General features: G+C 42.1%; 1 protein-coding gene and 2 long non-coding RNA genes across 3 annotated transcripts; 2 read left to right on the top strand and 1 right to left on the bottom strand.

Moving 5' to 3' along the window:
• The first annotated feature begins 39532 nt into the window (after window positions 1-39532).
• On the top strand, window positions 39533-40634 carry LOC138968167 (uncharacterized). The gene is made up of 3 exons (XR_011456093.1): window positions 39533-39757; window positions 40256-40354; window positions 40564-40634. It is a non-coding gene; the product is annotated as an uncharacterized lncRNA (long non-coding RNA).
• Window positions 40635-49798: 9164 nt separating this feature from the next.
• LOC138969030 (uncharacterized) lies at window positions 49799-66621 on the bottom strand. The gene is made up of 3 exons (XR_011456352.1): window positions 65986-66621; window positions 64729-65774; window positions 49799-49824 (listed from the first exon to the last, which is right to left on the bottom strand). It is a non-coding gene; the product is annotated as an uncharacterized lncRNA (long non-coding RNA).
• LOC138969029 (uncharacterized) lies at window positions 55752-64430 on the top strand. The gene is made up of 4 exons (XM_070341719.1): window positions 55752-55997; window positions 60395-60508; window positions 61334-61462; window positions 63539-64430. Exons 1-4 carry the CDS (start codon window positions 55946-55948, stop codon window positions 63829-63831), a joined length of 588 nt encoding a protein of 195 aa, XP_070197820.1. The 5' UTR covers window positions 55752-55945; the 3' UTR covers window positions 63832-64430.
• Window positions 66622-72089: the final 5468 nt, after the last annotated feature.

The following is a 72089-nucleotide window of genomic DNA, read 5'->3' as shown; positions in this document are numbered from 1 at the left end:
ATGTGATTTTAACGACGAGAATCCAATCAGCCTGTTTTCAGTTACCTTCTTCGGACAAACATAAAAACGGAGGATACCAACGCTTGTGTTATGTGTGTGAATTCCTCTTGAATATTTCTGTGTTGTTTCTCTGGTTGACGGACAGCGAGACTTCCTTCATTTTGTGTGCTCAATTTGCAGCATTGGATTGTTCACAATTCGTTGACTTCAGCCTCGATTCTGGTTCATACTGGTCAACGGTAGTCTGATCTTTATGTTCCTATAACCACTGCTTTCTGTATTATGCCGCCAGTGTTAAGTTTTAGTATACATATTAATGACGCGTTCATGTCTCACCTCATTGGCTAAAGAGAATACGGGCAGCCTATTATGACCCTAGTCATTGAAACACGTACGGAACCGATAGAGACTCAATGTTTTCGTATCAACCGTTTGTGGTATGGTCAGAAGCATGATCATTTTTTTGTTCGAAAGAAAACTAATGTGATGTTTATTCCTACCCTAAACCGCCCTGCACGTACTATTTGACTTTAACTGATTGTGAGAAAATGTATACGCTCCCTGTAAACGCCATGGATCAGATGTTTATTGATGCATTTTTTTATTGTTGATCTAATTTTGTATTTTACTTTTTGGGGATGATCACAGCGTTTCTGTGTTATGTTTGCTGACATTGTAATCATTGCAAAAACAACAACAACTTACAACAACACAAATGCCGACGGGAGATCAAAGCTACACGGTCAAATTGATTGCTTTTTCAATCAGAGTCTGTATCTGCATGGTTATTGGGGCACTAATTACTTGGTCTGATTGAGGTCATTAAAAACATCTCATACTGAACGGGATAGTTATGTGTTCGTCGCTCTTGCGGTTTGTTTATATTCCGATTAAACCTTTTTTTATTAGCACATTTATCGAAGTTCGCCTTATTTACTCCATTGATTTTGACGCCAATTAGACATATATTCTTAATGCATCTGTTTCGAAATTCGTTGATCCCGTGTTGTCCCTATTTGGAACAAAACGAGTGTAATCTTCACCAGTATATCGGTATTCACTATTGGATTGGTACTGTACTGTATGTGTGTGTGTGTGTGTGTGTGTGTGTGTGTGTGTGTGTGTGTGTGTGTGTGTGTGTGTGTGTGTGTGTGTGTGTGTGCGTGTCGTTATGATTTATAACTGATTATGATTATGATTATTTTTTTTAAATTTCTACCCGTGCATGTATGTCCGTTTTTTTTAAATAATCATATCGAAGGTAGCTTGGGATTGTGAAAGTAAATAAGAGGTTTGGTCCAGTTGAATCAAACGACAAAGTGACGTTGTAGAGTATACTAGAGCTGCGGAGGTGCATGCTTTTATTTTTGTTTTTCGTCCAAGGTTCTGTTCGTGAATGTCTTGCTAGTTAAACGAATACTCTATCACTAAGTGAACATTTATTTTGTTTTCTGAGGGGAAGATGGCGGTGGGAATGCTGAGTGAGACTCGTGTTGTTGTTGTTTTTTTTTATCTATTTTTTGTATGTGTTTTATTTTTCATTTTTTGCTGTGCAGTATTTCCTGCGCACTTTAACTTCATTTTAATTTGATCTGCTCTCCAATGTGTTAATCCACTGGTTTTTCTCACACGCCTGTTGTATGGTTTGCTTTAGAGTTAGTACCGTGAAGACCGGACGAAGTGCAGATTTCTACCACTGTGATGGTCTACGTTAGTCGGCTAATTACGTCTGATATGACACTTTTTAAAAAAAATTTTTTTTTAATTCTTCTTTGTTTTCAAAGATATTTTTCAAACAATAAAAGTGGCTCAGAGTTGATTTTGATTTTTACATATTTGTTAAAGTAATAGCTAAGTTGTACTCATGGTCTGAATTGATTTGGGGTTTTTTGTGTTGTGTTTTTGTAGTGTTATCACCTGCATCTAAAGTTTTTTGGGTGGTTTTTTTTCTTCTGGATAAATTGTGAAATTTACTGTTGCGTTATATATTGGGTAGTCGTCGCTTTTGATTGACTTAGTATTATTAGACAATACAGATCTCGTTTGTTTGTTTGTTTGCTTAACGCCCAGCCGACCACGAAGGGCCATATCAGGGCGGTGCTGCTTTGACATATAACGTGCGCCACACACAAGACAGAAGTCGCAGCACAGGCTTCAATACAAATCTCGTATCAAGTGTCAAATTCGTTGAGTCAGTGTTGATCCAGTCTGTGCTTGCTGCTATCTGTCTCTTTCATCGCTTGACACCACACGAAGTCTTTTTCACGCGTTTCCTGGTGCTGAATTCGCCTCCGATTGCTTGATTGAGTTTTGTTTTTGCAAAGTTAACGCAGAGTTTAAAAGGGTGAACAAAGACGCCATAACGCCTTCTGACTGTCGGCTTCGAGTAATTAGATAATGCACTTGCCAACTCCTGCGCACTTGAAGTCTCACGTACGACTTGTAATTGGTCAAGTGTTATGCTCATAAACAACTTACTTGAAACTGTTTATTAACTTACAAACAAACAACAACAACAACATCGTTTATTTATTTATTTATTTATTTATTTATTTATTTATTTATTTATTTATTTATTTATATGTTTCTAATTTATGTATTTATGTATTATGTTGTTGATTTGCTCGTTTCTGTTTCGGATGTTTGTTTTGGCAATTTTTGCGGAACAGCAGACACAGGGCGAACAAGTTGACATCTGCTTTGTGCGCACAATAGAGAATTGTAGTTGTTAAGGCAAAAACAAAAAAATAGTCTGTTTACGGTATCCCGACCGACCCTATTTTTTCGCGCGACCCTGGACTTTTTTTTGGCATTTGGGAAAAAAAACCAAAAAACGTTAAAAAAAAAACCCATCTTTGTTTTTTTTTGCAAAATAACTTAAAAATATGTTTTTTTGGAGAAAATTTTTTTTTAAAAAATCCCGACCTACCGACCCTATTTTTTTTGCCTATGTTACTGTAAACAGACTATTTTTTTGTTTGGCCTAAGACACTTTCGGATTGAAAAGTGAAAAAGATTGACCTTGAGGGCCGTACTACTTGACCTGGCAAACATACCGAGAAATGACACGAACGAACCAACTAACAACATAACATTACCAGCTATTGTGTTTTCAGCGTAGCAATAGGGCCCGATATTTAGACGAGACAAGTATAATGCCGACGAGTCGAAGACGAGTCGCATTATACTTGTTCGAGTCTAAATATCGGACCCTATTGCTACGATGAAAACACAATAGCGTTTATATAGCTATTCTGACATTAAATTCTGTGTTAAAATCATGTTTTTGTCAGCAAATGAGTACCAGAATGGTCCATGTCGTTGATTGCAGACGACGGTTCCCTTTCCGAATGAAGCCACGGAAATAACCGAACATTGAATAACCCACGGACATGTATTACGGAGAAAACTCGAGATAACCGGATGTTTGGCATTACGTCAATTATGCTAGTAATCATATGACGGCATGATGTATCATGCTTGCCTACGTATATTGTATGTTCGAAAGTCTGACTTCTGTTAGGAATTCGCGTGGTGAAGACTGCGGTAAATCTGTAGATGATAAGAGAACAAGGATTGTCTCAGAAGAAACGACTAAATGTTTCAGACCGGTAACTTCATTTCAACATTGCACTATACAATGGACGTTCATGTGACAGGAGAGTTTGCTGATTTTGTGTTAAACATTGGAGAGATCGTCTGCTAGAATCAGATATAGGTCGCTTCAGATTGCAGCTTCTGGAAATTTGCAAGGTTTGTTGCCTGTTAAAGAACTGGATTTTACACGTAATGTAGCCTATGTCATGTACAGTAAGCAACAACAAAAACACACAAAAAGCAAATGGCATCGTCTGTCGACTAGTCACAGAAACAAACCTGGCGAGGTATACGTGTACTTTATACACGTGGAAGAAACCGGAACCATGCGTCTTTGTTATCGACAATATGCTTTTGGATATTGAGTAAAATGGCCGACTTCCGCCGCATTATGCTTTGATGATCGGAAGAGACCATCCAATCACAGCCCCCGAATTCCCCCACGTGTTCATCAGAATAGCTATATAGACTCTTGACGTCGCTCTGACTAGTCACGGAACTCTATTATATTCTATGCGTTTTGCGCTCCAGACTTAACGCACATTTTTGAGAGTATACATAAAAGATACTCCCCTTCTTATGTAAATGATCATGTAAATGGGTCGTCCACGACCCACAACATCCGGACTGTGTAGTTCAAATGACGTCCTTTTAAAACAAAAATGTTTACAAATATAATCCTTTAAAAATTGGTCGATATGAAGGTTCTATGGTGTTTGAGGATTACATGAAGTCTCATTCAAAAGCTGCCAATAGTTTTAGAGATACAGACACTTTTGTGCAGGGGGCGGGGGAAAAACGATAAGAAAGAACAAAAAACAAGACAAACTAAAAACAACCTCTGCACAACAAGCCGCCTGGCCGTACATTCGTGCTATGTGTGCAAGTGGTGGGATGCATCATGCTATTGTGTCGTGTTGTTTTTATCTCGTGTCAAAGTCTGCAATGAACTAAGGGGATTTGAAAGGCGATTCGCATGTGACGGAAGGTATTTTTTTGTAATGTTAAGACGCCATAATTATAAGGATTTCGTCTACATGTTTTTAATCATATTTATATATTATTGTTGTTTGTTGTCCAACTTTCGTCAACAAAACATAAGCAGACATAGACAGCAGTTATGCAGATTGCAGAGACGTTACATTTGCATAGTATCTTCCTAATGACAGGTGTGCATGCAGAATTTGATGTATGTGATGATTAGATTTAAACTAAGTGTACGTATGTAGTAAGCTGCGTTATAATTTTACATTTGTTATTCGATTTTCAAATGATTTACAGCCGCCCTTTTTGGTCAAAAGGTGGTAAACACTATACAGGCAGAGCGTTGTGTAGTGTTTTTAAGTAGAACGATTTACATTTTGTGTATGTCTGTATGCTAAACGGGATTCATTTTTTCTATGAAATGGTGTGGTTTATATGAAGACCTACACAGATAGCCTTCACGAACACTTCGTTTGAATAGTGGGATTGGTGCGCATACCCAAAAGTGATTTAACTTAAAGTACAAGCTTAATTAATTGTCGGAGCAGTTAAAGGAACAAGCCACCAAAATTGATATGACGAATCAGGCTTCAGTAGTTTAAAACTAAGACGGGAAAGACATAAATTAATTTTGTATCACAACATGGTACACGGGAAATGTTCACAGAACGTAGCTGATTTATTGCCTCCTCTTGTCTCGACTGTAAACCCCTATCACAGACGAAACCCACTTGAACGGGTCGTACCACCACACAGAACTGAACTGTATAACAAGTCATTTGTTCTCAGCACTACCCGAACATGGAGTTCTCTACCAGACAATATCAAATCAACAAAATCAATTAGCCAGTTTAAACATTTTCTAGGTCGTTCAGATAGTAAAGTTCCTCCTCAATATTATTATGGTAAGAGAAAAGAAGGAATTATACACTGTAGATTAAGATTAGAAATGAGCGATTTAAATGATGATATGATGAAACGCCACTTAAGTGATAACCCGACTTGTGAGTGCGGATATCGTAATGAAGATGTTGAACATTATTTATTATTTTGTAGCAATTACGATGATGTCCGAAGGCTAACAATGCACACATTACTGAATGATCATCAACATCTACAATGTTTATTATTTGGTCTGCCAAACCTACGTCTTACCGAAAACATTGAAATATTCGAAAAGGTACATAGTTTTATAAGGTTAAGTGATAGATTTTGATTACCCAGTGGTCACCATGTTAATGATCCAGTATCTGATTATTGGTAGGTCATGTTGTTTAACGATTTTACTGAAAGTCAAGCTTGAGTGAATCTTGCTTAAGGTTTTTCTGTGTATTCACATGACTAACCTCAGCTTTATTAGTTTGGACAACACTTTGGACGAAATTATTGCTGCTGCAGAAACATTTAATTGGCAAGTCTGTGACAGTCATCGTCTCTCTGACCCCCCCCCCCCCTCCCCTCCCCTGTATACCCACCTAACCGACTCATATCTCCCCGATAATTCTTTTGTTATATTTTTTCTTCTTTTTTTGTAAAAAAATTATCTTGTCTGTTTTACATTTCTAATAAGGGTATGAGCAATTCTCTTACCTTGGCATCACGTGAAATAATATTTCCTATCTAGATGTACATATTTATAACCACACTTAATATAAGCTTAGCTTGTTGTGTGGTCACAAATGTCTCTATTGCATATATATACATGCCACCCTGTATTTCTTTAATAAAATCTTGTTTAAACCAAAGTACAAGCTTAGGCCCAACAGTGTTAAAACAGACGCTTAAAACCTCGTACCAATGTGCATCAAATGAGCTATTCAAAACATGATTTTTTTATTTCTTTTTTCGGAGGGGGGGGGGGGGGGGCGTTAGCCTATTGCTATACTAAAAGTGGGTATCATAGATTTCGTTGATGGTACAGAGTGGCATTTTTAAGTTTGATAAATTGAGTACTCAAGCTGCTTCAACCAAGCTGACGTTTCAGCCTATACTGTCACTATAATAATTTGTATTGTTTTATGTATTGTTATCACATGACTTGCAGATTGTTAAACAATCATAACGCCTATTGCATTATGTTTTTTTGTGCGTTTAATTTTAGATCTTGTCAAGGTTGGTTGTGTTTTGTTGTTTGTTAACGATTTCATGGCTTATTCCAACTGTCTTGGTCTGTTTTTCCATGAGCAAAATGTTATCTAGTTTGTGTTCCTTTGGCAAACTTCAAGAAAAACATCAACAACAACACAGTAAAATAAAAATAAAAAATTAAAAAAAGGGTAAAAGGATCATGTTGTTACAATATATGCTACGTTTTGAAAGCCATACACATATTTTGTTCGCGTTAGCTATTCTGGATAAGCCGAATTTCCCAGTTTGTATGCACGTGATACACTTCAAACTCGTACTGCTTATTGTGTTAAAGCCATATATTGTTTAATGACCATTGTTATTGTATCTCAGTCTCATTCAGGTTCATTCTTCTTTTTTCTTTTTTTCTTTCTTTTTTTAATATTTATCTGTTCTTTGTTTTTATTTAGTTGATACAATTATTGATCAATATATTAATTGATTGTTTGAAGACGTAGCTTTCTGTACAGCGACACCAACAAAACATTACATCACAGGAACACGAACGACATTTTTTTTAGCAAGCTAAAGACAACATCAAAGACTGTTTTAATTATGTTAAGTCCTTTTCACTGATCCAGACAACAGCTGCTATCAAGCTTCCAAAATGACTTTACAGATTTGCTGCCGATACAGTTTTACTAATTATTCTAAATCGTTTGTGTTCGCACTAAAAGCACACGCCTTCCCTCAGATACAGTGCTTCTCACCATTACAGCTCCGGCCAGGCTGTGCACAATGGGAATTTGTTTTATTAATTCATTTAGTGAAAGACAATTTTTGAATGATAAGGTAAGGGTTATTATGTTTGTCCACTCGATTTTCACCCGTTAGTGTGTAGCTGCGTAAATACATTATTTCAGTACAATATGTTTGTTTTGTTGTTGTTGTGTTTTTTTTGTGTTTTTTTTTGGGGGGGTGCGGATCCGGGGGGGAAGGGGGGGGGGGGCATTTAAAGACCGGCCGGCACCCGCGATGCATACGTGATTTGGATGATAAGGTCAATGTAAAAATGTTTGGCCACTCGAATGTTTTACGTTAACTCTTGGTAGGGATATGTGTGAAGACATTATTCAAGTTGAAGTACAAGGTTGTTAGTTGTTGTGTTAGGGACAGTCACTGACCGGCGAGTTGTATAATTATTTAACTCAGTTATGATTACAATGTGTTGAGTTTGCAAAGTGTTCGAATTGCGCTTAAAACAACGTATGCATATATAATTTATGTTACAGCATTAGTTTCTCTTTTGCTATGGCTTCTTTTAAAGTCAATTTAATCCGTATTTCGTGAAATGTGTACGATGGTGGCAGACAATTGTCCAACACTCAGAAACTTTACCCTACCCCCCTCCTACATACCCCTGCCAGAGTAAAGGAAACTTTATTTTGTAAAAAGCCCCCGCGGGTTAGGGGGAAGAATTTACCCGATGCTCCCCAGCATGTCATAAGAGGCGACTAACGGATTCTGTTTCTCCTTTTACCCTTGTTAAGTGTTTCTTGTATAGAATAATTATAGTCAATGTTTGTACAGATTTTAGTCAAGCAGTATGTAAGAAATGTTAAGTCCTTTGTACTGGAAACTTGCATTCTCCCAGTAAGGTCATATATTGTACTACGTTGCAAACCCCTGGAGCAATTTTTTGATTAGTGCTTTTGTGAACAAGAAACAATTAACAAGTGGCTCTATCCCATCTCCCCCCTTTCCCCGTCGCGATATAACCTTGAACGGTTGAAAACGACGTTAAACACCAAATAAAGAAAGAAAAGAAAGAATTTTTTCAAAATGGCGTCGGCTTGATTGTTTCAAACTGGATTTAGTATCACTGACGCCGTTCTCCACAAAGTCACTTTCCCTCCCCCACTCCATTTGATCATCATTTCATCGCTGAACAATACGTTTTTTCCTATGATTATTTAAAGGTCAAGCGTAGCCTACTTCTGCACCAGATTGTTGGAATCGTTCTATAATTGACCTCTCAAACGATCATGCTCTTTCTTACAACACGTCGCCTGTATCCAATAGAGTGAAGTTTTCTTTGAACACGAACGAACACGAACTACCACCTCCCTCACACGATTACATTCTGCAGTAATCTCTCTCAAAGGGGTGTTTCTGTTACTCACAACACTCCGTGCAAGCATTCTTGCACCACGGTTTGTTATCTTTTCATTGGGTCTGGACACACAGCTGCCGACTTTTCTCGTGACCGGTTCTGTGGCCTTCTCGAAATTTCTGTAATAATTTGAGCGACACCTCTCTGACCTTCCCAGTACCCGTGTGACGTCTCTGGCTGGATGTTCCTCTCAAAGCAAGCTAAAAAATGAGCCCCTGTTGGTCTCTAGTTTTGTTCTTTCCACACTCTACCATTGCTTAATAATTGTGCCACCTCAGATCTGTGTTTGCCATAAATGGCAACTGACGTCTGCTCGAGTACACACACAAAAGGCAGTTATTTCCCTTTGCGAGATCAAAATTCCAAGCCTGCATGAAAACCACGCCCCACCATTAACAACAAAAAAGCCTTTCTTGGCAGGTTACAGTACCCCATTATGAAACCAGTTTTTATTATTATTATTACTATTTTTAATTTTTTTAATTTTTTTTGTAAATTTGTAAAAAAAATAAAAAAATAGGCACGATATGTCAACTGCAGAGACCGTATAATATGGGTCGTATTCGACCCAGAGTCGACAGATTTTTGCTACGTTGGTCCTTATCCTGATGGTTTTGATCCAAAGAAAACGTTAACCCTTAAAGCCATCCTGAACTCAGGTAAAATGAGTTCCTTCCCTTTGTTTTTTTTTTTTATATTTTTTTTTTTTTACATATTTAGAGCTTTTCATAATGTGTTATTGAGATAAGCAGATTCGCGATCGTCGATAATGATGTTTCATGGTGTTGTGTAATTTTTAAATTACAAAGGAATTGTTATGTAAGACAGCTTCAAGCGGGCTATCTTTCGCGGATGTATTTACTTACTGTGCAAACAACTCTAAATATGGCAAAAGTGTCACGTGATAATCAACTTTGTCACGTGATCATAACAAAATGGCTACGGAGCGGACACCGGTTAAAAGTAGATGTGTCCTTTGTGACACTGAAAAGACCGAGTCCAGCCATAATTATACGCTCGACGAACAGATTCTCCACTGAGAGACTCAACCATTTAACCAAGCTGTTCATTGTTCCACCCAACTTTGCCTACAACGGAAGAATCGGCCATTCTGCAATCACTTTCGTCTTTTCTCAGAAACATTAGCGAAAAACATATGGGAGATAACTCTGTATTCTTGTTTTGATAGATTTTGGCTTTTAGCTCCGCTTCTTCTAGGACCATGACCTTTACTCCGCGTAGTAATGATCCATCCTGTCAGAGAGACACTGAGCGAGAGCGTGGACCGATGATTTTCAGATTGCATTACAGCAGCAATAACAAAATGTATTCTTATTCAGATTGTTTGGGTCACTAACGACCAACACTGTTCTCGTCAAATGGCTCTGACCGCAGAATGGATCCTGCGGGATCCAGCACAACCTTGCTGTGTTCTTCGAAGCACAATAAGGCGAACGTTTTTTGATGAGGTATTATCACTGAAGGCGACAGACTAAAATACAAGAACAAAAAACTAATGAAAAATACACAGAGAAAACTGACCGACTGCGTTTTTATCTATGTGACTCGACTGTAAGGATATTTGATTGTTACCGCTAAAGCTTTTCAAAGAAGGGACTTGCTTTACACTCAATGACAGATATGCTACTGTTTTATTTTTTTCGGTACATTTGCTGTCACGTGATGGTCAGAATGTTTTGTCTTAGAATGGGCATTGTTGTGACAGTTATTCCGCTATTGTTTTGTGAATAGGTATGGTGTATTTTCAGATTAGCAATTGCATAACACTTCAAAAGTATTGGTAGGTAGTTTTTTGGGGCCTGGATTAACAAAATATATATACTGATCAATTTATTTTTTGTATCGATCAATTTTTTTAATGTATTTTTAAAAAACTGTTGTGTTGCTTGTGTGTGTTTCCGCCTATGTGTGTGTGTGTGTGTGTGTGTGTGTGTGTGTGTGTGTGTGTGTGTGTGTGTGTGCGTGTGTGTGTGTGTGTGTGTGTGTGTGCGTGCGTGCGTGTGTATGTTTGACAAAAGCTGTGTGTGCAAGTATATGTCCGTGGGGTTGTGTGTGTTACTATTTGGTACCATTTGCTTAAATTATATGCATTCTTCCTACTGATGTGCGCTCAGAAAGCCTGATAAAGAAAAGTCGGCATACACATTTCTTGTTTGAAAAATATTGTTCTCGAGTCTGGCCTTGCTAACTTGTCATTTTGGTATATATGTGAAACCCTTTTCTGTGTTTTCATTCCTGTTGATAAATAAAGCGGTGTAATCTGTTCGTGCGCGCGTGTGTGTGTGTGTGTGGTAGTACGTGTGTACATGTGTGTAAGACAACGACCTTCTCTCTCTCTCTCTCTCTCTCTCTCTCTCTCTCTCTCTCTCTCTCTCTCTCTCTCTCTCTCTCTCTCTCTCTCACACACACACACACACACACACACACACACACACACATACATACACCACGACCCTCGTCTCGATTCCCCCTCTATGTTAAAACATTTAGTCAAAACTTGACTAAATGTAAAAAAGAGGGCTGCCTGAAACTGGTAATGATCATCCTCAGAATGCACCAGATTGCACCATTTTGCATCCTTTTTTTCAAAATTTTCCGGGGGGGGCATGCCCCCGGACCCCCCTAGCAAGCTAGGCGCTTCGCGCCTTCACACCCATATCTTCACAATATACTTTTGGAAACCCCCCCATAAAATGAACTGATTCGCCCCTGGGCCATCAAAGACTACATTGTTTATTGAGACCTAGGTTGCTATAGCTACTTTTTCAGTGGAAGGTTGCCTTGCCTTGTGGACTGGGTGTCCGAGTGGTAACGCACTTGCGCTCGGAAGCGAGAGGTTGCGAGTTCGACCCTGGGTCAGGGCGTTAGCAATTTACTCCCCCCCTTTCCTAACCTAGGTGGTGGGTTCAAGTGCTAGTCTTTCGGATGAGACGAAAAACCGAGGTCCCTTCGTGTACACTACATTGGGGTGTGCACGTTAAAGATCCCACGATTGACAAAAGGGTCTTTCCTGGCAAAATTGTATAGGCATAGATAAAAATGTCCACCAAAATACCCGTGTGACTTGGAATAATAGGCCGTGAAAAGTAGGATATGCGCCGAAATGGCTGCGATCTGCTGGCCGATGTGAATGCGTGATGTATTGTGTAAAACAAAAATCCATCTCACACGGCATAAATAAATCCCTGCGCCTTGAATATGTGCGCGATATAATAAAAAATAAAAAAATCCCTGCGCTTAGAACTGTACCCACGGAATACGCGCGATATAAGCCTCATATTGATTGATATTGATTGATTGATTGTATCATTTTACATCGCATGCTAAGAAAGAGCAGAATTCACACTGTGCGCGCGGTACATTTCTAGAATTGCGTAGCGCAAAGTTGGAATTCCTACAATGGCGGCCATTGTTGGAATTTCAACAAAGCGCAGGTCATTTCCGGAAAAGCGCCGATGACGAGATGGGTCGCAACATAACCACTTGCTGTGACGCACTTCCAGACATCAGAAAATTAGCACAATGAGTTATCTTTGCTTTGAATTCACGCAAGAACGCAACTTCTTCGCGCGACGCCATTTTGGAAAGCAATGACTGGTTTCGGTCCGACAATTTTTCCATTCCAAGTTTTTGGACAACGCGCGAGTAAAATGCCCTCCTTTTTGGAGCGCGAATCTATTGCTCGCCAAATAAACTGCGCCCTCCTTTTTGGAGCGCGAATCTTAAGAAATGTGATTTGATTGGCTAACTATTTTTACCAGCCAATCAATCCTTAACTGGAGCGCTCATTTTAGGCGCCCTCACTTATTTCGCCCTCCTTAAATGAGCGCTCCGTTTGGGCCCATTTGCCCTCTCATAGGTGTGATCCTCAAAGTCAGGCTTGCAGACCGCAAGGCTATCGGTAGATGAACACCTTAACATTGACTTTTTCTTCTCTCTCCCCTTCTCTTCTACCCCTATTACATCCAGCCCCGCCCACCCCCTAGAGCCCCTGTGGGCGAAGGAAGATGTCATGAATCTGCCTCAACAGCTTTAGCTTAGAAAATAGCCGAACACAAATAGAAAACGTGTAAACTTGACCTTGTCATGACCTTCAAACTAAGCATGGGCCAAGAAAACTTTCCTCGGACTTCAGGGTCATTGAAATCAGCGCTAATCCCAGAAGAAGATGGACTTTATAAGCTCTTACTTACAAAAAAGTTATAGAAAATGGTTTTTTTTCTCGGTTTTCTCTCGGTTCTATCTGGTAATGACCTTGTTGTGACCTTAAAAATTGGCTCTAGCTCTTATCAGAAATAATGCTACCTCTGAAAATAGAAATATATAATGCTCTGAACCAGATTGAGGAAGACTATACTCCCCTCTGTTATGTTTTGTTTCAAGCTGTAAACACTATCACTAGCATTTTTTACCATAGCATTAAACCAAAAGGCACCATTAAGTTGTCATATTTTGCTCGTGCATTGCTAAATGTATGTAGATAAACTTCGAAAGTCAGAAATGGGGTTCTGGAAACTAATCATGTCACACTGAACTCGCACCACAAAGCGACATTTTTTCAGGACAGGTCTCGCACGCTTTACTGGGCTGGGGGTAAGGAAGATTGGAAGGTCATAGTGACATAGTATATGGTTCAAATCCATTCATATTTTACAGATATTATGTAAATACATTATATTTGACGAAAATATATCCATTGAAGCCAAACAACAATACTAGTCTTGTGTGAATTTATTTTTAATCAAAACTTATCTACATTTTGGACGACGTCTTTCCTGGATTTAGGGTAGGGTTCATAATAATGATACTGTCACCAGCATCCTCGGCCAAAGCAGTCGCAAATTGTTTTGTGATAATCAAAAGATACCAACTAACACATTTATATGTAAAACGTACCAGTTTGAGTTCGTAATTTGGCTGAGAACTTCTTTTTTTCAGAGGCAAGCGTCTGAAATGCTCGTACATCACTCTTCAGGGTATTACCAGCTATTGTGTTTTCAGCGTAGCAATAGGGCCCGATATTTAGACGAGACAAGTATCATATTTGTTCGAGTCTAAATATCGGACACTATTGCTACGATGAAAACACAATAGCGTTTATATAGCTATTCTGACATTAAATTCTGTGTTAAAATCATGTTTTTGTCAGCAACAAGTACCAGAATGGTCCATGTCGCTGATTGCAGACGACGGTTCCCTTTCCGCATGAAGCCACGGAAATAACCGAACATTGAAAAACCCACGGACATGTATATTGTATGTTCGAAAGTCTGACTTCTGTTGGGAATTCGCGTGGTGAAGACTGACTGCGGTACAAGGATTGTCTCAGAAGAAACGATTAAATGTTTCAGACCGGTAACTTCATTTCAACATTGCACTATACAATGGACGTTCTATGAGACAGGAGAGTTTGCTGATTTTGTGTTAAACATTGGAGAGATCGTCTGCTAGAATCAGAGATAGGTCGCTTCAGATTGCAGCTTCTGGAAATTTGCAAGGTTTGTTGCCTGTTAAAGAACTGGATTTTACACGTAATGTTTGTCATGTACAGTAAGCAACAACAAAAACACACACAAAGCAAATGGCATCGTCTGTCGACTAGTCACAGAAACAAACCTGGCGAGGTATGCGTGTACTTTATACACGTGGTAGAAACCGGAACCATGCGTCTTTGTTATCGACAATATGCTTTTGGATATTGAGTAAAATGGCCGACTTCCGCCGCATTATGCTTTGATGATCGGAAGAGACCATCCAATCACAGCCCCCGAATTCCCCCACGTGTTCATCAGAATAGCTATATAGTTGAATTTTGACTGAGAAGAGAAAGTGCGCCCTTGAATATTTTTTCTTGTTAACATCGATTTTTATGTTCGGCAGGCCCCAAGCTTTCAAAAAATACCCATTTGGTTGAGTCCGCTTTTGGGTGCACGGTCAGCCCTACGCCGTGACGGAGTAAATATCGTGCTTGTGACAAGATGCACCAGTGAAGTCGCGGCACCAGAGTGAAGCCCCTTTTGCTGGGATTAGTTGCATATCCGTTTAAACGACGGGATCAGCGAAAGTAAACGCAAGAGAGCAAATTCACTCAGTTTGGCGTCAGGAACGTGTATACACTCTTCAAAAAAAGTTAAGGATCGGTTGAAAAAACGGATCTAGGGGAAGGGCTCCTAATATGGACCACTTTTTGTTTATTGCTGATAACTAGCTTGTTTTCTTGCGAAGAAGTTTCATTTTGTGTTTGGAAGTCCTTCTCTCTTAGGTTAACCGTTCGGCCAAATAAGGGTGAAATAGCTTTGATAGATATTCAGCAAAAATTAAATACAGAAAACATCACAGATGGTCCATATTAGGAGCCTGGGCGCCTAATATGAACCAGAGAAGCGGCCTTCACGAATCACTGTAATAAGCCCCCTAAACTTCAAAATAACATGATACAACTTAGTGTACAAGTCAGACTAATCAAAATATGCCTTAGATTTATCTGTTTCAGGTTGATGAGAGCATTATTTGAAGCACACCAGGAAACTAAAGAAGCTTATCAAAAACAGAGTGAAAATAAGTGAAATTATGAACTTCCACGAAAAGAAGACTTTTTGTTATATTTTTTTAAATCTTGAGGGTTAGTTATAGGTTATTTCCAGCAAGCTTCTTAATGAATTAATGAAAATAGCCTTTAGCTTTTATTTTCTTCGATTTGTTGAAGGTGGTCCATATTAGGGGACTCGCACATACTTTGAGATTTTGCTATTATTTTTTGTTTGCAGCAGAAACTCGGGGTCAACACTGCTAAAATGTAACAAATACAGTCTTAGCTGACATACATATCAATTTTTGTGTGATAAAAGCTTTGGCTGTGGACAGAAACGAGTCCGTTTTAGGCGGCAGATTTAGAGTGAACGCTGCCAAAAGTGAAAAAAAAGAGAAAAAGCCTAACGGTTTTGAGATTTGTGTTTCTGCAACTGTTTTGACATGTGCAAGTTATCCAGAGAGGGTGAATACAGCGAATGAAACTTTTTTGAGCGCTCTAGCGCCGTTAGTTTGTCAGAACAGGAGGTGGTCCATATTAGGAGCCGGTCCATATTAGGAGCCCTTCCCTTAATTATAAAACATTGCCAAAAAATTAAACATCGACATAATAATTAAAAGACTAATGTGTCTGAATTAACAAAAGAACAATGAGTCTTGACCTAGAATTTTGTTTGGCAGGCAGAGTTATTCCCCTTTGTGGGACTTCTCAAAAGCTGCTGCATTTTGGAAGAAAAAGGGTGTTTTTTTTTTATAGCCCCATGAAATTTGATCCTTAATCTTTTTTGAAGAGTGTATGTATGTGTCTGCGTGTGGAGAGATGTCCGATAACATGGTGTGTGTGTGTGTGTGTGTGTGTGTGTGTGTGTGTGTGTGTGTGTAAGTGTGTGTGTGTGTGTGTGTGAGTGTGTGTGTGTGTGTGTGTGTGTGTGTGTGTGTGTGTGTGTGTGTGTGTGTGTGTGTGTGCGTGTGTATTATAACAGCGATCACTCGTTTTCATTTGTAAATGGTCAGCGTAGATGTTCACATTGTATTTATCGTTTCTTGCTCGTGAAATTACATACAAAGTCAAAAGCAAAATGAGCAGTGATGAGAAATCACGCAAACACACACACACACACACACACACACACACACACACACATACACAAACCGCACGGACGTACACATGCGCACGCACACACAAACTGCATTGACGTACACACACACACACAAACACACACACGCGCGCGCACAGAACCACACACACACACGCGCCTGTTTTGTCTTTCCTTTTGTTGGCATAAAAGATTCATCAAATTCGCGTGAAAATAAGTTTTTACTTCTTCTCCAAAATGTAAGTTTTTGGGGTAAAGGAAAAGTATACTAACAGAACAGCATGAAAAACACAATTCATGGAATTAAGAGTTTCAAATCTACCTTAGCCTGCACACTATTATACAACGTTTTATGTTGACTTTTTGTGTGTATGAATAAGTAAAAGCAAAGGAAGTTTGGTAAAACGCATCTATTATAATGTACAGCTAGAAATTGACTTACGTGGACAATAATTACACATTTTGCGAAGCTTTATGTACATACATTTTGAAAACCCATATTCTGCATCACTCGTAGACAACCTTCTTGTTTTGAGTTAAGCCTTCATATCGTATAAACAAGGACGCTGCACTGTTCATTTCTCCAAAACAATCGTGTGTTGAATACGTCTTCTTCATTTATCTTCACGACTGATTTATGGAACCATAGGGCAAGAAATGTTCGATATCAATGACTGAAACACTATAGTTCAGGGAGGCGTCTGGAAAGGCGACTGTTTAAGATGTCTGCACGGCACGGTCTGTTCGCTTGGGAGACGTTCCATTCGTAAAAAGCTCTGAGGCGGTATTGTTCCAGCTCTGTCGGAGCAATAATCCCCAGGTGTCTCCGATAGCTCAAAACGACGGCGGTATTAGGCAGAGTGCCGTGTCACTGTTTGTGTTTGAAAGTTCTAAAATGCCCTGGTTATCACCACACGCAGACAACTTCATGCTAAAATCTCTCTCTCTCTCTCTCTCTCTCTCTCTCTCTCTCTCTCTCTCTCTCTCTCTCTCTCTCTCTCTCTCTCTCTCTCTCTCTCTCTCTCTCTCTCTCTCTCTCTTATATATATATCGACATAATTGATCAGTTATTGCAAAAACTGTGGTTGTTTGTGTATTTTCGCGATTATTCTTGACGCAGACAAACACAGACCATACAAAACATAAAAGGGAGCTAACGTTTTGCAAACAAACTTCTTTTTTTTTAAACAGCAAGTTACGAACTGGTCCTAGATTCCCCCCCCCCCCCCCCGAAGGTAGTAAACTGGCGAAGTACCCCACTGCGTACCTATACCACCCCCGCCCCCCCCCCCTCTCCCTCTCAGCTTCCTTAAAGGTGGTAGACTTGTGAAGTATCCCAAACCGTACTCATACCACAACCCATCACGCCCCCCCCCCCCCCCCACACACACACACCTCAGCTTCCCAGCAGGTGGCAGACTTGTGAAGTACACCACAGCGTACCCATACCGCAACCCCACACGCCCCCCCCCCCACACACACACACCTCAGCTTCCAACCAGGTGGCAGACTTGTGAAGTACACCACAGCGTACCCATACCGCAACCCCACACGCCCCCCCCCCCCCCATACACCTCAGCTTCCAACCAGGTGGCAGACTTGTGAAGTACACCGCAGCGTATCCATACCGCAACCCCACACGCCCCCCCCCCACACACACACACACCTCAGCTTCCAACCATGTGGCAAACTTGTGAAGTACACCACAGCGTACCCATACCGCAACCCGACACGCCCCCCCTCCCACCCTACCATCTCAGCTTCCTTCTAGGTGGCAGACCTGTGAAGAACCCCACTGCGTACCCATTAACGCAACATCTCCCCCCCCCCCCCCCCCTTGTTCTTTTCTCAAGGTGGCAGACTTGTGAAATACCCAACAGCTTACCCATGCCGCAACCCGTCACGCCCCCCTCCTTCATCCCACCAGTCCTCGGCTTACCTCAAGGTGGCAGACTTGTGAAGTACCCCACCGCGTACTCCTACTGCACCCCCCCCTCCCCCCCCCCCCCCCCACGGCTTTCCTCAAGGTGGCAGACTTGTGAAGTACCCCACCGCGTACTCCTACTGCACCCCCCCCCCCCCATCCCCACTCACCTCGGCTTTCCTCAAGGTGGCAGACTTGTGAAGTACACCACAGCGTACCCATTCCGCAACCCCACACGCCCCCCCCCCCCTCCCCCACACAAACACACACCTCAGCTTCCAACAAGGTGGCAGACTTGTGAAATACACCACAGCGTAACCATACCGCAACCCCACACGCCCCCCCCCCCCCACACACACCTCAGCTTCCAACCAGGTGGCAGACTTGTGAAGTACACCACAGCGTACCCATACCGCAACCCCACACGCCCCCCCCCCCACCTCAGCTTCCAACCATGTGGCAGAATTGTGAAGTACACCACAGCGTACCCATACCGCAACCCGACACGCCCCCCCCCCCCCACACACCTCAGCTTCCAACCAGGTGGCAGACTTGTGAAGTACACCACAGCGTACCCATACCGCAACCCGACACGCCCCCCCTCCCCACACACACACCTCAGCTTCCAACCAGGTGGCAGACTTGTGAAGTACACCACAGCGTTCCCATACCGCAACCCGACACGCTCCCCCTCCCCACACACACACCTCAGCTTCCAACCAGGTGGCAGACTTGTGAAGTACACCACAGCGTTCCCATACCGCAACCCGACACGCTCCCCCTCCCCACACACACACCTCAGCTTCCAACCAGGTGGCAGACTTGTGAAGTACACCACAGCGTACCCATACCGCAACCCGACACGCTCCCCCTCCCCCCACACACACCTCAGCTTCCAACCAGGTGGCAGACTTGTGAAGTACACCACAGCGTACCCATACCGCAACCCGACACGCTCCCCCTCCCATCTCAGCTTCCTTCTAGGTGGCAGACCTGTGAAGAACCCCACTGCGTACCCATACCGCAACATCTCTCCCCCCCCCCCCCACCCTCCCTTGTTATTTTCTCAAGGTGGCAGATTTGTGAAATACCCATACAGCGTACCCATACCGGCCCCAACGGCTCCCCCAACCCCCTAACTTTCTCAAGGTGGCAGACTTGTGAAGTACCCCACAGCGTACCCACACCGCCCCCAACGCACCCCCCCCCCCCCCCTGCCTTCCTCAAGGTGGCAGACTTGTGAAGAACCCCACTGCGTACCCATACCGCAACATCCCCCTAGTTCTTTTCTCAAGGTGGCAGACTTGTGAAATACCCAACAGCTTACCCATGCCGCAACCCGTCACGCCCCCTTCCCTCATCCCACCTCGGCTTACCTCAAGGTGGCAGACTTAACTTGTGAAGTACCCCAAAGCGTACTCCTGCCGCATCCCCCCCCCCCCCCCATCCCCCCTCACCTCGGCTTTCCTCAAGGTGGCAGACTTGTGAAGTACCCCACAGCGTACCCATACCGGCCCCCCTCCCCCCGCCTTCCTCAAAGTTGCAGACTTGTGAAGTACCCAACAGCGTACCCACACCGCAACCCCCCCCCCCCCCCCCAGCCTTGCGAGGTACACCACAGCGTACCCATACCGCAACCCCCCCCTTCCTCCCAGCCGTGTGAAGTACCCCACAGCGTTCCCATACCGCAACCCCACAAGCCCCCCCCCCCCCCCCCCTGCAGACTTGTGAAGTACCCCACAGCGTACCGATACCGCAACCCACCACCCCCACCCCCCCTCGAGGTGGCAGACTTGTGAAGTACCTCACAGCGTACCCATGCCGCAAGACACACATCGCCTGCCGTTAGCTTCCCCTGACCACCCCCAGGCATGGGAATTGGATACAGTAAAAAAGGCTGAAATATCAAAGTCGACGGCGCGAAGCGGTCCGGGGGCATGCCCCCCCTGAAAATATTTTTCCAAAGAACCCAAATTGTGCAATTTGGTGTCATCTGAGCTCCAAGTTTGCCATTCAATTCAGTTTTCATAACCATTTTTGCCTCCCCCATTTATTTTTTCGGCGGACACTTTTGCTTTTTCGGCGGAACACAACAAAAATGTCGGCGGAAATGTGCCTTTCGGCGGACCATTCCCATGCCTGCACCCCTCCTCCTTCGTCGTTGCTCTCTAGCTACCGCTCCCGCGCCCTCGAACCCACCAACATCCCTCTCAGCTGTCATTTAGGCAATGATGTCGTTATCGACTAGGCAGCTCGGCCAAGCCCTTACCTTTACCCCCCTTCAGCCAACTTGAGCTTCCCCTGTTCCACATCGCATGCAGCCAACCATATGCACATCCCCCCCCCCCCCAAGCACACACACACACGCACTCATGCCCTGCTTCTGTTATTCATTGTTGCTTTCTTCGGCCACCGACTCGCCCTCTGCAGCAGACTCCGGATCGTTCGCAGCCCCGGTACTGCTTCTTTTCCCCGTCACGATGGACGCGATTTCCTTTCTCCTTAATTCGATGTTGGACTTGCGAAGCTCCACCTCGTTTTTCCGATCTTCCTTCTTCTTACTGCGCCGCTTGCACCAGACGACACCGAAGGCCGTGCCAACCAGGAAGGCAAAGCATGCCAGTCCGATGCCGACGAAGCCGCCAATGCCAATGGCCGCCACCTTAGGTTCCTCAAAGGTCGGGAAAATGAATCCGGGGATATTATCGCCATCGCTTCTGGTCACATGTACGAGTGCCCCTCCGACCTGTTCGATACGACGCACGGCGCAGAAGTAATCTCTCTTGTTTTCGCGAACCTTGTCTACGACCAAATCGAGGGTGACCGTATGTTTTTCTGAGCATTTCACTTTCTTATCTACCTTTTCCGTCATATTCTTCGCCAGCTCTTTTTCCAGTGGGTTGTACTGTCCTGCGATAGAGCTATCGCGGTTGCGGTAGACCCAGACTAGTCTGGTTTTTTCTGTAAACTCTACAGTCCCTATCACGGCGCTGCAAGTCAGCTTCAGTTTCAGTCCTGGCAAGATCTTTGCGTCAGCCGGCGTCCTGAAAACTTTAAAGTCCAAGGGTTCCATGGGCAACCGACTCTCGCCTGACCCCAATTTCGTACTTCCATCAGCGCTGTCATACTCCATACTGCATTTGTATATGCCAGCATCCTCACAGGTAGTTATTTTTATTAAAATCGAAATCGCTGATCCTGTTTGCCCACCACCTGGGAAGAGTTTTCCGTTGGCCTTGAACTTATTCAACTGATTTTTGATCGGGTCCCCTAATCTAGGACTTGATTGCCCCGCTGTTGACACCAAAATTTCCTCATCTGTGGATAGGCCATTATCAAGTGTGCGAAATATTTTAAGATAGGCGATCTGTGATATGTCCTTATTTGGGCGAACTGCGCAACCAACCGTCGCGGGCTGAGACGTAGATGCATTGAGCGACATGAGTTTTATAGACTTCAGAGAAATTGTAACCTGAGGTTTCACGATGTCGCCTTGTACATAGCCCAACCTGCTAACATTCCACAGAATCACGCACACCTTCAGAACAACGCAGAAGCCACTCAGGTTCACTCGATCAACGGCCAACATGTTTTCTTCATGATAGAAAAACTCACAGGCACTGTGTTGCCCTGTTTGATGTTTTGGCTTCTGAGGATATAGCGCTTTAGTGGCTGCATGTAGTGTAGGTCAAGAATTCTTCTGCCAGCATTTTCCCAGCACGCGTTACTGTCCCCAAATCTAAGACCACCAACAGGCTTACACCTTTGAGGTTTGCTTGGAAGAGATGAAACGGATCAATGCGTCATACACAGACGCAGTTTTTCTGTCATTAAATGACGTCATCGTCTGACACAAAGCTTTAGATGACGTAATGTTCTATATTTTTTATTCCAGCGTAAAGTTCGTGAACAATCACGATGCACACTGTGTGCAGAAAATGTATTTTTGCAAGGCACAACAGGAAGCAACTGTGGTGATCAGAGCGAATGTGCTGGCGTCAATGAAGCAGACTCGCCACAACGTATATACTCTGTGATCTCTCTCTCTCTCTCTGATCTCTCTCTGTGATCTCTCTGATTTCTCTCTCTCTCTCTCTCTCTCTCTCTCTCTCTCTCTCTCTCTCTCTCTCTCTCTCTCTCTCAATCCTTGAAAAATAAAGTTCCATCATCTCTCTCTCTCTCTCTCTCTCTCTCTCTCTCTCTCTCTCTCTCTCTCTCTCTCTCTCTCTCAGGGGCGGACCTAGTTGTGGATAAGGGGGGGGTTCCAAATTGGAGCAGGGGTCCAGGGGCCGCTCAGGCCCCGGTGGGGTCCATGGGCAAAGCCCTGGTGGGGGGTCTGGGGGGCAAAGCCCCCCAGATGCTGAAGGAATTTTATTTTTTTAGGTCAATCGGAGGCCTCTCGTGGAAGATAACAAGGTAAAAAAAACCCGGATGGGGGGTGGGGGGGGGGTTCCGGGCACCCAGGAACCCCCCCCTAGGTCCGCCCCTGTCTCTCTCTCTCTCTCTCTTTCTGCCGAAAACAGTCTATGGCCAAGTAAAATAGACGGCTGCCCATATCCAGACAAGAAAAGGATGCGACGACATTTGTCTCCCCAAGCTCTTCTAATGACAATACGAACAAGAAAAACAATGGAAGATGAAAAACGAAAGAAGATATGATTACGAAGTGATCAAAGATCACATTTCTTACTGAAAACTGCTCGTGCATAGGGTGTAGTACCTAGTAAGCGCCCACCCCCTACTTTGGGTCGGAATTGGTGCACAGGGGGGGGTGGGCGCTTACAAGGTACTTTACGCTATATGCTGCAGTGACGCTGAACGGACAGGCGTTTGAAGCCTTATTGCGAGTGTGTTGCTGGGTAAGCGTTGTTGGGCGTGTGCGTTTTGTGGGATTAACTGGATCGCTGCGTTACTTAAAGGAAAAGTCCAAGGTTTAGGGTCACTTTTGATATGTTGACCCTCTTAATTCATCAACCACAAATGCGTGTGTAAAAATGAACACAGAAATCCAAAGAGTATACTTTGACTCGTTGACTCACATGCGAAGCAAAAGTGAGTGTATGTACTCACCCGAGTCGTCCGTCCGTCCGTCCGTCCGGACGTCCGTCCGTCCGGACGTCCGTCCGTCCGGAAAACTTTAACGTTGGATATTTCTTGGACACTATTCAGTCTATCAGTACCAAATTTGGCAAGATGGTGTATGATGACAAGGCCCCAAAAAACATTTATAGCATCTTGACCTTGCTTCAAGGTCAAGGTCGCAGGGGCCATAAATGTTGTCTAAAAAACAGCTATTTTTCACATTTTCCCCATTTTCTCTCAAGTTTTTGAGATTGAATACCTCACCTATATATGATATATAGGGCAAAGTAAGCCCCATCTTTTGATACCAGTTTGGTTTACCTTGCGTCAAGGTCAAGGTCACAGGAGCTCTTCAAAGTTGGATTGTATACATATTTTGAAGTGACCTTGACCCTGAACTATGAAAGATAACTGTTTCAAACTTTAAAATTATGTGGGGCACATGTTATGCTTTCATCATGAGACACATTTGGTCACATATGATCAAGGTCAAGGTCACTTTGACCCTTATGAAATGTGACCAAAATAAGGTAGTGAACCACTAAAAGTGACCATATCTCATGGTAGAAAGAGCCAATAAGCACCATTGTATACTTCCTATGTCTTGAATTAACAGCTTTGTGTTGCATGACCTTAGATGACCTTGACCTTGGGGTAGGAAAAATGTGTAAAGCAGTTCTTAGTGTATGATGTCATTGCTAGGTTTAGTTATTTGACCTTGACCCTGAAGGTCAAGGTCATGTAAAGGTCAAGGTCAAGCATGTGAGTCGTATGGGCTTTGTCCTTGTTTTTGGTTGTTCTGAATCGTTCCATCGCGCGCGCAGTCTTGGCTCATGACCTTTTGCACATACGTGTGCTACGTCACGAGCCTTGAACAACAAACATGGCCGGCTCAAGCAGTGAGGAAGACAAGTGGAATACGGACCGGTTTTCAGCCAGCCTGAGGTTTTAGCGTGCCCGTTTGATCCTCTTCGTCGTCAAAATGCTGGCGAGGCCACAAGGAACTGCTTGAAACAGAGCCAGCATAAGCGGCAATACGAAATGGTATTTGATTCTCTTTGTTGTGATGTTGACACACTAGTCCATAGTCGCTACCTCTTGCATGCTAGATCGAAGTCAGTTGTGTTTTTCACAGATCAGTTGATGTGCTTCCACAGTTCTGTAAGTATGTAAAGATTATTGATTTATGCTATTATTTCAGGCATCTGGTGTTGTTTATTTTCCTATCTTTAATCAAGGATTTCGTCCTTGAAGTTGAACTGCCCAGTTTAGAATAGGCCTAAATGCTTCCACAGTGATGTTCACACGCGACTATCCTTATTTTCTCTTGGATTCTGAGTAATTCTTCAGTCACACAACGAAACATGTAGACAGCAAGTTAACATTGCGCAAAGCCAGTTTCTTGCGGGCCAAACTGCAATTATCCTGGTATTTTTATTTGCGACAGTAAGACACTACATGACATCGACACCACGAAACAGTGAAACCTTTTTGAAATGGCGGTGGGCTGCTTTCATGTGCTAATACTAATAGTGATCCTGACATTTTTCTTGCGAAACGGTCAAAGGGAAGTAATAAATGAATTTAGTTTTTTAAACGAGCACACGTGATTTCCGATCTCAAACTAGATCTGAAATCATAAGATTTTCTGAGCAGTGGCGAAACGCTGATGGCGTGATATCGCAAGCCGGTTTGGAAGCAAATAAGCACTGTCAGACATATGCTGAAACACGATTACAGCAGTTCAAACTTTTTGATCATTGATTTTTAGGAGTACGCAATATCGGACAGTCACACTACAAAAAGACAATGCGTTAGTACATCGGTATTCTCAAACGTCACGAACAGACAGTACGTTGCTACCATATATTTTTACTGTATTTAACAAAACCTCACAGTCCCATTAAAAATGTGTGGTGTGTGCCGAAAAGCAACGATATGAGATTCAGTCAGTGGGACCCTGAATCTACCTGGGGTTAAATCGGGTTATCGACTCTCATTGCATGAATTTTTAAACTGAAGAATATTATATATATACATTACATGTACTACTGTTCGTGTTGTTTTTGTGATCCACTGCAATTTCTGTGTATACCTTTGGATCTCAAGGTAATTTTTGAACGGAGCATACAGATGATACATTTTGCCATGATCACAGAGTGATACGTGTATTTTGCTTTAGGCCCCCCCCCCCCCCCCCAAAATTTCTGTTTCTGGTAACATGGCTAAAAAAAATAGGGTCGGTAGGTCGGGATTTTTATTTAATTTTTTTTTATTTTTTTTTTTTACCCCAAATGTAGACCAATAAAACTAACTTTAAAAATCGCGCAAAGAGACTGGATTCACTATACATAGAGACAAGACACTCAACACATTTACAAATCGTCAGCGGACTTTCGTTTTCACACGTTTTTGTTGTTCATTTTCTCACCCTGTCCTTTACCACCAAAAAATAAATAAAAATTTTTGAGTTTGGAAAAAAAAAGTTTAGGGTCGGCGCCGAAATTTAGGGTCGGTCGGGTGACCAGAAACAGACAATTTTTTTTTTGGCCTTATATCAGGTGTCAGTGCAGAAACTCCAAGAGGGAACGAAATTCAAATATCTGGAAAACCTGGATGAGGAGATAGACAGCCTAACAGCACATCCTCCTATGTTTGCTCGGACATCTTCTACAGGTTCAAACTGCATACTGTGCGTACACACAGGAATATGGACGACTCAACATTGATTAAAATGGGTAAGTAACACAACACAAACAGATGATTTCCATTATGATAGATTTATTTACCTGAAAGTAAAATTGACAACAGAGTGTACAATTTGTTTTCAAATACGAAAATATCACATTGGGTTTAAAAATAAACACCACCATCATATATCATTAAAACTATTCTTTATTTCTAAACACATACATATCAGCATAGTTTATTCATGTAAACATCCTCATTTCGGTTCCCAGTCTATCTGAAATCAAGGTAATATATGGCAGAAAAAATAGCGATCACACAGTGTTTCAGCATGAATTTGAAAACCTGCTCTACGTCACATAGACACAGCGTGTCTTATGATTCTATCCACCCTCTCCAAACAAACACGTACACGTTTTCTCTGGTACGAATGTCTTAAAAGCTCAAACTCAGCTGCTGTTTTATTCTGTCTTGCTTTGCAGGACATACACTATACAGGCACGCCGCTTACCCATAACAGGCAGCTGGTGCGCTAGCGAGTGGGGTTTCTCGGCAGAAGCATCAGAGTACCATTACCAACCTGTGCAGTCAAAACAATCAGAAATACTTTCCCAAACGGATGAAGAGTGGGGTTCAAACTCCCTGAGCTACAGAAGGCTGAAATATACTTTTGCAAATCGTGTGACTGTGTTGAACTAGTATCTTTGGTTGAACAGATTCCTGCATGGTTTGAAGATGATACTGGGTTGTCACGTGGTCCGGTACATGGTTCACATTCTGCAACATTTTGTTCCAGACTTTTTCCACTGTTGGTGTACTCCAGCATCAGGTAGTCAGTCCATGAGCCGGTCAGCATAGCCTGTGTCCAGTATTGTCCGTTTGCCTGTTGCCTGAAACGTGGTTTTTTGGAAGTAACTAACGATCTCTGCACACATTTTAACATGTGAATAAGAACAGAAAAAGTTTGTCAAAAGTATACATAGTTTAATTTGCATTTACTTCAAGGCCAGACTTTCTTCTCGTTCATTATTTCTTCATAAAGATTCTGGAAATTAACAAAATGTTTCCCCCTATCAAGGCCTCCTAACTTTTTTTTTAAATGCAGGTCGGTTTGTTGTCATCTGTGCATTACTACCTCTTGCCACCCGTGCGGTCATTGCCACCAGGTATCTCAACAATCAGTCTATACAGGCTTAAAGGCATAGAAAGCTGATGAATATACACGCTAATTGCTTTACCCAGAGCTGGAGACAGACTAAATTAAGTTCCCTGCAAAATATTGTGGTCTAGGAGCCCTTAAATGTTGAGATATTTGAATTTTTATTTTGATCTAGATGGTCCTATTTATAGATTTGGCAACACATGTAACGTTGATGCAAGGGAGCTAACACCGCGGCTTTGTTGACATCCTCACTTTTTCAGAGGCTAGAACAAGCTGTAATGCATGTATTATGGTCCGCGCATGGTGACATATCGTCATTATATGGTCTTATGGTGCGTTTGACATCGATTGTGGGCAAACTACACTTTGTAAACACGGGAGTGCGTTAGTATGCCTTTAAAGGCACGTCCTTTTTCAAAACAGTATTGCTCACTACACAGATCTGCGAAGACTTTTGCATAGAAAAAAAAATCTCTTGACTTTAACATATACTAGGAATAAACATCCTGACTGGTTTTTGGAGCTGGATTTTTTTAGGGAATGTTTTACACGTGTGGCGTTAAAGAAATTAATTCATAAAATTCTACATTCGCAAAGAGAGTACCCATACAGAGTGTTCAGTTCTGGTATTTTTCAAAACGGAAGGATGGCCATATCCCATGTAAAAGCCTGGTAAGATTTGAGATTTTGAACCCAATTGTTTACACGGGAAGGGCTGTCCATTTAAGAGCACGCATCCATGCCTGGATGAGAAATACACTGACAACACTGAAAAAGCACGAGTTTAACGTGCATATTCACAAAACTGCTTCAGAGGCCCGGTAAAGGGAACACATGTTAGTTATTTTAAGAGAACATCACGAAGACCTAATTATTAAATTAAAGCCTTTCTGCACGAATGTACATCTTCTATGAATTATATTCTGAAACGCCACATGTGTAATTCATTCCACACACAAAATCCAGCTCCAAGAAGCAGTGAGGCTGTTGATTATTGGTATGTGTTCCAAGTCGACAGATGATTTTTCCTGTGTAAACTGAGCCTTGGCAGATCTGATATAGTGAGCAAAGACCTGCATTTTTTTTAAACGTGTTCAGAGGCCTTGAAATGGTTAAACATTTTGTTTATTTCAAGTAGTCTTTTACTCTTTATGAAGAAAAAATTAACAATAAGGAAGGCAAATGGGTTGGACTGGGTGGCCGAGTGGTAACGCACTTGCGCTCGGAATCGAGAGGTTGCGTGTTCGACCCTGGGTCGGGCCGCTATTTTCTCCCCCCTTTCCTAACCTAGATGGTGGGTTCAAGTGCTAGTCTTTCGGATGAGACGAAATTAAAACCGAGGTCCCTTCGTGTACACTATATTGGGGTGTGCACGTTAAAGATCCCACGATTGACAAAATGGTCTTTCCTGGCAAAATTGTATAGGCATAGATAAAAATGTCCATCAAATACCCGTGTGACTTGGAATAAAGGCCGCGAAAGGTGAACATTCGCCTAACAGGCTTGAGGTTTGCTGGTCGATGTGAATGCGTGATATATTGTGTAAAAAATTCCATCTCACACGGCATAAAAGCGCTTTGAACTTCGGATAAGGCGCTATATAAATAAAGAGAATTATTATTATTATTATAAATGCAAATTAGATTCCTTTTGACGAACTGTTTATGTTCTTCTTCACGTGTTACATTATGCGTACGTAGATCGCAAGATATTTTCGAAAAAATTCATAGATACGCCAATCTGCAAACGGACAAAAATTCACAATATTTATGAAGCCAATAAATTTGACTCAAGAACAAAGCTTATGTGTTTGAGGTGATGTGCATGGGTATGAATTTTGAATGAGTCCGTCAAAGATACCCTCCATGTCGCCTTACAGTGGAACCTACCATTAAAATTATACCACCGTAAATTACCTTGCTGTTTCAAATGTACTGCTTAAACTTCTTGAACATGCAACTCTTGCTGTCAGGTCAACAACATACTCGTGAATGTTTTGTTTTAGTCTATAATTAAAAATTTCAGAAAATACCCTTTTTTATATTTTTTATTCGGAAGCATACTAACTTTATTTGAAACTACTTCGACAGATATAGTTTTGCAGGTTGACGGGATGTGAGTTACGAAAGAAATTCAATCCATATGTCGCTCAGCACAGAAAGCATAAACGATTAACATGAGTAGAAATGAACCTGTACTTGTTTTCATAATGTATTATTTGGATGGTATCTGTCAAAGACACGTTCTCGTTTTTTGCAAAGCTAGAATAAGGCACTCATTTTCAAAACAAAACAAAAATCTTACGATGAATGGCACGTTGGTTTTCTCCTGTGGTGATTCTGGACGGTAGGAACAGGACTGGTCAACAGTTGCGTTGTGATCACGGAGAACCGGGAAATCTGGAATGGTCACGGTGTCAGTGTCTAGTGATCTGTTCTGACCAGTGGCCGTGAGTGATGATGAAAGGTCTGGAAGTAAAAGAAGAGAGAAAATGAGTGTGAGTATAAATCAATTCGAAAGTATGCTTCTGATCTATACAGTACACTGAACATTTTGACACCCTCTGGAAGTCGTCTGGATGTGTAACCATGTTGTAGCAATTAGACTGGTTTTGCGTCTCTCAGTCAATGCAGAAAGATGAATTCCCTGCACAATTCGTAATCTTCTTGTCTCTAGCATGCAGGTGTCTGTTTACCTTACCCAAGTTACCGGTTGCACATCCACCACAAGTTTAGATCTAGTAAAAATAGCATTAAACCATGATTCCAGCAAACGTTGCCAATTAGTGGAATTACGGAAGCTAAAGGAGTACCACTAATTGCAACAAAAATGAAATCAGCACAGACTGGTAGATAAAGTGTCCTTTAGTACCCAGTTCAAAATCTAAGCCCTGAGGTAATGGAATAAGTGAGTTATCGGATCAGAAAAGTCATGCAATCACACGGAACAAGCAGATTTGACTGGTTTGGCCTGCCGTCGCAAAGCTGGAAGTTTATGCGCGCCATGCACTCAAAGTCTAGTCGAACGTGCTTCGCGTGGCCACATGCAAAAAGGTGAGTAATCGATAATATTTACGTTTTTATTCGTCCTTTAACATTTTCACCACCTCATTTTCTCGGCTGCATGTGTAGAATGCTAGCGCTAGTTCTTTATTTATGCCATACGAATGCATTGGAAAGAAAAAAGCCTGATATGCAGACGACCTAGCTTCGCTAAAAGTTCGTCTGCTTCCAGACACCACAACATGAGTCTAAAACTTGTTTTACCGTTTCAAACGTGCAGATAATATTTGCTCAGCATCACAAATACAATTATGAAGTTAGATTAGAAAGAAAAATGTATATTATACTCAAAGACCGTGCGAATTGTTGATCGTGCTTCCAGTATGTATGGTAGGCGAATGCTGTCAAAAATAACCTTCCTGTTGCACTGTTCGGTGATGTTTTATTTTTGTGTTTTTTTAATGTTATTGTCGCCATTGCTGACACTGTAGGCACTTCTCTGATGAAATGCTATCACGATAGCCTTTATTTGATGCGTAAATCATTAATGTTATCATTTTTTTTCTACAGTCACCTGCTTTCTGAGCGAAATCCTTGCTCTACACCAGTGACCACTGCGAATGAGACAAGAATGAGGTAGGTTTGACATATCAGCAATTTCTATAAAGGCTAAAAAAAAAAAGGGGGTTTCATAAAAAAGGCTTAAAGGTACTGAACTTGTTAAATCCAGGTGCACGGAGCCCCTGGGGCTTTTCGTCATACCGCAGGCAGCTATCCGTTAGAAGAACTACCATTTCATTGACTTGCACCCAAAGAGTCAAGAACTGCGATTTTTTTACGAATTAATTTCGTACTCGGACCCGGCTGGTCTTGACCTATTTTTGGATCTAAATTTAGATCAGGTAGATCACCACATCATGCACAAAAAGACACGTCACTAAGCAAACTATGTCAGACGTCATCATGAGTTTGTGTACAACAAAATGGAGGCCGGAATCACTCAGTTGAATCGAACTCCGACCAAACACCACGTAATAACTAGGTTAATTTATGCACTCGCGTGAACAAGAAACTGTCGAGCTTCACAGATGTCGTCGTTGGGTAGTTTTGGGTTTGATTTACTACCATAGGAGGATTTTTGAACTGTAAATGCATTCAGCTGCAACGAAAACGCAAAACGAAGGCTGTGAGCTGCACTGTGCCTTTAATAAAACAAATCCCGTATATCTTTCTTTCTTTATTTGGTGTTTAACGTCGTTTTCAACCACGAAGGTTATATCGCGACGAATCCCGTATATAATTTATATTTTCAATAAATCATATTTCAGTGGAACCCCCTTTCTTAAGACCAACAAAATAATCTGAGAAAACCAGGTCTTAAAATGGAGGGTCTTAATAAGGATGTTTCACCGTATTCAGGATATTATATAATAAAATATGGCAGACAATGTCGATCATAACACTGGAACAATTGATGGCCTGAATACCTTCCATAGAATGGGCATGATTGCTTCCATAACCCTGTTCATCAAAAATAGGTCGTCCATCGCTCGGAAAACAGAGGTTAGGCTGGAGGAGGTCATGAAGAAAGCCCGTGTCAAAATCAGTTTCTACGATGAGAGATGTGAAGGCCTGGCAAGTCTCACCTATGAGAAGTTAAGGACAGTCCTAGTTGAAGACCCTACCAAAGAATTTGAAGTCTTATGGAAGTCAGCATGGCTGCTCAGTCCTCAGAGACCGTTCTGGTCAGGAGTAATGCAGGTCGTTCACAATGGTGACTTTCCAGGTCAGTCATCGATTGTCTTCTTGCCGATGATTGATCTCAAACCCAGTGACAAAACTTGTATCTATTCAACGCTGTTGTTTCTTTCTGCTGAAGCTAGGCGATACAACAAAACCCCTGTAGTCACCTTTTGATCAGCCCCTGTGGTGGAAGGCCCTCAGCATCATATCAGCAGAAGCAGCTTTCAGTGAGCTACGTTCTGTAGTTCTTCGGCTTGGTCCCTTCCACAGTCACGGAGATGAGTTTTCTCGCTTGTATAGGACATCTCATGGCGGAAACTGGCATGTACGATGCACTATGCACTGTGTATGCCCCAAATGCTGCCAAAGCACATCGGACCTACCAGCAGCTCTTCTAAAAGTGATTCGGTGTGCATGCAAGACTGACTGTGACACAAGAAGATGCAGCTGTCGTAAACACGGACTCGTTTATTCGCTTGGGTGTGGAAAGTGTCGTGGTGCCAGTTGCTCCAATTCCCCGTCCGGTGTAACACGAAATTTTTACTCCACGAAAAATTTACTCCAGAGTAAATATTTCGTACGAAATTCTTACTCCGAGTACACCTTTCGTACGAGAAAAGAACTCCCCAAGGCACGAAAAAATTACTCCCTCCACGAAATTTTTACTCCCCATTTTTTTTTACTTCCAGTATAAATCTCGTACACAAAAATGGGATGCGGGCGAAGGGATAATGCCAATAAGTGATCTCGCGCACACGAATGTCGCGCTATCCTCCTTCCACCCCTTCCACCACCAAGACTAACAGGGGACAAGGGAGTAAAAATGTCGTACACCTGGCATGGGAAGTTAAATTGCTTGTGTTTGGGTGAAGGAATTTATTCGTTATTTATTCGTCATGGGAGTAACATTTTTGAACGAAATGTTTACTCGGAACTCACCTGTCTTGGGGAGTAATTTTCTCGTGAAAAGGGGGAGTGCTTTTTTCGTAAAGGGAGTAACTTGTTCGTACGAAATGTTTACTCCGGAGTAAAAATTTCGTGGGAGTAATTTTCTCGTGTTACACCGGCTTTACTGAATAAGGCGAGGCATATTGAGAAGCAGAGGTGAGAGAATATAAAAGAGTGTGCGTGTGCTTGAAAGCACATGCGTGTGTATTTTTCTGTGTGTGTGTGTGTGTGTGTGTCTGTATGTTTGTGTGTGTGTGTGTGTGTGTGTGTGTGTGTGTGTGTGTGTGTGTGTGTGTGTGTGTGTTTAATATGCGAAAATGCACTCGGATTCTATTTTCAACGCGTTTTCTGACAACTACTGTCGTCATAGATATTAAATAGCTGCATTTCTGAGTCCTCTGAGCCGAGATCTTTCTAACGAGATGCAACATGATAGGCTTATCTTGGAGAACAAAACAGTGTCTTCTTCCACTAATGTATGACGTCACTAATATGCAAATTTCTCGATTGTGCCGATAGTTTGAAACTTAGATTTTGCACTGGGCACTAACCAGACTGTTTTGAGAACATTTCCGCAAAAAAAAAATTTGTTGCAAAAACTGGTGGGTTGAAGCATGATTTTTGGCACGGTAACCGCACTAAATATCAATTATCATGAATTGATATCAGGGGATAGTTTGCGACTGAATAGAATAGATAACGTGACACACGCATTGTCTTACGTGTCCACAACCCTGACTACTTTTTACTCTTACTCTAAAAGCTAGGCAGCTTACGTCGATTTTTTGACCGGATGGGGACAGATCTGACAAAAGTGTCAAACTTTGTGAGGCAATTCTGTAGACCCTACTTATTAATTTTTTGCTAGGCCCCATCAAATTTGGCCAATGCAGCCCAGTCATGTGACGTCATCCATTTTTCCATGGCATTAATAGAGGAAAATACTGCATTTTCATGTGTAAGCAAGATGTTTTAAAAATGTAAAGGCAATATGATCAATGCAATGAATACAATCAGAAAAGGATACATTTCAAATAATTTTTTAATCAATAAACATTCATATTTTTGCGAGATATTTGTTTATGGTTTGACAAAACTCGAAAATAAGGCCAAAAAAATCATGTCGCGACATTGTACGTAACTTGCTTCCATAGTATCAATGAACATGACAATTAAACATGAATTTGTTTCAGAAATATTAGTGTTTATAACTGCTTATTCAGCCCCTTAAAGTTTTCAACATTTAGGAAAACGTCTTTAAAGCAATTATGGCATGTACATCGGCAACCGCAGCTGGTACGAGTATGTGGATATCCATTGATCTATTTGTCACAGCTGCACTTGCACCATCTTGTGCATTGCCATCCAGCTTTCCTGCAACCACATGTGGTGCCACATCCTCTTGCACCCTTGCATGCACATTTGACTAGTTGGCTGCAAGCTTCAGATGCTATTGGCAGTGTCGCCCAAAAAGGGAGCCAAGCCTTGCTGTCCTTGTCCAGAGTCCAGCCCCATCCCTCTGGAGATGGTGCTTGCTGCTGGGCCTGGTCAGCAGTGGTCCAAATGCTTGCCTGGTAGACAGCACGGTTTGAATGCTGTAATAATGATCCCTGTGTGGGAGGAAGGGCTTTCGTCATCATCTTGTCTCTGTGGCAAAACAGCTCTCTGTGGGCCTCATCAACAGAGCCCAGCTGGCTGGTTTTGTCATACAGGACAACTGTGAAGCGTTCCAGCAATTTGGCCGACTGTCACGAATGGTGCCGCGCATACTGACCACCATGATTGCCAAGCTGTTGAGTATGCCTATGCTGAGAAGGACGATGGTGCCGATGTAGTAGTCATGTAGAAGGTAGCCCTATAATCGCAATCGCCGCACTCAAATGTTCTCTTGGCCCTTTAATTCCTGGGCCAGCCCCAGTGACAACAGTTGTTGGGACGCATGGTATAAATTCAACAACAACCGGACAGAGTATATGGGGGAATAAGCTGCGGCAATGACAAAGAGCACGTACGTACAGTTCCCCCTGAAGAAGCGAACAAGGAAATAACTTACCATGAAAGTCGCAAAAAGAACTCCGCAAGACTTGGAAAGACAAAGTCGTCGCTACCTATGACCCAATTACGCTTTACCCGGCATTTTGAGGTCATTGGAACATCGGAAATCGAATCGGGTCTACTTTACTGAAGCCAGACAATGATCATGAGGAAGCAGACACAAAGATACTGCTGCATCTACAAAATGCACTGCAGACTGGGTCCTGTGCTTGCTTAGTTCGCACTGTGGACACTGACGTCATCGTCATCATCATTGGAAATGTCTGCACGCTTCAAGCAATGTGTCCAGCGGCAGAGATTTGGATTGCTTTCGGCACAGGAAAGAATTTCACGTACTTTCACATCAATGCCATTGCTCTAGCCCTTGGAGAGGAAAAGTCTCCGTCGCGATATAACCTTGAATGGTTGAAAACGACGTTAAACACCAAATAAAGAAAGTAAAGAAAGAAAGAAAGGAAAAGTCTACAGCCCTCCCCACTTTCCTCAGCTTCACCGGTTGCGACACGGTCTCTGCCTTTTTTGGCAAAGGAAAACTGTCTGCATGGGCTGCATGGAAATGTTATCCTGCAGTAACAGAGGCCTTTAGGTTCATTGCAAAGAATCCTTTCGTTGCCATGGAGTTGAACAGCCACCACTTCAAATTGCTGGAACGCTTCACAGTTGTCCTGTATGACAAAACCAGCCAGCTGAGCTCTGTTGATGAGGCCCGCAGAGAGCTGTTTTGCCACAGAGACAAGATGATGATGGAAGCCCTTCCTCCCACACAGGGATCATTATTACAGCATTCAAACCGTGCTGTCTACCAGGCAAGCATTTGGACCACTGCTGACCAGGCCCAGCAGCAAGCACCATCTCCAGAGGGATGGGGCTGGACTCTGGACAAGGACAGCAAGGCTTGGCTCCCTTTTTGGACGACACTGCCAATAGCATCTGAAGCTTGCAGCCAACTAGTCAAATGTGCATGCAAGGGTGCAAGAGGATGTGGCACCACATGTGGTTGCAGGAAAGCTGGATGGCAATGCACAAGATGGTGCAAGTGCAGCTGTGACAAATAGATCAATGGATATCCACATACTCGTACCAGCTGCGGTTGCCGATGTACATGCCAGAATTGCTTTAAAGACGTTTTCCTAAATGTTGAAAACTTTAAGGGGCTGAATAAGCAGTTATAAACACTAATATTTCTGAAACAAATTCATGTTTAGCTGTCATGTTCACTGATACTATGGAAGCAAGTTACGTACAATGTCGCGACATGATTTTTTGGGCCTTTTTTTCGAGTTTTGTCAAACCATAAACAAATATCTCGCAAAAATATGAATGTTTATTGATTAAAAAATTATTTGAAATGTATCCTTTTCTGATTGTATTCATTGAATTGATCATATTGCCTTTACATTTTTAAAACATCTTGCTCAGACATGTATATGCAGTATTTTCCTCTATTAATGCTATGGAAAAATTGATGACGTCACATGACTGGGCTGGATTGGCCAAATTTGATGGGGCCTAGCAAAAAATTAATAAGTAGGGTCTACAGAATTGCCTCACAAAGTTTGACACTTTTGTCAAGTCGGTCCCCATCATATCGCTAAGCTGCCTGGCTATAAAATGTTTACGTGTATGTGTTCTGCGCGAACTTAGAATCCGGTTTCATTCTAGAATGGATCGGGTCCAGGTTGGAATTCTAACCCTGCGCAAGTACAGGGGTGCCATTCTAGAATGAAACCATGCGTGAAGCATCGCGAGAGTGAATAAAGGGGGCCGTAATGTTTGTAGGTAAGACATAGTTGTCTTCCCTTGAATTATCTCCAACTGCACCTTCCCTTTGATAAAATGGGGCTGATTTGTCTACCCCTGAAAAAAATCCTTTGGCGATCTTGCGATGTCATGTCAAGAAAGTTGACACTCCTGAGTACGCAATAAACAAAGGCAGACCATAGCAAGGGGGACTACCAGGGCGGTAATGTTTGCAGGGCAGTTGTTTCTGTGATGAGAGCCGGTTGCGGCCGCTTGCTGTCTCCCTCTCGGAACTTGTCCGGTTTTTTGACAATTTTTTTGACAGACAGACGGTCAGACCGACTAACCGACAGACAGACCAACAGAAGGACAGAATGAGTTATAGAGCTGTTGTCACAGGTTTAAAAAAAAGTTGACATTAACAAAAACAGAAATCAACAACAACTTTTGTCTGGTTTTATAATATTATGGGAAAACATTGAAAGCAATTCATAGTAGTAGTACTACCACAACAAATACTCTCAAAGGGGAATTCCATGCCTAAAAGTTTGACAGTTTTTATTTAATCTATCAGAATCCCTACCTTCCAAACTGTGATATGCCCACGTTTCAAACTCCTACAACCCTGCATTACTACTACACAAAAGAACAAAGTTCCAAGAATCATATCCTGGTGCACATTTATTTGTAGAGGAAGTACCAATCATTCAAGAGAGTTCACTTGATTTACAAATGGATTGGAGGTCTGTCATTTCCAAGCAACTGAATTGTAGCTTAAAATCAGTGAATACCCTTTATTTCTGACCAAGCCTCATTGCAATGACAGTCAATTAATTTTTCTCTCCAAAATCACAACATTATACCATGTCATACTTTCAAATAACCTCTAATTGCCCTTGAAAAAAATACAGGCTCCTGACGTTGTCAGTGCCCAGTGACGGCAGAGATTGACGAATTGCAATTCAACCCTGTAGCAAGATGACACCACTTGAGCCAGAGGTCAACTAATGATTAGTAATGACATTCCAATTCACAGCATCTTGATTGACAAGCTTGATTTTCCGTAATAACTGTGGAAAGTCAGAATTTTCAAAAATGTTCCCTGAAAAGCATACATACTCGAAGCTCAGCGTTCACAAATGAATCAAATGAAAGAATGAAATCGATGATTAGATGCCACAAGACCTTATGTCGAAATACAAACGCCAGTTATGGGATGATATGTCATTTTGGAGAAAACAGAGACGATTTTCTACAGAAACTAGCCTCGCCTTTGCCGATTTTCGTGGGGCCCACCGCATCCAATTGCTTTCGTTGTGGTCGGCGCTCATAGCGAGGGGTTTGCTATGGCTGCGAGTCTTGTGGTCAAAGCAGCACCGTTCTTAAGAGGCGCATGCCTGATAGAACGTTAAAGCTAGAACTACTTTAAAAAAAAAAAAAAAAAAAAAAAAAGCTTTTCCCTCGCTCAAACTATACAGTCATATTATATATCGATACAAAGCTAAAGACTTTATCTTCACAATTCAGAAGACCAACTTCATGTATATAATATGAATAAGATTAAAAGTTACAAGCGAGATCGGCAAAACACTGTCAGTCCGGAAATTTCCGTTCGTAGCGATCAGTGCTGAGTGTCTCTCAAAATCGTAATCACTTTCAGAACATCACAATCCCAATTCACGATGTCTTTGAGTAAAGTGTAAAAAACCCGAGAAAAAAAAACAACCAAACACACAAAAAACAAAAACAAACAGAAAATCCACATTTGTGGCTTTGGCTGTGTGATAGTCTAACTGAAATGACTATTCCAACTTGGACCCAAATTCCAACCTTGCGCACGGCCGATTCTAGAATGGACCAGCAACAAGGGTTTCATTCTAGAATGGCACCCCTGTACTTGCGCAGGGTTAGAATTCCAACCTGGACCCGGTCCATTCTAGAATGAAACCGGATTCTAAGTTCGCGCAGATCATATGCATGAAAATAAAAGCATGTAGGCCTACTCTGACCTTCAACGCATTCCTTCTTGTGAGATAATCCGCTGTTCGTATGTCGCCTCGGAGTTTCGATGGCTCGTCGACTGTACCAGCCTCGCGTAATACTGCCCTCTCCGAACTTTTATGAAGGGAAGACACTGCCAGTGGTCAAAACATTTGTTTCAGGGATGCAACACCAACTTTTGTGCTGCAGAAAAATGGCGAAATCTGTGTCCAGAAAGTGCCCGACACTTTGAAATCTGCACGCTTGTGCTGCACACATCTCTTCCATTTCCACAAGAGACTCAGAGTTTTATGAGGGAAAGTGTGCTATGAAATGCCTGGGGACATTGACGAGTTGTTGCAGTTTGCGGCTGCTCTCCACCGAGGCATTCTTTTCGGGCATACAGTGGTGACTTTTCTGTGTGAAAATCAAGCTGGTACTGAGTGGTAGAATCAACACAATAACTTGTGACGTCACAGTGCACCGACGTCACAGTGCACCGAAAACCACGTGACCACTACTTGACCCCAGGGCTGAGGTGCACGAAGCCAAAGTGGGTGACAACCAATGGGAGATCTGCCCAAGTCGGTCCGCTCCCTCCCGGGGTGCACGAAGCTTTTTTCACAGGGTTGCGTACCGAATGGGAGGCTCCCGTTTGGACCAGCTAGCTAGCAGCAGAGACTATAGAGTATACAGTCTGTATACTCTATAGTCTCTGCTAGCAGCCCCACTCAAAGAAGTTGGCACCCAAAACAATGGCGACCGCCTTTTTCGAAATGACATTTTCGGAGATTTTACAAAAACAACGCCCAAACGAAAAGGTAGAATGGTGCCTTCCGTTCGATTTCAAGTCATGCTTTTCACATTTCCAAGCAAGATAACCGCTGAGAGTGCAGAAACGCCGCTGTTCGACTTTGAAATCTCGAATCGCAGACGACCTTCGCTTTCACAGTACAATCATAGCAGGTGAGGCAGTATTACTCATTTCGATCAGCTCGTTTTCGTATTTTTTGTGCAGTACGATCATGTAGAATTATTGGAATCAAAGCAGGAATGACTAAGGCATGCAAATGCGTTGATTTTGTCGAAAGCTGTACAGTAGTTAGCTAGATTCTTTCTGTTGAGTTTGTTTGTATGACTGAATTTCGTCTTCAAAATCTGACCACTTCTGTGATTTTCATTGTTTGTTTAGCTCATCGGCAGGAAAATCGTCAGGCAAAATATCAACCTGTTGAATGATAACGTTAAGATAAGGGATGTTGAAACATGTATCTGCTTGCAAACACAAGCGCAAGGCCAGATCTATCTGCTTCATTGACTGCCAGATTTTCATTGAATCTTCAAACTGACTCGTTTGCAGACTCTCAAATTAGATCCAGTGTTTGTATTCTTAGATTCATGATTGACCATTCAGGCTGTTTACGATGATGACGTTGTGTTTGTTTATGCTGATGCAATCTGCAGATCAAAGGGGACTGACCACAGGCTGACCCAGTGATCAATACAACTTGTGTTTACCACTCAACATTTCCTTCCACCTATAACTCAAGGGCAAAAATAAAGGTACATGCTTGTGGATTCATTATGCAATTCATGTCTGTGAAGATCAAGATAGTTGTGAGCTTTAACTGATTATGCTTATTAATATAAGCACCATCCTCACCCCATAACACTCTCATATCATGTCCAACTAGCACTGTAACCAACCTTCAACCCTGCCCCCACCCCCCTATCCTTGCCCCCTCTCTGCATAATTATGTTCAATTTTTCAGAATGACCTTGTTATCACTCCAGCGTCTGACCATGGAGTCTACAGGCCATAGTCTCAGATCTATATGATCACGGGGGATAACAGGTCAAAGGCCGAACAGAAGCCGAAGGCCGCTCATGACACGTGTGAAGGCAAGTTTTGTCTGTTTTCTAGGTATTGTTTGATTTATGTCGGGATTTAAGGTAAGCTACTGATTCAGCGATGACTAAATTTGTTTCTCGATGCATAAAAAGTCAGGGAGCGATTGATATTTGCCCGTAAATAGCCTTCAAAGCTGAAAATGTCCGCGATCGAGCACCGGAAATGGCTGTTCGATGGGTTTTGCAAGTAGAAATGTGCTTTATTTCACCAAATCAGCTCGTATTTGGTGTGGATACGGGATTCTAGAGGACGAAGGAGTCATAAGAGGTGCAAAGAAGTGCTATTTGGGAGTAGAATAAATCTTCCGAGACAGTAGACAAGAGAAGGTCATATTTGAGAGATGCGCGTAGGCCGATTGTCTTTCCGACAAGCGAATGATACAGCAGATTAATCTTTCGTTTTGACCAGAAACCTAGTCTCTAGTTTTTATGAATGAGTTTTTTAATTAAAACAATCACGAGAACTCTCTCGCTTAACCTAATGGCTGTTCGATGGGTTTCGCAAGTAGAAATGTGCTTTATTTCACCAAATCAGCTCGTATTTGACATCGGTTTGGTATATATATATATTTTCTAATCCTACCGCGAACTGGATAGCAGACGCGGCACGACTGTTGCACCACACTTTGAAGTAATCCCACACTTTGAAGTAAATTACTTCAAAGTGTGGGGATGTGCCCCACACTTTGAAGTAAACCCATTTTTTACTTCAAAGTGTGGGGGGATCTTCCCACACTTTGAAGTAAACTCAGTTTTTACTTCAAAGTGTGGGGGATCTTCCCACACTTTGAAGTAACTTACTTCAAAGCGTGGGACTTTTGCATCGCCTGTTTGAGCCTGATGGTTTTTGTCAAAAAAAATGGCAAAGTCTTTTGGATGAGTGAACAGAAAAAGTGAGCGAGCCAAGAAACATAGTGATGTTTGTTATCAGGCTGTAAGCAATGTCCCATTGTTGAGTGTGACGAAAAGTCGTGGTGACGATTTTAAAACATGTTGGGTCACGCATGGTCCAATCTTACATGGTCCAATCTTACATGGTCCGACCTTACATGGTCCAACCTTACATGGCCCAATATTACATGGTCCAACCTTACATGGTCCAACCTTACATGGTCCAACCTTACATGGTCCAATCTTACATGGTCCAACCTTACATGGTCCAACCTTACATGGTCCAATCTTACATGGTCCAATCTTACATGGTCCAACCTTACATGGTCCAATCTTACATGGTCCAACCTTACATGGTCCAACCTTACATGGTCCAACCTTACATGGTCCAATCTTACATGGTCCAATCTTACATGGTCCAATATTACATGGTCCAACCTTACATGGTCCAACCTTACATGGTCCAACCTTACATGGTCCAATCTTACATGGTCCAATCTTACATGGTCCAATAATATATATGGACCATGTAAGATTGGACCATGTAAGGTTGGACCATGTAAGGTTGGACCATGTAAGATTGGACCATGCGTGACCCAACATGTTTTAAAATCGTCACCACGAGTTTTCGTCACACTCAACAATGGGACATAGCTTAAAGCCTGATAACAAACATCACTATGTTTCTTGGCTCGCTCACTTTTTCTGTTCACTCATCCAAAAGACTTTGCCATTTTTTTTGACAAAATCATCAGGCTCAAACAGGCGATGCAAAAGTCCCACGCTTTGAAGTAAGTTACTTCAAAGTGTGGGAAGATCCCCCCACACTTTGAAGTAAAAACTGAGTTTACTTCAAAGTGTGGGAAGATCCCCCCACACTTTGAAGTAAAAAATGGGTTTACTTCAAAGTGTGGGGCACATCCCCACACTTTGAAGTAATTTACTTCAAAGTGTGGGATTACTTCAAAGTGTGGTGCAACAGTCGTGCCGCGTCTGCTATCCAGTTCGCGGTAGGATTAGAAAATATATATATATATATATATATATACCAAACCGATGTCAAATACGAGCTGATTTGGTGAAATAAAGCACATTTCTACTTGCGAAAAACATCGAACAGCCATTAGGCTAAGCAAGAGAGTTCTCGTGATTGTTTTAATTAAAAAACTCATTCATAAAAACTAGAGACTAGGTTTCTGGTCAAAACGAATGATTAATCTGCTGTATCATTCGCTTGTCGGAAAGACAATCGGCCTACGCGCATCTCTCAAATATGACCTTCTCTTGTCTACTGTCTCGGAAGATTTATTCTACTCCCAAATAGCACTTCTTTGCACCTCTTATGACTCCTTCGTCCTCTAGAATCCCGTATCCACACCAAATACGAGCTGATTTGGTGAAATAAAGCACATTTCTACTTGCAAAACCCATCGAACAGCCATTTCCGGTGCTCGATCGCGGACATTTTCAGCTTTGAAGGCTATTTACGGGCAAATATCAATCGCTCCCTGACTTTTTATGCATCAAGAAACAAATTTAGTCATCGCTGAATCAGTAGCTCACCTTAAATCCCGACATAAATCAAACAATACCTAGAAAACAGACAAAACTTGCCTTCACACGTGTCATGAGCGGCCTTCGGCTTCTGTTCGGCCTTTGACCGGTTATCCCCCGTGATGATGGGATCAAGAGGATGCCACAATGATCAAGGTAACTTTGTTTGCAAATACTCAAACAGATCTAAATGCAGAAGGTGATTCACAAACAGACCCTCTCCCCCTCCCCTCTTCCACCTGCAACATATATTTTCATATCCATATCCAACTTTTCCATTGCCTCTTATTTAAAGATAGGGTGTCCACGCCGCCATCTTGGAGAGTTTTCTGCCGAATTGGGCCGATTTGAAGAGTTTGGGGAATCTACGTGTACCTTAATTAAGACGCACCTGGCTCGGTTTGCTCAATAAAGCACCAGAAGTATGCTAAATAATTAAATCAAAATGAGTAAATTGGCATTTGGTCGCGACCGAGCTCTCCACCATTTGAAGATTAAAATTGGCCGTCAAGACTGGTTTTCGTCGCCTGTGCTCGCCGATACGGCTGCTGTCATGACAACTGGCAAAAAATGGCGGACGAACCGGACGTATCGCAAAGAGCTAGTTCATTTCTCAACGAAATTGAGTCCAGAATGAAAAGGAAACCAATGACAGAACCTGAACGTGTAAGTGTAACCGTTGGGGCAGAATCCGCCGATGAAGCGCTCGCAGAAATCCTGCTAGATTTGTAAGTACGACAATCCAAGTTCTTGTTGTGTAGATCTATACTTTTTCCTGGCCGAAGCCTCATTACATTTTTAATCAGTAGATCTAATGCTTGCTGGTCCTGCCATTTCACTGACGAAAATGGACCAGCCACTGTTTGTATCCATGTGCATTTTCGTAAATTCCGTCACTTGACGAACTCAGAACTGTCATTTTCTTCACCGCGATACACAGTTCATTGCGAAGATCTTCCTCAGTAAATCGTTCAGATTCCACGTACGATTTGTTGTCAAGAAACAACTCAAACGAAAGTTTCAAATCAAACTCATCATCCTCCATCTTGCTTGTCGAAGCACCAAAGTACTGTATCGATGTAATGAATGCTTGATCAAGCGAGCGCATGCATACGTATTTTTTTTGGCTGTGGCGGCTGATTCTAGTTGTTATGTTTTCGGAACACAAAGTGATGAATTCTCAGTGAACGCACTATACAGAGATTAATGCCCGCTTTGCTAGTGACACGCTAGGGTCCGCGCTATACTGTTAGGAGGGGGGGGGGGGGGGGGGGGGTTTGATCGCTGACAGCTTCCTCGTCATCAGCGCAACAGAAACTGAACCAGCGCCAGTATTATCATCAACACCGAAGACAAAGTGTTTTGATTGTGTCAAATGTTACAGTCAGAAAACTAAATCTTTCTGCCCATGAAAAACAAATTCACAGGAAAGAGCCTGAAGGAAAATGTGTTGTGTGGTCAGTGGTCAAAAACATTTGAAAGGCCACGTGATTTATATTAATAACCATTCCAACAGTGTGCATACCAAGCTCAAGTCAAACAAGTGCAGCGCATGTGGAAAAGCATACGCTATGGTAGCAGGTCATCGGAATCCGTAATCGTCGAGGCATGTATGTCACAAAGAAACCATGGCAACGCACAAGTGTCCTTGGCCTTCTTGTGGAAAGACATTTGCAAAATAAAGTATGGTAAGGGTGGGGGGGGGGGGGGGGTTGGTGAATTGAACAAGGGGGGAGGAGGGGGGGGGGGTGGTGGTGTTGAATTGAATATTTCAATAGTTCGGGTAAAATTTGTTTCCACCTTATATTTACGTTACTGGTTTGACAATGACATTTGGCGCAACTACAACTCAGAACGGGTGGCACAGGCAGGTGAGAACTTTTAGAATATTTTAGCTGAATGTCGCTGAATGTCTAACTGTGTTAGTATTGATGTTAGAAAATTGCAATATCTCTACTCTTTGGTCTTACTGTCATGGAAAATGGTCTTAAGAAGACACGAAGAAAGCTCTGGCAGCATTGAAAGATAGTCGGCTTGGGTTAAATACATATGCAAATGAGTTCGACTGATTTAAACTGTGCCCTGTTCAATTTACCCGACTAGTCGACACATTTGAACTGTTCTTAGATTTCAGGAATCAAGTCCGTGTGTTGACAAAACACATAAGATCCTTTATTTCACTTGCATATATATGTGTAGGTCTAACCCCAATCTTGACATATAACCCCACCGTCTTGGTTGACCGACTTCTATGGGCTAGCATCTAATTCTCATGAGGGTGTCCAACTTACCCCCCCTTTAACCTACATGCTTGATGATGGAAAAAAAAGGCACACTGGGGAAACTCGCTACAGCTGTGAAAGGTGTTTGATGCATTTTAAGTTTCGCGAGCAAATTTGTCGCCATCTGAGACAATATTTTGAGTAAATGTTTGCGCTTACTCTGTGTGGGGTACTTCACTTCTTCTTCTTCTTTTCTTCTTCAGAGTTCCAGAATTTGTCTGGTTACGTGTGAGCTTGTTTGCCCATTTGGGTTTCCCACACTATACTCTGAGAGCATAGTCAGCTCACTCCGCTTTCGTTGGGTAGGCATGCTGGGTATTTTCGTGTTTCCATAACCCACCGAACTCCGACATGGATTACAGGATATTTTCTGTGCACACTTGGTCTTGTGCTTGCGTGTACACACGAAGGGGGTTAAGTCACCAGCAGGTCTGCACATAAGTTGACCTGGGAGATCGGAAACATCTCCACTCACAGGCGGCAGCGACCAGGGCTGAGGTGCACGAAGATCGAAGCGGGTGACAACCATTGGGTGGTAACTTGGTGAGAGTTGTCACCTTCTTGGGGGCTAACCGACTTGGGTCTCTCCCTCCCACTTGGTCGCGGTGCACGAAGCCGTCTCGGTCATTTACCCTACTGTGTCGGAGGTTATAAATAGATTCGGGAAAGTGACTTCAGTGGCCTTAGTGCGCATGCGCTGATCATGGTGTTTACCGTGGAGCCATCGGGAATCCAAGGGAAATAAAAGAAAACTTGACTATAATTATCAGAAAAGGGACGGGCAGTGACCAAAAATAAATGATACAGTACAATATTTGTAAATGTGGAAAAGCACTGAGGCGAAAAACTAACGTGTGTCTGTTTTTGAGCGCTTTTAGGGCACATCAATTAGGGTTGGGGTTGGGTGAAGAGGGAGATGCAAAAAAACAAAAAAAACCTACTGTGAATTTTGATTATTTTTATCAAAATTCTCTTTGTTTTATAAAGTTATATCTGAGGTTTCACAGATTTTCAATGTGCACTGATACACTGGCCTCGAATGAATCCCTCGCTAATGCTTTTAGGTCTACGACCGAACCAAAATCATCCCGTTTCTTAATGTTTTGAGCAATGGGTCTTTTTTTTCTTTACATTTTAATTCAGCTTCATTCTACTCAGAAGAAATTCTTTCAATGTGATGACAAAAACATTAGATAGACGTTTGCTCGGAGAACGTTTGTCAACACAGCAACATTTAAACAAGTCGCGTAAGGCGAAAATACAACATTTAGTCAAGTAGCTGTCGAACTCACAGAATGAAACTGAACGCAATGCAACGCAGCAAGACCGTATACTCGTAGCATCGTCAGTCCACCGCTCATGGCAAAGGAAGTGAAATTGACAAGAAGAGCGGGGTAGTAGTTGCTGCTTTTCAATTCATTTCAGGAGTTATATTCCAAAATGATTGTTGAATTATAGCTTCAATTAAAAGAGAAATGTGTTTTATTTAAGTCTGTTTCACAGTTTGCTAACTTTCTAAAGGACTCAATGCATCAGAAGCTAAATACCCCTGGTTCATAGATCAGGAATGTAAGTTTTCTGTTCCACAGCACTGAAGGTTTGTGAATCCCTGCAAGAGGAGTATAGGAGTATATAAAGATGTGGGTGAGCCGAGTTTACAAATAGCAACTATGATGCCACATTCCCCTGGATGACATGACATGACATTGCTGCCCCCTGTTTGTCACTCTGACATGGTGAAAGGTGGCTGACCTGGCACAACTACATCTCACATGAACCCAGTGTAAGGGATTAACAAAAAAAAGGTATAATTTTTTTTTTTTAAAAAACAGTTGCCAAATTCTTCCTGGGAATCCGTCTCCCACGAAAAAAATCCCACCCCTGGCATTGCCTTCAAACTTCCAGATGTTTGTGCTAACACATGTCGTAAAGTGCATACGGAGTTTCAAGTCGTTTGAGACATTCAATAGGTCTGCTGTTATTTGTAATGTCAGAAAAAGCTTAAATTTTCAAGGTCACAGGTCAGCGTCAAAGGAAAAATTAGACATTTTATATCTTTGACAAAGTTCATCGGATGTGATTGAAACTTTGTAGGATTATTCTTTACATCAAAGTATTTACATCTGTAGCCTTTTACGAACGTTATCAGAAAAACAAGGGAGATAACTAGCCTTTTCTGTTCGGCAACACACAACTTAACGTTGGGCTTTTCTCGGAAACTATAAAAGTGACCGGGCTCAAATTTTATGTGAACGTGACTCATTGTGTTGTGAATAGCAATTTCTTCCTGTCCATCTGATGCCTCATATAATATTCAGAACTGCGAAAGTGACTCGATCGAGCGTTTGCTCTTCTTGTTAATAAGTTGACTCATTCCGAGCGCTGAGCGCAAATGTCGGCCTACGCCTAGCAAAGCTCACTGCCGACACACTTAACTGATCAATGGCTCTTGAAAAAGCATTATTCAAGAATTTGTGTGTGCGTTTAAACAAGTGCGCTCTAAACAGCCAATGTTAAAACTGTTTTCAATTTAAAGGTAAATTGAAGCTTTCATTTTTCTAAATGCATGCTAATTTTAATTTGTTTCTGTTCAATCGGACAGGGTATGTCGCATAACAGCAGAACTAATATCTCTAAATCTAATGACTTGATATTTCGTGTGTAGTTTACGACATGTGTTAGCACAAATCCCTGTATTCGTAAGTTTGAAGGCAATGCGTTTGCGAGTTACTCAAATGTACCATTTTTTGGTCTCATTACCCGTTAAACGGCTTCAAAAACTGCCTTTTATGCCTGCCGAGAGGATTGACGCCTACACCGCTCAGCATGCCATAGCATCCATGTTAGACAAGATATGTGAACAACACTGACTGATTTGGATGCAGATTTGATTGTACTGTCTAAGGACATGCTAAACATGTTTCGATTTAGTTCTGATTTTTTTTTATTTTTTGATCGCGGGAACCTTGATTTTGCTAATTCAATTTTGGGATGTGTCTGTGTTGTAGGTTCCACTGTATTGACAATACGTCATGTAAACTCAATCTGTTTTGTGAACAAGGTATGGTAATTAATGACCTTTTCAGTGAAATACTTGGTTTTACAATCAACAGCCTCATCAGAAAGATCTGACCTAAAACGCATCTGTGTAGTTTTTCTTATGACGAGTAGTTTCAAAAACAGAAGAGTAAAAATGTGGGGTTCTTATCTGATATGAAATAAGAAAGCATGTATTGCACAGGTTGACCCCACAAAATGCAACCCACAAAAATGCTAATTACTCATACAGACTTCCGCCAAATTACTTCATATTTGGTTTACATCAATTTCAGCTTATGCAAGGCCTGTCCACAAAGTGGCAAATTTGCAGGTGTGATTTTTGTGCAACAGATATTTTATATTTCTTTCTTTATTCTTATCATAATTGCATAATATTGCATTCAATTAAGTCAAGTGCATTCTTTAGTTTCAGTCACACTGAGACAGCAATTTTTTCATAACATCTTTTGACAATGGGATAAAGTTCTACACGAGTGAATTCTGAGAACTATAAAAAGGCAAAATCTTTAAACCAAGTACCTCTCAGGCTCTGCGGCTGATATGTCTCATAGTCCAGGAGTAGATGGATGCACCTTTAGTCCATAAGCAAATGCACCAGGTGTTGATGTTGTCATACCAGAAGTCCCAGGTATATAGGCTGACCACCGTGGCTAAACATTATTCAGGTCAATCATTTTTGACTCACATGCGAAGCAAAAGTGAGTCTATGTACTCACCCGAGTCGTCCGTCCGTCCGTCCGTCCCCCCCGTCCGGAAAACTTTAACGTTGGATATTTCTTGGACACTATTCAGTCTATCAGTACCAAATTTGGCAAGATGGTGTATGATGACAAGGCCCCAAAAAACATACATAGCATCTTGACCTTGCTTCAAGGTCAAGGTCGCAGGGGCCATAAATGTTGTCTAAAAAACAGCTATTTTTCACATTTTTCCCATTTTCTCTCAAGTTTTTGAGATTCAATACCTCACCTATATATGATATATAGGGCAAAGTAAGCCCCATCTTTTGATACCAGTTTGGTTTACCTTGCTTCAAGGTCAAGGTCACAGGAGCTCTTCAAAGTTGGATTGTATACATATTTTGAAGTGACCTTGACCCTGAACTATGGAAGATAACTGTTTCAAACTTAAAAAGTATGTGGGGCACATGTTATGCTTTCATCATGAGACACATTTGGTAACATATGATCAAGGTCAAGGTCACTTTGACCCTTATGAAATGTGACCAAAATAAGGTAGTGAACCACTAAAAGTGACCATATCTCATGGTAGAAAGAGCCAATAAGCACCATTGTACTTCCTATGTCTTGAATTAACAGCTTTGTGTTGCATGACCTTGGATGACCTTGACCTTGGTTCAAGGTCACATGTATTTTGGTAGGAAAAATGTGTAAAGCAGTTCTTAGTGTATGATGTCATTGCTAGGTTTAGTTATTTGACCTTGACCCTGAAGGTCAAGGTCATGTAATGGTCAAGGTCAAGCATGTGAGTCGTATGGACTTTGCCCTTCTTGTTAGATCGTTAAGTACACTGAACCTAAAATAACACTGTCAGACAGTACATGTACATAATAGATCGAAGGTATATATACAAATTAGGAAAGAAGTCGTACAGTGTCATTGAGAATATCACCGAGTCTGATAATGAAATTAATTCAGCATTAATTTGCTCCACCTGTACTAACTTATCATAGTTATGAAACAAGTATACAGGCAACAAGTATTGTTGTGTTTAAGGCAAGATTATATTCATAAAGTAACAAACAACATACATATTGTATCTAGAAAACACAGAAACTTCACAATCAACGTTTTCCCCATATATATAACCTGTTTTGGAATCGATCAATCTTCAATTGCACAATAAGATGGATTGCAACTGTCTTTTTTTCATCGTTTACAGATCATATAAACTATCAACTGACTGACCTATTACTTTGTTTGACTTTTTCATAAATAATAAATACACTTCATGTATAACAAAAATGTTTTTTGCATGCATTCCTGATTGTGTGTGTGGATGTGAGACCATGCATGGGGATTTTTATTCTGTGTGTACTATTAACTGCTACATATAAACATACAACTACCTGCTTAGATCAAGAGAAGAAGCACCACCTGCCTGTGTTCTGCTTGGCACGGTTACAGTATGAACGTAGCCTCAATGCTGATTTACAAAATGTAAAAAAATAAATAAAATGAGCAATTAAAAAAATGTACAATGCTTTCAAAAATAAAATGCATATTAACAATTATTATTATCATTATTATTATTATTATGTTCAATAACATAATCATTTAAAACCTTCATAAAAACACAACCAACTCAGGGTCTAACAGACAGAGCCACAAACACCAAGGGCACACACACACACACACACACACACACACACACACACACACACACACACACACACACACACACACACACACATGTACAGTGTACACATGCACACACGCAGACACACGCGTACATAGTACAGCTAGTACAGAAATCTCTGATGCTGGAGATTTCTGTACTATGACTATGTACGCGTGTTTCTGCGTGTGTGCATGTGTACACTGTACATGTGTGTGTGTGTGTGTGTGTGTGTGTGTGTGTGTGTGTGTGTGTGTGTGTGTGTGCCCTTGGTGTTTGTGGCTCTGTCTGTTAGGCCCTGTGTTGGTTGTGTTTTCATGAGGGTTTTAAATGATTATGTTATTGAACCAATTCATGCTATGTTTGTAATATTTCATTTGCATACTAGTTCTATAAATACTGTACTATCATAGCAGACAAAAATGCCCAGAGACAGTTGGCTTATCCGAGAGGAATCGTCAAACAGCTAGTGCAAAGGTGCATAATCATGGCCTATCTATATATATATATACGACTTGTGTCTGTGTGTGTGTGTATCTGTCTGTCTGTGTCTTCGCGATGCACGGCCAAAGTTCTCGATGGATCTGCTTCAAATTTGGTGGGCTTATTCACAGAGACCCCGGACACAACCTGATCGATCAGATATTTCAACACGTGCTCTCAGCGCGCAGCGCTGAACCGATTTTCGTTTTTCACTGCACGTTACTATTTTTAGATCTCCCTTCCTTCGTGCGCCGGCGTCAATTCATATTCCCGTTTGTACGTTACTATATTTAGAAGGTCACTGCACGTTACTATTTTTAGATCTCCCTTCCTTCGTGCGCCGGCGATGCGACGGCCGGGTATTCGGCTCTACTTCTTCCCGGCGAAGCGGGTAATCATCTAGTGTTATATATATATTATAATTAAATATGTTTTGTTTTGTTTTTACAGTTTGTGAATTGGGAATCACAACACCACAAGCAATGATGACTATATTTATAAACGACACCAAACAAAATCACAGCTTATGCAAAGTCCCAGTTATCAAAGCAAACGCCAGGCACCAAGAATCCACAATTTGTTTAATTTAGTCAGGGCGCAACAGGCACTTGACTTGAACCAGAGTGGGTGGGTGCTGGGTTTGGGCTTATCCCGTGCTTTAAAATGATCTATAGCGACATTCTGCAGGTGATTTCTACCCACCACCAGTACCCAACCTCCTCTGTTCTATTGTCAAGTGCCAGTGGTCTGGCAAAAACAAAGTACGAAATGAAAACACACAAAGTGAACCACGGCGATGATACATAGAATTCCTGCTCCACGACAAATCGCACTCCCCCCCCCCCCCCCTCCCTTCCCCCTCCCTCCCCAAGTTCAGAAATTATTTTTACAATCACGTCCAAAATACACTATTATCACATAACAGAATTAGAATGATAACCATCTCTTACGAAGTGCATGAAAAGTAGATCTACTCACTTGACCAGCAAAATGGGGATTGTTGATGACAAAATTCTTCTTCAGTTCAATCCATCGCGCAAGCTCCTCCCCGAAATAACCCCGCCGCGTATCATAGCTGTGTCCACGAGCGAGTTTTTCGTCTCTCCTCTGCCTTGTTCAAAACGGTGTAGTCGGCGGGGAATCATTGCGTTTTGATTTCTTCTTTTGGCTTTGGTCTGAGTTCGATTCAACTGAGTGATCCCGGCCTCCATTTTGTTTTACACAAACTCATGATGACGTATAGTTTGCGAGTGACGTGTCTTTTTGTGCATGATGTGGTGATCTACCTGATCTAAATTTAGATCCAAAAATAGGCCAAGGACCGGCGGGTCCGAGTTAGAAATTAATTCGTAAAAAAATTGCAGTTCTTGACTCCTTGCATGGAAGTCAATGAAACTTGGTATTTATTCAAAGGGATAGACGCCTGAGGTATGACTAAAAGCCCTAGGGGCTACGTGCACCTGGATTTGACAAGTCCAGTATCTTTAATTTAGCTGCCTCGTCTGCAAGACATTTTCAGTAAAATACACGTAAGTACAGTATGTAGGATAAACAGAATACTACATGGCTTGCTGTGTCGTACCAGATTTACACTCGTTGCTTTTTCAAATAGTGAACAGCTCGCTTTCGCTCGCAGTTCAATATTATACTGTTCAAAAAAAGAAACGCATAGTTGCTACTTGCCAAATTTGTTTTATTTTTCGAAAAAATTAACAGAAAATCCAATATTTAGATTATTTGTTTGAAATTTGGTATGGACACAGTTGAATGCACACACAGTTCATTTGCATCTTCAAATCAATCAGTCAATCAATACGATTGGGTGCCGAGGCTGTCAAGTCTGTGGGGGTGTGACTGCCTTGAGCAGCAACAACTGCCCAGCACCTTCTGTTTATGGACTGGATCAGATGCCGGATATCTTGCTGTGGGATGGTGTCCCACTCCTCCTGAAGTGCCTGCAATAGATCGCGGTGATTTGCCGGCGCTTCTTCTCGCCTGCGCACACGTCTGTCCAATTCATCCCAGAGGTGTTCTATCGGGTTCATGTCTGGCGACATGGATGGCCAGGGAAGCACCTGGACATGGTGGTCGGTGAGGAACTGGGTGGTGAGTCGTGCTGTGTGCGGGCGAGCGTTGTCCTGCTGGAATATGGCATCCTGGTCAGCCAGAAGAGGAAGGGCGTGTGGGCGCAGAATTTCCTCCACGTATCGCTGGGCAGTTATGCGCCCTTGGACGTGCACCAGGGTGCTCCTTCCAGCGGTATTGATCGCCCCCCACACCATGACGCCTCCACCACCATGAACGGGTGCCTCATCCACACAGTTGGGCGCGTAACGTTCGTTTACTCTCCGGTAGACCCTCCTCCGACCATCATGTCGCTGGAGCAGGACGTAGGACTCGTCGCTGAACCACACGTGTCTCCAGTGATTCCGGACTGTCCAGCGAAGGTGCTGGTTGCCCCACTGCACTCGGTTCTGGCGATGGCGGCGGGTGAGGACAGCTCCTCTGTGAGGTCTGCGAGCTCTCAAACCAGCTTCATGCAGGCGGTTCCGCACGGTCTGGTCCGATAATCGGTGTGGCCCGGGGAGAGCCTGGACAGAAGATGAGGCCGACAGGAAACGATTCCGGAGGTGGCGGAGCCGTATGAAGCGGTCGTGAGCAGCAGTTGTCGCCCTTGGTCTTCCCGCTCGTGGCAAGTCAGCAACGGAGCCAGTGGCTTGAAACCTGACCCACAGTCTACTGATGGTGCTCTGGGACACGTGGAAGTGCCTGGCGATTGCACTTTGACTTTGGCCTGCTTGTAAACGACCCAATGCAATTTGGCGGTCTTCTCTGCTCAATCGGGCCATCTTTCGTCGCTGAATTGTCGTCTGATTTCTTTGTGGCGAACAATCCGCTTTTATGGGTTTTGGAAGACATGGTGAGAGCTCAATATTCCCCGAGTTTCACGAGATTACACTGAAGCATGACGAGTGGTCATGCCAAATGAGCAATTTTGACATTGTAGCCACTGATAACGCATGCGTCACGTGCAGAGCTCACTTGTGGCAATGGACGAAAGGTCGACGACCAGATAAACATTTTCTGCAGTTTGGTGGACATCCTTGTAGCCATATAACTAAATTAACCAAGTATTACAAGCTATGCGTTTCTTTTTTTGAACAGTATAAAAAAAAAAAACTCGTGTAAATTTGGTACGACACAGCAAGCCATGTAGTATTCTCTATGTCTTTTTGTGCATGATGTGGTGATCTACCTGATCTAAATTTAGATCCAAAAATAGGCCAAGACCAGGCAGGTCCGAGTACGAAATTAATTCGTAAAACAATCGCAGTTCTTGACTCTTTGGGTGCAAGTCAATGAAACTTGGTAGTTCTTCTAACGGATAGCTGCCTGAGGTATGACTAAAAGCCCCAGGGGCTCCGTGCACCTGGATTTGACAAGTCCAGTATCTTTAATGCATTGCCACAATACAAATCTAACTACAAGCCTTATTTTGAACAAACTCTTAATTGCACCACACTGACCACCAAAGTGTTCAGTATTGTAGATGAACTCGTTTGCGAGTTGCCTGGAACACGGTTTTTTAATAACATCTCTCGATCTTCACATATTTTGTCATGTGAATAAGAACAGAACAAGTTCGTCAAACATATTTCTTATTTTATCTGCATTGAATGAATTTACAACGTCCTTCTTGTTAATTGATTATTCATAAAGACTACTTGTACTGAAGAAAATGTTTCCCCCTTTCAACGGGTGGAGTAGTGCGCCGGAGTAGTGTCCCTTGCGTAGAAACGTGGGCGAATAACACGATCTGCGCGTGCGGTGAAATCAACCGGAAAAGGAAAAAGACATAAACATGCCGAAAAACGATATGCGCATCACCCGGAAAAGGAAATAAGTCGAATCTGCTCGCGATAAAAGATGTGCGCATGTGCGAGATCTAAAATGGGCGCGGAACTGTTAACTGGTGTATTGAGGAAGAGTTGCTTCCTATCTTTGAGACTTGCCTACAAAGCGCAGGTCTGGGGGAACTGACTTCATCATTTCACGTTGACCCGCGTGGCTTTGACTGAATGACGCAAGCAAACATAAAATAAACTCGCACAACAATAGCCAAACGGAATGAACAGTAACAAGGGAAACACAAGAAGAAAACTAAGCCAGAATCCAAATCAAGCAAGAAAAAGAATACCATTTCCAGCCACCCCCCCCCCCCCCCCCCACACACACACACACACACACATAACAACACACAATACAACACACGCACACACACGCGCGCGCGCGCACCCACGCGCGTAAACACACACACACACACACACACACACACACACACACACACACACACACACACACACACACACACACACACACACACACACACACACACTTGTCAAAAGCTAACAGGATGAAACTTGACTTACAAGTTACATCAAAACAGCTTGGAATGTTACACCGAGACTACTTTAATCACTCTTTGGAAGCCGAGACCAGCGAACAATAAAATGCATACGTCAAGTGTGACATCATTATGTACGTACGTCAGAACACTTAGTTCCTTTCGCTTGACCTGGAAATCAGACAGCACGAATCTGTGAAGAAGAAAAACATGGTTATTGTCACATTTTACCACATTGTCGTAGGCGTGGCGATAAGCGACGGTAAACTTGTACATATACCTTTGCATGCGCGTGCGAGCGTGTGTGTGTGTGTGTGACAGTACGCGTGCGTGTCTATGCCTGTGTCCATCTGTGTCTGTGTCTGTGCCATATTCGTAGCGTTCATTAATTAATTCATATTGTTTACATGTGCCAATAATGTTATAAAACTGTACCTAAGGGGATATAATAACGATTGGCTGTCGCTTTCGAATACAGAAAAAATTATGTCAGTATTTCAAAGTGGTGTTGATAGTGTCGAATGTAAACAGAACAGTCTCAACCGCCATCTTTGGAACGAAGAAGGAAAGAGGAAGAAGTACAAACATACTCGCAAAAAACGATCTGCGCACGCGTTCAAATCAACGAGGAAAAAAGGGATAATACACCAGTTAACAGTTTCGGCGTTTACATGGAACGAAGAAGGAAAGCGGAAGAGGAAGACGTACTAACATACTCGCAAAAAACGATCTGCGCACGCGTTCAAATCAACGGGGGAAAAAAAGGAAAATCGCGTGTTTGTGTGCCCGATGTAATGCTTAGAACCTTTACACTCTTTCTTCGAACACTCAAAAGCAACTTCAGGGCTGGAAGACTACAAAATTGCACTTTCTGCCGACTGAATCTGCGCTTTCTCAAATCAACCGGAACAGGAAGCAGACGAAAAAACTCTCGAAAAAACGATCTGCGGATGCGCATTTTCTCAAAAACAGGAAAACGGAAGAGGAAGAAGAAACAAAAGTGCTCGTAGAAAAAGATGTGCGCATGTGCGAATCTAAAATGGCCGCGGAACTGTTAATCGGTGTATCGCGTGTTTGTGTGCCCGATGTAATCCTTTGAACCTTTACACTCTTTCTTCGAACACTCAAAAGCAACTTCAGGGCTGGAAGACTACAAAATACACCAGTTAACAGTTTCGGCACTTACATGGTTCAAAGAAGGAAAACTCACGTGATACCCAAAGCGATTCTGGTTGGACGAGAAATTTCGACGAGCAACCGCTGCATCGTCTGCTCAACGTGATGGAAGCAATTGAACGGGACGGTGTGTTTTCCTCTACGTTATAACAAAAACCTCACGTTACATCCAAATTAACGATGGCGTCAACATGCTGTGTTATTGGTTGCAGTAATGGGAGTAACCGACTTAAAAAATGGTGGTCGGAAGATTGCAAAATGTATTCATTACGTGCCTCGACGGTCGTTACTGAGTGTGTGGTTGCGAACCACCATTCAGGTGGGCATTTGTTATCAAGTTCAAGTTTTTATTGGTCCATAACCCATGGGGGCATTTTGAACAATAAATACAATCAATACAATCATGATATATGCTAATATAATAAATAAAATTAAAAAAAATTAAAAAAAAGTTATGAAAAGCTGTTACAAATTCTATTAATAAAGTCCAAAATATTCTTTAGCAATTTCTTTTTTTTAGTAGCAAACAACTTTTTAAATTTAAGTGCATTAGGTTTTTTCCAATAGTAAGGTGGTAACAACTCAGCTCTTTCTTCCTTGGAAAAATCACAGACAAATAAATAATGGAATTCATCACCTATGTCTTGTGATACACATTTGGTGCAAGTTCTTTCTGACCTCGGGATGTTAAGATAACGTTATTTCTGACAGGCAAATTGTTGTTTAATGTTCTAAACGTCATCATTGAAACACATTGCTGATTATGGCAGGTGTGTGACATAGTCTTCACATGCAAAAATATCTTTAAACATTCGATAATTCCAAAACATATTTTTTGTTCCAATTTCTGTAAACCATTTATGGATATACTGGTCATACAAGCTTCTTTTTACTTTCTGTTTAAACCATGCGCTTGAGTATTGAACATTTTCTTGAAAAGTCCAAAGGCCAGAGAGACCAATTTCATTTAAGGTTTTTTCAATAAAACATAAATAATTAGATTCAATCATCTTGTTGATATACAATTTATAAGTAAAGCAATACACAATACTTGAAAATTTATTTTTATGAATAGGACTAATCAGTTTATACCAATAGCAAAGCATTCTACATTTCATATTAACATCTAGTGGATATCTTCCAAGTTCACCAAATATCATAGCATTTGGAGTTGATTTTTTTAGTTTGAAAACAATTTTATAAAAACGCAATTGAAGTTTAATAGCAAGTTCACAGGAACCAAAACCCCATACTTCACATCCGTATAGTAAAATTGGAGCAATCATTTTATCGAACAGGTCAACTTGTATGTCCACAGGCAGTGACAATTGTCTACAAGTACGCAAAAGAACAAACATTGCCCTTGAGGCACGATCATATAGATGTATTATTATAATTAATCTTAATGCCCAAGTACATCACATCAAACACTACTTCGATTAAATTGCCATTATACGTAAACAATGGTTTATTTCTAATTTTACCTCTGGAAAAAACTATAACTTTCGTTTTGTTTACATTAATATTTAGACGCCATTTTAAACAGTATTCGTGCATTTTGTTCAAACATTCTTGTAGGGTTTTTTCAGACTCTGAGCAGATCACAGTATCATCCGCATACAGTAATAAAAACATTTGAAACAAAGCATTTACATCAGTACCATCCATTCCAACCACAACAGCCTCTCTTGACATAGATTGTAAACCATTACTGTTTTCCAACAGAAAAGGCTTTAGATCATTTAAAAATAGAGCAAAAAACAGCGGTGACAGGTTTTCCCCTTGTCTAACTCCACACAAATATCGCCTGTGTGTCGTGTTTTGACAAACTTTTAGTACGACTGATGTGAGCCGAATTTACTGGGGAAAGTTCAATGAATGCAAAAAGGTATGCCAAATAGTAGTGTGTCATGTTTCCTTTGCGTTGGGTTGTGGTGAAATACACAGCGGTTATCTGTTTGCGAGTTGCCTGGAACACGGTTTTTTAATAACATCTCTCGAACTTCACATATGTTGTCATGTGAATAAGAACAGAACAAGTTTGTCAAACATATTTCTTATTTTATCTACATTGAATGAATTTACAACGTCCTTTTTGTTAATTGTTTATTCATAACTAGATGATTACCCGCTTCGCCGGGTACCGGCTTCGCCGGGAAGAAGTAGAGCCGACTACCAGGCTGCGCCTGGGACCCGGCTTTGCCGGGTGTACGCCGGCAAAGCCGGCGCACGAAGGAAAGAAGATAAACGCGCAAAACACCGGAGACCTTCTAAAAATAGTAACGTGCAGTGACCTTCTAAAAATAGTAAAGGAATGGTAATATCCGCGCGCCATACGAAGGAAGGGAGGTAAACGCTGAAAACACTGGAGAAGATAAGGAAGAGTTACTGGTAGTGGATCTAGAAAAAAAAACAAAATCGGTTCAGCGCTGCGCGCTCAGAGCACGTGTTGAAATATCTCATCGACCAGGTTGTGTCCCGGGTGTACCTGAATATGGCCACAAAATTTGAAACAGATCCATCGAGAACCTTGGCCGCGCATCGCGAACAGACACACACACAGACATAAGTCGTATAGAAGTCTACTTGTACTGAAGAAAATGTTTCCCCCTTTCAACGGGTGGAGTAGTGCGCCGGAGTAGTGTCCCTTGCGTAGAAACGTGTGCGAATAACACGATCTGTGCATGCGGTGAAATCAACCGGAAAAGGAAAAAGACATAAACATGCCGAAAAACGATATGCCGAAAAACGATATGCGCATCACCCGGAAAAGGAAATAGGTCGAATCTGCTCGCGATAAAAGAAGTGCGCATGTGCGAGATCTAAAACGGCCGCGGAACTGTTAACTGGTGTATGGCACTTTTTGCCGACTGAATCTACGCTTTCTCAAATCAACCGGAACAGGAAGAAGAAGAAAAAACTTTCGAAAAAAACGATCTGCGGATGCGCATTTTCTCAAAAGCAGGAAACCGGAAGAACTCAGAACTTTAGAACTCAGAACTTTATTACATAAGGATAAAGGTTTTAGGCTTAGCCTAATCTTCCAACCTGTCCTTAGAAGAGGAAGAAGGAGCAAACGTGCTCGTAGAAAAAGATGTGCGCATGTGCGAATCTAAAATGGCCGCGGAACTGTTAATCGGTGTATAGTGAAATAATAAATAACACACTCACTCACTCACTCACTGATTCTCTTCCACCCTCCCTCCTTCACTTACTAACTCACTCTCGCTCGCTCACTCACTCTCACTCACTCACTCACTAACTCATTCAATCAATCAATCAATCAATCAATCAATCTATAAACAACACTCTGCACAGAAAGGATCCATGCTGTTAATGTTGAGTTTGTGTTCAAATGGAGGGGTCTTAATTATCGCATGACGCCAAAAGCCTGGCAAGCAGATCTGAGATGGTTATTGCCGAATCGTTTGCAGGAGAAGCCCTGCGTCTTTAATGTTTTTGGGTTTTTTGGCTTATGAGCAGGTGTGGGCGCTTGCATATCCCCCGGGCACAGACAGGGATGCAGCCTTCAGAGCAACGTTGACGGCCCCTGCTTCAACCCCAAGGCCACCTGCACTGAGGATAAAGGAGTCTGCAGTGCGTGGCGTGATCATCTCCCGAATTAGCCCCGTGGACGTAACGTCATACAGTGGAACCCCTTTAACAAAAACCAAACCCCCCCCCCCCCCCCCTTGAGCCCTGCTTCAACCCCAAGGCCACCTGTACTTGCGAATAAAGAAGTCTGCAGTGCGTGGATTGATCACCTCCCGAATTAGCCCCGCGGACGTAACGTCATACAGTGGAACCCCCTTTAACAACAACAACAAAACACTCCCCCCCCCCCCCCCCCTCGAGCCCTGCTTCAACCCCAAGGCCACCTGTATACTTGCGGATAAAGAAGTCTGCAGTGCATGCGTGGATTGATCACCTCCCGAATTAGCCCCGTGGACGTTAAGGTGGCATGGTGCTTAATTGAGCCCCAAGTCGGCGAAAGCTTTTTTTTTTGTTACCATAAACTCAGTGCTAAATCTTCTTGCGACAAGTTAAGGACAGGCTTAACGGCATACAGTAGACCTCCTGTAAAGAAACTCCGCCTCCCCCTCCCCCTCCCCTCCCCCCCCCCCCCCCCCCCACCCCCGCCGCCTGATTTAAGACTGTATCTCTTTGAAGACCTCTGCAGCTTGTTCTGTTCATATATTATCTGTATGTTTACCTCCATTTCAAGACGCTGTCTTCTTTACGGCGTGGTTAAATGTACGTGTGTGTGTGTGTGTGTGTGTGTGTGTGTGTCTGTGTGTCTGTGTCTGTGTCTGTGTCTGTGTCTGTGTGTTCGTCTTGGGTAAATACAATATAACATTTGCGCGTCCAAGTGTATTGGTTTGTACTTTGGTAAAGACATGTCATAGCGATACTGTTTTTCAGAATTGAAAGATGGCGAGAAGTGCAATAAAGATACTTATACACTGTGCCTGGACGGGGCCAAATGTGCATTAACCAATCAGGGGTCCTGCTGCTGCGTTCGTGGGGCGAGTAACCACAGCTATACATGCAGTAAGTAGTTGAACACGCAAGCAAGCAGATCATCACATTATACTTTGTTTGAGTTTGGTCTCTCTCTCTCTCTCTCTCTCTCTCTCTCTCTCTCTCTCTCTCTCTCTCTCTCTCTCTCTCTCTCTCTCTCTCTCTCTCTCTCTCTCTCTCTCTCTCTCTCTCTCTCTCTCTCTCTCTCTCTCTCTCTCTATCTCTCTCTCTCTGTTTGTTTTATAGTCTGTTAATCGTTTGCTTGTTTGTGGTTTGTTTTTATTACTTCTGTAATTGATATTCCAACATTTTTAAAACGTATTATCATTAGATTAAACCCTCCCATGGGCGAGGGCTGGATGTAAAAAAGCACCTGTTTGCTTATGCCATTACCCTCGTTAATAAAGAATTTGTCATTGTCATTCTCTCTCTCTCTCTCTCTCTCTCTCTCTCTCTCTCTCTCTCTCTCTCTCTCTCTCTCTCTCTCTCTCTCTCTCTCTCTCTCTCTCTCTCTCTCTCTCTTCATGTAGTAGTAGTTATTATAGTAGATTTAGTCCCTCTTTAGATGCAAAAAGTATGCCTATGCTTATGCTGTTACCCTCGTAAAATAAAGAATTCTCTCTCTCTCTCTCTCTCTCTCTCTCTCTCTCTCTCTCTCTCTCTCTCTCTCTCTCTCTCTCTCTCTCTCTCTCTCTCTCACCTCTTTCCGAGTGTTCCCATCACAGCCCAGACCCTCTATTAGTTCATGCTGTCTTTTACCTTCACCTTCCCTGGATCACGCTTTGGACCACACAGTCCGGATGGCGTGGGTCGTGTACGACCCATACTTTCCAAATAAGGATTCAACGTAAACTGCATATGGATCGTACACGACCCACGCCATGCGAATAGGCACAAACGTTTTGCCGCATCTTGCAGAGTATGGGTCGTACATGACCCACGCCATCCAAATAAAAAAACAAGTCGCGTAAGGCGAAAATACAATATTTAGTCAAGTAGCTGTCGAACTCACAGAATGAAACTGAACGCAATGCCATTTTACTCGTAGCATCGTCAGGCCACCGCTCATGGCAAAGGCAGTGAAATTGACAAGAAGAGCGGGGTAGTAGTTGCGCTAAGAAGGATAGCACGCTTTTCTGTACCTCTCTTTGTTTTAACTTTCTGAGCGTGTTTTTAATCCAAACATATCATATCTATATGTTTTTGGAATCAGGAACCAACAAGGAATAAGATGAAAGTGTTTTTAAATTGATTTGGACAATTTAATTTTGATAATAATTTTTATATATTTAATTTTCAGAGCTTGTTTTTAATCCGAATATAACATATTTATATGTTTTTGGAATCAGCAAATGATGGAGAATAAGATAAACGTAAATTTGGATCGTTTTATAAATTTTTATTTTTTTTTACAATTTTCCGATTTTTAATGACCAAAGTCATTAATTAATTTTTAAGCCACCAAGCTGAAATGCAATACCGAACCCCGGGTTTCGTCGAAGATTACTTGACCAAAATTTGAACCAATTTGGTTGAAAAATGAGGGCGTGACAGTGCCGCCTCAACTTTCACGAAAAGCCGGATATGACGTCATCAAAGACATTTATCAAAAAAATGAAAAAAACGTTCGGGGATTTCATACCCAGGAACTCTCATGTCAAATTTCATAAAGATCGGTCCAGTAGTTTAGTCTGAATCGCTCTACACACACACACACACACGCACGCACGCACACACGCACGCACATACACCACGACCCTCGTTTCGATTCCCCCTCGATGTTAAAATATTTAGTCAAAACTTGACTAAATATAAAAACACGTACAATCCCTTACGTAAATCCATATGGGTCGTCCACGACCCACATCATACAGACTGTGTAGTTCAAAATATGTCATCGTTGGTTTTTTTTTAAATGTAAATTTTTTTTACAAATGTAACCTTTCACAAGTCAATGGGATGGTCGTATGGTGATTGGAGGTTACATGAAGTTTCAATTAACATCTCCAAATAGTTTCAGGGATAAAGACGATTTTGTGATGCTCTGTGTCGTCCACGAGCCACGAAGCACGGCGAAGGTTAATCAAATGTTCCTCTCGTTTTCAGCGGAGAGTCCAGAATGCATTCCTACCGGGTGTACTTGTCAGAACTACGCCGGTGTCCTGGTCTCGGACATGTTCGTCGGAGAGCATTGTCACGGCGACTCTACCACCAAAATTTGTCGCGGACTCGTCCCCGTAAACGCTAACATAACAGTCGTCGAGAGCAGCAGCACTCCGGGATTCAATGACACCAGCCCTGACATTGTCGACATGTATGACAACCGTGGCGGCGCAAGGTTCTCTGCTCCTTGGTTTAATGTGGCGTGTGCTGCTTTCGGTGTCCTGGTGACGCTTTAGCCGAAGAAGAAAATCACGGTGATGAATTAAAGGCACAGCAAGCCTCTCGTAAACCATCACAGATACTGTCAGGCTTTTACACACATTACACTCACCATTTCATTTGAACACTCACCGCTTGAGAACATACTACGTAAAGAGCGAGCAATTTTCAAAGAATTTATTTTTGCGTGGTTTATCTTACCCCTGAGCCATCGTGAACCCGTGTGATCCAGTTTCCTTTTTTTGACTCACATGCGAAGCAAAAGTGAGTCTATGCACTCACCCGAGTCGTCCGTCCGTCCGTCCGGACGTCCGTCCGGAAAACTTTAACGTTGGATATTTCTTGGACACTATTCAGTCTATCAGTACCAAATTTGGCAAGATGGTGTATGATGACCAGGCCCCAAAAAACATACATAGCATCTTGACCTTGCTTCAAGGTCAAGGTCGCAGGGGCCATAAATGTTGTCTAAAAAACAGCTATTTTTCACATTTTTCCCATTTTCTCTCAAGTTTTTGAGATTCAATACCTCACCTATATATGATATAATTATAGGGCAAAGTAAGCCCCATCTTTTGATACCAGTTTGGTTTACCTTGCTTCAAGGTCAAGGTCACAGGAGCTCTTCAAAGTTGAATTGTATACATATTTTGAAGTGACCTTGATCCTGAACTATGGAAGATAACTGTTTCAAACTTAAAAATTATGTGGGGCACATGTTATGCTTTCATCATGAGACACATTTGGTCACATATGATCAAGGTCAAGGTCACTTTGACCCTTATGAAATGTGACCAAAATAAGGTAGTGAACCACTAAAAGTGACCATATCTCATGGTAGAAAGAGCCAATAAGCACCATTGTACTTCCTATGTCTTGAATTAACAGCTTTGTGTTGCATGACCTTGGATAACCTTGACCTTGGGTCAAGGTCACATGTATTTTGGTAGGAAAAATGTGTAAAGCAGTTCTTAGTGTATGTCATTGCTAGGTTTAGTTATTTGACCTTGACCCTGAAGGTCAAGGTCATGTAAAGGTCAAGGTCAAGCATGTGAGTCGTATGGGCTTTGCCCTTCTTGTTTCACAATGTAGTCGTCAGTTTGTGATTTCAATGCGACTCGCTGTAAGCTTATTTGCAATATCACGTTAGTATGTACCTCTGAATCTAAACGCAACAAACGGCTGCGATTCACACGAACTCTAGCGATGGCTTTTGACTGTTCAGAGGAACTGGCGATAGGCATAACCGTCGTCTGCTACGAGAACCACGACCTTGCGTGACCCTGCTTCCGGGCTTTTCTTTGTTCAAACTTTCAAAACATCGAATTGTACTGATCTTGTCTTTATGAAAAACTTCTTTTTTTTTAATGATTTAAGAATGTTTGTGTAACAAGCTGTCAATTTATTATTGAGATTTTAAAAGTTAGGTCTAGCACCAAAACGCACCATCCGATTGTCTGATCAGACAATTCGCAAAATTAATTCTTTGAACATTATTCGCTTTTTACGTAGGGCACCTAGGATGTTCTCAAGCGGTGAGTGTTTAAACGCAAGGGTGTTTGTACTGTGTGTAAAAGTCTGACAGTATCTGTGATGGTTTACGGGAGGCGTACTGTGCCTTTAACATCCTAACGTGAAGCATAAATGCATACTTTCAGATTACTCCCATCACAAAATGCAAATGGTCCTGAAAAGGTAAATGGTTCAAACAAGAACAACAAACAAGTCAAATGAACATTGACTTTTGTTTAAGCATTCTACCTGTCCAAGATAACTTGCACGCAGTCTTAGATAACTTGCATGCAGTCTTAGATAACGTGCATGCAGTCTTAGATAACTTGCATGCAGTCTTAGATAACTTGCATGCAAGTTAATTGCATGCAGTCGGTGATAACTTGCATGCAGTCGGTGATGTTTGTTCTGTAAGCTCCCAGACTTTTCTGTCATGTTCACCATTCACCTGAAAAAACTATTTTTATTTCAATCAAAACAAGTCTTTTTCTCGATATTGTCAACACTACTGTGAACGATAAGTTTTGTGATGAATAAGAAAGATTTGAACAATTAAAAACCTGTGGTATACAGCCAGCACTAACCATACACACCTGCACATACACATAACAAATGTGAAAAAGGGTTAAAAGAATAAATAATCTCAATAAATTGTATACCCCCAAAGAAGCAAGAATTCGTGCGGCTGTAAGTTTCCGAATCTTGGGGGGTGGGGGCTGAGAACGCTTCAAGGGCAGCTTTCGTTTCTTTGGTTGATCATTTTCTGATGTACCTGCACTCAAAGGGTCAGGGTTCTCCTCACTTGGCCATCCATCTTTAAAATGCTGCAATAAAAAAGGGCTCATTAAAAAAAAAAACAGTGGACTGGAGGCATTTATAATATCTGTCACATATTATAGTCCTGAACAGTGAAAATAATGTAGACTGCTATTCTTAACAGCCCATCAGAATAAGACTTAGAAAACTCAAAGTGCAATATTTAATTTATACTGTCACTCAGTGTGACAAAATTAGTATCATAGAGTGAGCAAGTTATTGCTTCATCTTCCTTTTTTCAACATTCTCTCTCTGTGATTTCGTTAAACTGAGTAGGGAGATAACTGAGTGCACATTTAACTGGGCAGTGTCAACTGCATGTAATTCTCAGATTACTCCCATCACAACATGCAAATGGTCCTGACAAGGTAAATGGTTAAACAAGAACAACAAACAAACAAATGAACATTGACCTTCGCTAAGTGTATGTCTTACTCTTAGATAACTTGCATGAATGTGTGGTGTGATTCTGCTGCTCACTTTCCTTTTCTTTGTGACAACTCGAAACGATTTTGAAGAAGACCAATAATTAACTAGAACAGGGGCGGACGAGGGGGGGGGGGGGGCACAGGGGGCACGTGCCCCCCCCCCGAAAAAAAAAAGAAAAAAAAAGAAGAACAAAAAAAGATTTTTCTATGCTGATTTTATGACCATTTCTAAGTTCAAATGGCACCAGATGGCACCATTTTGCTTCTTTGGGCAAATTTTTTTTCCGGGGGGGCATGCCCCCGGACCCCCCTAGCAAATTCGGGCGCTTCGCGCCCATCACATTCACTTTCGATTCAAAGTGCCCCCCCCCTTACAAAGCAACTGATCCGCCCCTGTAGAATATTAGTACAAAGCGTACACCTGGGGATCGATGAGGATATCTGGAATCTGATGTGCATGTTCCCCATGCACAACGTTTAAGGCCCATGTAACGTTCAGCAAATGGACGAATTCGATCTAAAACACCCATGCCACAACAATGTGTTTATGTCAACATCGCAGCCATTTTCCTTTGACCCGGTGATAGGCGGCGCAACTCGTACGCAGACACTATTTTGAAACGCGGTTGCTTCCCTTGTTATTTCCGAACATCGTCTATAATTGCTTTAGAAAATTGGAGCTGTAGTTTTTGTTCTTTTTCTTACAGTGACGTTAGATGGGACATAATTATATACTCGACGGAACAGAGGACATCGTTGGAACTAAACATAATCTCTGTACAATAGCCGTAGACATGCTTATCTCGGCTCTTTTCTTCTTCTTCATCTTTTTATATTTAGTCAAGTTTTGACTAAATATTTTAACATCGAGGGGGAATCGAAACGAGGGTCGTGGTGTATGTGCGTGTGTCTGTCTGTCTGTCTGTCTGTCTGTCTGTGTGTGTGTGTAGAGCGATTCAGACTAAACTACTGGACCGATCTTTATGAAATTTGACATGAGAGTTCCTGGGTATAAAATCCCCGAACGTTTTTTTCATTTTTTTGATAAATGTCTTTGATGACGTCATATCCGGCTTTTCGTGAAAGTTGAGGCGGCACTGTCACGCACTCATTTTTCAACCAAATTGGTTGAAAATTTGGTCAAGTAATCTTCGACGAAGCCCGGACTTCGGTATTGCATTTCAATGTGGTGGCTTAAAAATTAATTAATGACTTTGGTCATTAAAAATCTGAAAATTGTAAAAAAAAATAAAACTTTATAAAACGATCCAAATTTCGTTTATCTTATTCTCCATCATTTGCTGATTCCAAAAACATATAAATATGTTATATTTGGATTAAAATCAAGCTCTGAAAATTAAATATATAAAAATTATTATCAACATTTTTTTTTTCGAAATCAATTTAAAAACACTTTCATCTTATTCCTTGTCGGTTCCTGATTCCAAAAACATATAGATATGATATGTTTGGATTAAAAACACGCTCAGAAAGTTAAAACGAAGAGAGGTGCAGAAAAGCGTGCTATCCTTCTCAGCGCAACGAATATACCCGCTCTTCTTGTCAATTCCACGGGCACTGCCTTTGCCACGGGCGGTGGAGTGACGATGCTACGAGTATACGGTCTTGCTGCGTTGCGTTGCGTTCAGTTTCATTCTGTGAGTTCGACAAATACTTGACTAAATATTGTATTATCGCCTTACGCGACTTGTTACATTTGGTCAAGTTTTGCTGTATTTACTGGCGTGTTTAAAGTTGTAACAATTTAACATGTTTTACATCTGTGTCAATGGAGAACATTCTCTGCACAATTCTTACTCTTGCCCTCTTTAGAGAGAGGAAGATAGGGAGGTGGAAGAGAGAGGGAGGGAGAGAGAGGGGAGGGAGGGAGAGAGAGAGAGTGTGGGAGGGATGAAGGGAGGGAGAGAGAAAAGAGAGGGGAGAGAGGGAGGGAGGGAAAGAGATAGTGGGATGGAGGGAGACAGAGAGGAGGGGGGGAGTGAGAGAGGGAAGGGGGGAGATAGGGAGGTGGGGTGGGAGAGAGAGAGAGAGGGGTGGCGGAAGAGAGGGGGGAGGAGAGAGCGGAATAGAGAGAATGATGGAGGGAGGGAAATAGAGAGAGGGAGGAAGGAAGGGAAAGAGATAGCGAGAGAGGGAGAGAAAGAGAGAGATAGGGTAGGGGCGAGGGAGGGAGGGAGGGAGGTGGGGAGACAAGGATCGTCAGGAGAATCAGTTAGAGAAGAAAAATGTTTGAAATAAAACGTCATAAGGCGACGTCATTAAGTCTCACCTAATCGAATGACGTCATTTGTGTGTTCTAAACTTTATATGACGTCTTTTTTGTATGAATCATCTGAGAACAATTGTGAAACTACCATTATACGAAAATTGGAAACCCCTTGGACTTACTTGGTTTTGCCAAAACATTCATGTACACTAAAAAGTTGTTTTTGGTTGTGGACTTACTTGTTGATATCGCCTTATCTAAGCACTCTACAAAGTCGAAATTAACACAAAAGATGCGCATTGATTTCTACTTTTTGATGAACGAAAAAAATCCTTTTTGAACAAAATGGACTTACTCGGTTTTGTCAGCCTGCCAGTGGCCACAACATTTTGTTTTAGTTGAAACACCAACATGTGCTGCAGAAACTTGGTGAAATCTATTATGTCCAGAAAGTGCCCAACACTTTGAAATCGACAGGCTTTTACTGTGCAAACCTCGTATTTAATTTCCCCAAGAAACTCAGATTATTATGAGAGAACGGGTACAAGGAAACGCCTTGGGTTAACGACGAGTTGTTGCAGTTTGCGGCTGCACAGCGCATACAAGGATGACTTTTCTGTGTAAAACTCAGGCTGGTAGAATCAAAACAAGCATTGTATCGTCACAAGGCATAAACAAAACACCGCCCAGCAAAAATAAATCTTCAATTACAACCATTTAAAAACAAAACAAATCCTGAGGGGTTTGATACTGAGGGGTTTGATACAGTTCGGCATTCGATGATGAAGGTTTTGGAGAAACTTCAAAACCTAGGAATTTTTCGTTAAAGAAGGGAGACAACAACAGAATGAACAAGAAACGCCGAACATGTGTTGTCCTATGTTATCTCCCTTGCAATGAATGCCACAATGTCGGTAGGGACGATGACGATCACATCGTTTGTGATCATGAGGATCCAGTTGATCAGAAACATAAGGATCCAGTTTAACAGAAACATGACCAAACCGTGTTTTTACATTTAGTCAAGTTTTGACTAAATGTTTTAACATATAGAGGGGTGAATCGAGACGAGGGTCGTGGTGTATGTGTGTGTGTGTGTGTGTCTGTCTGTCTGTCTGTGTGTGTGTGTGTAGAGCGATTCAGACTAAACTACTAGACCGATCTTTATGAAATTTGACATGAGAGTTCCTGGGAATGATATCCCCGGACGTTTTTTTCCTTTTTTTCTATAAATGTCTTTGATCACGTCATATCCGGCTGTTTGAAAAAGTTGAGGCGGCACTGTCACACCCACATTTTTCAATCAAATTGATTGAAATTTTGGCCAAGCAATCTTCGACGAAGGCCGAACTTCGGTATTGCATTTCAGTTTGGTGGAAGATAACTGTTTCAAACTTAAAAATTATGTGGGGCACATGTTATGCTTTCATCATGAGACACATTTGGTCACATATGATCAAGGTCAAGGTCACTTTGACCCTTATGAAATGTGACCAAAATAAGGTAGTGAACCACTAAAAGTGACCATATCTCATGGTAGAAAGAGCCAATAAGCACCATTGTACTTCCTATGTCTTGAATTAACAGCTTTGTGTTGCATGACCTTGGATAACCTTGACCTTGGGTCAAGGTCACATGTATTTTGGTAGGAAAAATGTGTAAAGCAGTTCTTAGTGTATGATGTCATTGCTAGGTTTAGTTATTTGACCTTGACCCTGAAGGTCAAGGTCATGTAAAGGTCAAGGTCAAGCATGTGAGTCGTATGGGCTTTGCCCTTCTTGTTTCACAATGTAGTCGTCAGTTTGTGATTTCAATGCGACTCGCTGTAAGCTTATTTGCAATATCACGTTATTATGTACCTCTGAATCTAAACGCAACAAACGGCTGCGATTCACACGAACTCTAGCGATGGCTTTTGACTGTTCAGAGGAACTGGCGATAGGCATAACCGTCGTCTGCTACGAGAACCACGACCTTGCGTGACCCTGCTTCCGGGCTTTTCTTTGTTCAAACTTTCAAAACATCGAATTGTACTGATCTTGTCTTTATGAAAAACTTCTTTTTTTTTTAATGATTTAAGAATGTTTGTGTAACAAGCTGTCAATTTATTATTGAGATTTTAAAAGTTAGGTCTAGCACCAAAACGCACCATCCGATTGTCTGATCAGACAATTCGCAAAATTAATTCTTTGAAAATTATTCGCTTTTTACGTAGGGCACCTAGGATGTTCTCAAGCGGTGAGTGTTTAAACGCAAGGGTGTTTGTACTGTGTGTAAAAGCCTGACAGTATCTGTGATGGTTTACGGGAGGCGTACTGTGCCTTTAACATCCTAACGTGAAGCATAAATGCATACTTGCTTTAGAAAATTGGAGCTGTAGTTTTTGTTCTTTTTCTTACAGCGACGTTAGATGGGACATAATTATATACTCGACAGATCAGAGGACATCGTTGGAACTAAACATAATCTCTGTACAATAGCCGTAGACATGCTTATCTCGGCTCTTTTCTTCTTCTTCATCTTTTTACATTTAGTCGAGTTTTGCTGTATTTACTGGCGTGTTTAAAGTTGTAACAATTTAACATGTTTTACATCTGTGTCAATGCAGAACATTCTCTGCACAATTCTTACTCTTGCCCTCTTTAGAGAGAGGAAGATAGGGAGGTGGAAGAGAGAGGGAGGGAGAGAGAGGGGAGGGAGGGAGGGAGAGAGAGTGTGGGAGGGATGAAGGGAGGGAGAGAGAAAAGAGAGGGGAGAGAGGGAGGGAGGGAAAGAGATAGTGGGATGGAGGGAGACAGAGAGGAGGGAGGGAGTGAGAGAGGGAAGGGGGTGAGATAGGGAGGTGGGGTGGGAGAGAGAGAGAGAGGGGTGGCGGAAGAGAGGGGGGAGGAGAGAGCGAAAGGGAGGGCGGATCAGAGAGAATGATGGAGATAGGGAAATAGAGAGAGGGAGGAAGGAAGGGAAAGAGATAGCGAGAGAGGGAGAGAAAGAGAGAGATAGGGTAGGGGCGAGGGAGGGAGGGAGGGAGGTGGGGAGACAAGGATCGTCAGGAGAATCAGTTAGAGAAGAAAAATGTTTGAAATAAAACGTCATAAGGCGACGTCATTAAGTCTCACCTAATCGAATGACGTCATTTGTGTGTTCTAAACTTTATATGACGTCTTTTTTGTATGAATCATCTGAGAACAATTGTGAAACTACCATTATACGAAAATTGGAAACCCCTTGGACTTACTTGGTTTTGCCAAAACATTCATGTACACTAAAAAGTTGTTTTTGGTTGTGGACTTAC

Source organism: Littorina saxatilis, linkage group LG6 (assembly GCF_037325665.1).
Source record: "Littorina saxatilis isolate snail1 linkage group LG6, US_GU_Lsax_2.0, whole genome shotgun sequence".
Taxonomy (NCBI): domain Eukaryota; kingdom Metazoa; phylum Mollusca; class Gastropoda; order Littorinimorpha; family Littorinidae; genus Littorina; species Littorina saxatilis.
This window is presented reverse-complemented; position numbering and strand designations above follow the sequence as displayed.

What these genes read in the sequence shown, in the direction of transcription:
- LOC138969029 (XM_070341719.1), top strand. Translation starts at nt 55,946, where the DNA reads ATGGTTATTGTCACATTTTACCACATTGTCGTAGGCGTGGCGATAAGC. An exon ending in AGGCGTGGCGATAAGCGACG is followed by an intron (nt 55,998 to 60,394) that starts GTAAACTTGTAC and finishes GCTTATGAGCAG; the next exon opens with GTGTGGGCGCTTGCATATCC. An exon ending in TGAGGATAAAGGAGTCTGCA is followed by an intron (nt 60,509 to 61,333) that starts GTGCGTGGCGTG and finishes ACTGTTTTTCAG; the next exon opens with AATTGAAAGATGGCGAGAAG.